At 42.1% G+C, this 70000-nt stretch overlaps 1 protein-coding gene across 1 annotated transcript; it reads right to left on the bottom strand.

The window, feature by feature from the left end:
- Positions 1 to 9841: 9841 nt before the first annotated feature.
- On the bottom strand, positions 9842 to 55982 carry LOC129703742 (period circadian protein homolog 2-like). Its single transcript, XM_055646432.1, is given in 23 exon segments — positions 9842 to 10897; positions 15300 to 15450; positions 19336 to 19435; positions 20129 to 20303; positions 22175 to 22872; positions 23573 to 23839; positions 26617 to 26775; positions 27253 to 27359; positions 27808 to 27961; positions 29610 to 29712; positions 30947 to 31078; positions 31190 to 31298; positions 31800 to 31953; positions 32965 to 33071; positions 33418 to 33496; positions 34277 to 34455; positions 38274 to 38325; positions 42246 to 42447; positions 43577 to 43698; positions 43982 to 44136; positions 47414 to 47503; positions 53029 to 53286; positions 55575 to 55982. Coding segments are annotated over 22 exon segments (3756 nt in total). The 5' UTR covers positions 53277 to 53286; positions 55575 to 55982; the 3' UTR covers positions 9842 to 10684.
- Between the last annotated feature and the right edge of the window lie 14018 nt (positions 55983 to 70000).

Genomic DNA, 70000 nt, shown 5'->3' with positions numbered 1-70000 from the left:
CCCTCACCACTCTGCTGCTTATTATTACTCACTATTACTAAGAATAATTACTATTCTTTCGGCATAAGAATTATACCCTCCTTATGATCAAATGGCACAATTCTTAAAGCTAATTTCTTTCTAATTTTTTATCTTAACATGATTGAAGTTGAACATTAGCGAATGACAAAGTACATACTTGATATCAAAGTACTATTGGGTGAGTTCCACTTTAATCCTACAACAGATAATGCAAATTTAGATAAAAGTACAACCATTGAAAAATAATTCCCTTCAAAGAAAAAAGTGATTTTGAGAAGCACAAAGAACATTCTTTAGTATATCTGTGGTCAGTGACTTCCTGAACATTTGGAGGCTTTTGACTCAATTGACCGATGAAGGTTCTAAAGACTTAGTGACAAAGACACTGACATCAGTCTAACGAGGGAAACTTGATAGTCTGGCTAATTGCCACATAAATCAGGGAAGAAGGACTGAGAAGGAGGTACTTTTCACACTGAAATAAGACTAAAGAACTCTGTTATAAACATTATTGGAGCCCGCACACATAGTCAAGCCTATTATCCAGTCAAATACACGGCAGACAGCTCAATTGATACACAATAATGGACCCTTTGCTGAAATGTAGATCCAAAGCATTATTCATGTTTTCTTGAAGATCTAATTATGTCTTGATTGTGCATTGAAAAAATAATGCTTTAAAAATATGGGCAATTTAAATGGTAGATTGTTACATTAGTATTGAGTTTGCTGGCAAGCTATTTGTTATTTACTAAATAGAATATCTTGTTTTATGTTATTTAGATGTCTCACGGTGATGCCAAATGAACGTGTTAATGTTTAGGATTGCAGATTTACATGGAAAGTTTAATCCTGTGATTGAATTAAAATGTAATGATCTGCCTCTGGTGCAGGCAGACGCTGAAATGCAAGCCAACGCGATTTGTTTTTGTGTGGGGATGTTGTGCTTAGTATTGTTTAGGGAAGTGAAATGTTGGAGCAACCTGATAAAATAATCTAGTGAGGATTACGAAAAGTAAAAAGAGTATTGAGACTCAGGTCATGCCAAGTATAACCATATAACCATATAACCATATAACAATTACAGCATGGAAACAGGCCATCTCGGCCCTACAAGTCCGTGCCGAACACATTTTTTTTCCCCCTTAGTCCCACCTGCCTGCACTCATACCATAACCCTCCATTCCCTTCTCATCCATATGCCTATCCAATTTATTTTTAAATGGTACCAATGAACCTGCCTCCACCACTTCCACTGGAAGTTCATTCCACACCGCTACCACTCTCTGCGTAAAGAAAAGTAATACGGCTTTCAATTACAATGCTACAAACCTTCTCCTCATCTTTTACATTATATCAACAAAAGTGCAGTTCTGACCTTAAAGGTAAATTAGAATATCCGGGAGCTGTTCTGCGCCAAAGAGGAAAAGTGATACGTCTCTTCGAATAAATTCATGACAATATTTTAATCCAGAAAATAATGTTAATTTAAAGAAAGCAAACACTGCACATCTAGTTTGCTTGCAACCTATTTGTTGTTTCCTAAGTAGAATATCTAATTTAATGATATTTGGACTTTAGTTTAGTTTAGTTTATCATCACTTATACAGAGGTACAGTGAAAAGATTTTGTTGCGTGCTGACCAGTCAGCAGAAAGACAATACGTGATTACAATTGGCCCGTTAAATGTATAGATACACAAGGGAATAATGTTTAGCGCAAGGTTAGGACCGCAGAGTCCGATCAAGGATAGTCCGAGGGTCACCAATGAGGTAGATAGTAGTTACCACATCTGGGTGAGTGACAGAGTCCACCCCTACTTCATCAATCCAGTGCAGCCTGTGGCAGCAATCAACTTCATCAAGTAGCGGGCACTGGGCCTTCACATGATAAATATAAGACATTCCAGACCTCCTTGGCCCATGATCAGACTTTTCAAAGACTTGTAATTTGATAAATGTGAGGTGCTACACCTTGGCAGGACAAATCAAAATAGGATGTACATGGTAAATGGTAGGGAATTGAAGAATACAGTTGAACAGAGGGATCTGGGAATAACCGTGCATAGTTCCTTGAAGGTGGAATAGGGTGGTAAAGAAAGCTTTTGGTATGCTAGCCTTTATAAATCAGAGCATTGAGTATAGAAGCTGGGATGTAATGTTAAAATTGTACAAGGCAATGGTGAGACCAAATCTGGAGTATGGTATACAATTTTGGTCGCCCAATTATAGGAAGGATGTCAACAAAATAGAGAGAGTACAGAGGAGATTTACTAGATTGTTGCCTGGGTTTCAACAACTAAGTTACAGAGATAGGTTGAATAAGTTAGGTCTTTATTCTCTGGAGCGCAGAAGGTTAAGGGGGGACTTGATAGAGGTCTTTAAAATGATGAGAGGGATAGACAGAGTTGATGTGGACAAGCTTTTCACTTTGAGAATAGGGAAGATTCAAACAAGAGGACATGACTTCAGAATTAAGGGACAGAAGTTTAGGGGTAACATGAGGGGGAACTTCTTTACTCAGAGAGTGGTAGCGGTGTGGAATGAGCTTCCAGTGGAAGTGGTGGAGGCAGGTTCGTTGGTATCATTTAAAAATAAATTGGATAGGCATATGGATGAGAAGGGAATGGAGGGTTATGGTATGAGTGCAGGCAGGCGGGACTAAGGGAAAAAAAGTTGTTCGGCACGGACTTGTAGGGCCGAGATGGCCTGTTTCCGTGCTGTAATTGTTATATGGTTATATGTTATATGGAATTTGAAAGATGGCACCGGAATGTGGTAACTCTCTGTGTACTGTTCCAGAAGAGGATCAATTGTATTCACATATAGTATGACTTAGATTAGTTTAGTTTAGTTTAGAGACACAGCGCAGAAACAGGCCTATCCGCACATATCCTACACGCACTAGGGATAATTTACACATACACCAAGCCAATTAGCCTACATACCTGTACGTCTTTGGAGTGTGGGAGGAAACTGAAGATCTCCGAGAAAACCAACACGGTCACGGGGAGAACGTGCAAACTCCATACAGACAGCACCCGTAGTCGGGATCAAACCCGGGTCTCTGGTGCTGCAAGCGCTGTAAGGCAGCAACTCTACTGCTGTGCCACCATGCTGCCCGGTTTGACTGGATAGCATGCAGAAGAAGCATTTCTCTGTATCTCTGTATACATGAGAATAAATCAACGAATCAACCAACGGACATCCTTACTCCTAGTGCATGCTTTGTGATTCTTTCAAGTGTTTAGCTTTCTTTTACAACCCAGGTTTGCAATGGCAATAAAATATATTATTATTATTATTATTATTATTATTATGTGCCGGGATCGCTGGTCGGCGCGGGCCTGGTTGGCCGAAGGGCCTGTCTCCACCCTGTATCTATAAACTAAACTAAACAATGAAATTCTTACTTGTGCCAGCATAACAGAATATGCAAAAGTACTCTGTGAAGAATATAATAAATGAGGAAAAAAATCAATATATAAACACACACAAAAAAAAAATTAAAATGGCGCAAAAAGGGCAGCGCAGTTGCAGTGAACTATTGAACTTTGGAAAGGAAGCAGAGATGAGTTGCTGCCTTACAGCGCCAGAGACTCGGGTTCAATCCTGACTGCGGGTGCTGTCTGTACGGAGTTTGTACCTTCTCCCCGTGACCTGCGTGGGTTTTCCCCGGGTGCTCCGGTTTCCTCCCACACTCCAAAGGCGTATATCGGTTTGTAGGCTGATTGGCTTGGTAAAACTGTAGATTGTCCTTTGTGTGTGTAGAATAGTGTTAATGTACAGAGTGACCACTGGTCAGCGTGGGTTCGGGGGGCTGAAGAGCCCGTTTCTGTGCTGTGTCTCTAAACTAAACTAAAAACGATAAAGGCAAAACCAATGCCCCAAAATGGATGTAGTTCAGAGCTTGTAAACATTGATGAAGTACTACAAGTACATAAGAACATTAAAAGCTGGTGCAAATATATTGATCATGTGTGTCTCACTCAACGTATAGACCTGTTTTTGTAGCCTTCCATAAGTTGATCAAACCAGATATCTGTATTTCTTCAACTGTTACTGATACTTTATAACACTTATATAATAGCGATCGATAGTGGGCCACTCGGCCCCTCGAGCCTGCCCTGTCATTCAACACCATTATGGGTGATCATCCACAAGCCTTCTCCACATTGCAGTTTCCTCTCCCCTCCTGATTACCAGCATATCAGGAAAAAGGGGAAACACTATTTAGATGTTTGCACTTCTACAGTGTTAGTCTGTCCAGTGGTGGTGCGAGAATTCTTTTTCCACAGCTGACTACGTCAATCAGGAAAGCACAGACAAATACAAAGCTCGATTCACAAAGAAATGGATGACATATTGAAAGGAAAATGTTTGGATATTTCGTTGAATTCGTTAACACAGGGACAATGGGGCTTGTTTTCTCCTTGAGTGGTGGAGGTTCCATGATTGTCGATCAATATGTTTATTGGTTACTTCATGCATGGGAGCATAAATTAACATTCAAAATCCATGTCAAATAGCAACATGTCACGTGTGTAACATTATATTGCACATCACGTAAAGTAAAAGTGAGAACGTTCCAAACTTGCAGCATTTGTGAACCTGGTATCGGGAACGTCCATGTGACAGCTTGACAGGACAGCTGACAGGAGGGGATAGACCCCACTGGAGCTGTTAAGGGTTAGCATCACATTGCAGCAGTGGCGAAGATTGTAAACAGTGTCGCTGCACCCCAAAAACGCTATGACAAAGAAAAGAAAGATACCCCTAGAGTCTGTGAGAGTGATGACTGACAGATGGTTTACCCGGCGACAGACCATGGAATGGAAAAGACTATGAGTAGCATTAGCGCATCAATGGAGGACAGGGGCTCAGTGGTAGAGGGATAGAAGCTCTGGGTCTGTTCTAGTGGCTGGCAGATGGTAAAAACAGCAAAGGGCCTCAGAATACAGCAGGGAAGGAAGAAGTGCTTGTTAGAGGGAGTGCAGAGAAATCACATTGAGCGATACTTCTTTGGAAGTCAGTCAGGTGAAGTCCAGCGATGGGTAGAACACCACAGTTTGCAGGATATCATGACCCCTGTTGCTGATGAGGGAGGACCAAGTGCTGTAGAGGAAGCTGTAACAAGGTGGGCAAAGGCTTCTTCGGCTCCAGGGCCGAATGGAGTCCCTTACTGGGTATATAAAAGTGCACCTGATGTGCTTAGATTGTTGTGGAGGCTCTTGAATATAGTTTGGGAGAAGCAGGTCCTACCAAGGGTTTGGCGTAGAGCAGGGGGGATTTTCATTCCCAAGGAGAGTCTTCAGTTAAGTCAGTTTAGGCCTATATGTCTCCTAAATGTAGAAGGCAAGATTTTCTTTAGCATAGTGGCACAGAGGCTGGCAAGTTATTTAGAAAGGAACAGGTTAATAGATACCACAGTTCAGAAAGCGGGAATCTCAGGTTTTGCAGGATGCTTAGCGTAATCTGGCACCAGATTCAAGCAGCCAAGCTCGAGAACAGATTTGTATGTAGTGTTTATGGACCTGGCAATTGTGTTTTGGATCTGGGCCACATAGTTTTATTTGGATTGCTTTTGATTTCTTTAGAGCTCCAGGAGCAATAGTAAATTTAATGATAGCATATTCCCAAGATGTCCAAATGTGTTTTCATACAGCAGACTTTACGACAGCATGGCAGAGACTAGCGATGGGCGTTATAGCAGGGTGTACTATTTCCCCATTAGCGTTTACAATGGTGATGGAGCTAGTGATTAGAGTATCACGGTGGATCATCGGCAGGGAGAGACGTCCCCCTCCAATCAGGACCTATATGGATGATATGTCCTTGGTAACCACAGCATTAGCTTGTACAAGAAGGTTGTTAGAGAAGTGAAATGATAATCTTAAATGGGCTAGATGGAAGAATAAGCCGAGTAAGTCATGGAATATTTATTTGGCAAGAGGAACGGTAGTAGAGAAAAGGTTCTGTGTAGGTGAAGACGAAATCCTGTCTATAATGGAGAAACCAGTTAAAAGTTTGGGTAGGTGGTATAACTGGAAGTTGATTGGCTCTGAACAGGTTCAGCAACTTAGAAAGGATTTAAGAAGGAACTGCAGATGCTGGAAAATGGAAGGTAGACAAAAGTGCTGGAAAAACTGCTGCGAGTGCAGCAGCATCTATAGAAACATAGAAACATAGAAATTAGGTGCAGGAGTAGGCCATTCGGCCCTTCGAGCCTGCACTGCCATTCAATATGATCATGGCTGATCATCCAACTCAGTATCCCGTACCTGCCTTCTCTCCATACCCCCTGATCCCCTTAGCCACAAGGGCCACATCTAACTCCCTCTTAAATATAGCCAATGAACTGGCCTCGACTACCCTCTGTGGCAGAGAGTTCCAGAGATTCACCCCTCTCTGTGTGAAAAAAGTTCTTCTCATCTCAGTTTTAAAGGATTTCCCCCTTATCCTTAAGCTGTGACCCCTTGTCCTAGAAATAGGCAAAGTTTCGGGCCGAAACGCTTCTTCAGACTGGAAACGATGTTCCTGATGGCTTAGAAAGGTTAAAGAAGTCAGGGCTTCTAGGCAAGTTGAAGCTGTGGTGCTTGCAGTTTAGGCTGTTCCCTAGATTGATGTGGCCATTGACAGTATATCTCAGGTGGAAACGTTAGAGAGATTGGTTAGTTCATATATTAGGAAATGGTTAGAAGTTCCATGGTGTCTTAGTATGGGAAAGGTATTCTCCATTTACCATTGTCTAGCCTAACAGGCAGAGTATACCCAAGTTAGTAATCTGGTGCCAAGTGTAACGAGAGGGAGGAAGTGGAATTCAAAGCAGGCAGTGGAAGAAACACAAGCAGCTGTGAGGCATACAGACATTGTCGGTAGGGTGCAGCAAGGGGAAGGTGGCTTAGAGCTCAGCACTGGGATACCAGTGTGGAGTAAGGCAGATCCAACAGAGAGGAGGACATTTGTTGTCAAGCAGTTACATCATTAGGAGGAAGCAGTGAGATGTGTAAAGGCATTAGCTCGGGTTAAACAGGGATAGTGGATGAACTGGGGAAGTGTGGAGAAGAGGTCTAGCTGGAGGGAGCTGTGGTGTATGGAGACACGTCATGTAAGTTTCCTTATAAGGGCTGTTTATGAACCATATAACCAGATAACAATGGGTAGCACGGAAACAGGCCATCTCGACCCTTCTAGTCCGTGCCGAACACATAATCTCCCCTAGTCCCATATACCTGCGCTCAGACCATAACCCTCCATTCCCTTCCCATCCATATAACTATCCCATTTATTTTTAAATGATAAAAACGAACCTGCCTCCACCACCTTCACTGGAAGCTCATTCCACACAGCTACCACTCTCTGAGTAAAGAAGTTCCCCCTCATGTTACCCCTAAACTTCAGTCCCTTAATTCTCATGTCATGTCCCCTTGTTTGAATCTTCCCTACTCTCAGTGGGAAAAGCTTATCCACGTCAACTCTGTCTATCCCTCTCATCATTTTAAAAACCTCTATCAAGTCCCCCCTTAACCTTCTGCGCTCCAAAGAATAAAGCCCTAACTTGTTCAAGTTTATGAAGGGCTGCCATCACTGCAGACCCTCAATGGGTAGGTGGGGACCCGGCGTGTCCCTTGTGTTGTTCAGAGGTGGCAACATTGAGGCATATTTTGTCAGGATGAAGGAACAGTCTTTCTCAGGGTCGGTCTACTTGGCGACATAACCAGGTGTTGACGTGCGTAGCTGCAACAATTGAGAGGAGAGTACAGGTGAATTCAGCAGGCATCAGGGCTGGGTGTGTAGCAATTCATTTTGTCCGTGAGGGAGAGAAAGGTAGAGTGGGGAAGTTTGCAGACAGGTACGAGTCAGGCCAGTTACGGGGAGCCAATGATTGTGAGATGCGGGTAGATTTAGGAGGAAAGCTTGTTGTTCCGCAGGAAACAATCACTACTAGTTTGAGGCCTGATATAGTGTTATGGTCAGTTAGTCAGTGGGTAGTGTATTTTATAGAACTGGCAGTACCTGGGGAAAACTTAGTGGATGAGGCTTATGAAAGGAAAAGGCATATGTAGAGTTGGCAGTAGTTGAGCAGCGAGGATATATCATATTGTTTACAGTGTACTATGTTTACATATTGTGTTGTGCTGCAGCAAGTAGGAAGGTCATTGTTCTATCTGGGACACATGACAATAAAACATTCTTTCTCTCTCTCGACTCTGTAGAGGTGGGTCTAACTCAACGAAACATCAATGAAGGGAGGTGCCCACGATAATCCTACTTGCATCTACAGGAGATGGGTTTTTTTAAAAAGAGAAATAATTAATATTCAGGTAGCTGGGTTTTTTTGCATATGGAGTCATTTGCTGTAAGTTGGTGTATTTAGTTAGATAATACTTTGGGTACGGGCTTTGTTTTCTTAGTTGAGCGCTTATGTTGAACGATGTGGATAGAGAACTGGCTGGCAGACAGGAATCAAAGAGTAGGAGTAAACAGGTCCTTTTCACAATGGCGGGCAGTGACTAGTGGGGTACCGCAAGGCTCAGTGCTGGGACCCCAGCTATTTACTATATATATTAATGATTTGGACGAGGGAATTGAATGCAACAACTCCAAGTTTGCGGATGACACTAAGCTGGGGGGCAGTGTTAGCTGTGAGGAGGATGCTAGGAGGCTGCAAGGTGACTTGGATAGGCTGGGTGAGTGGGCAAATGCATGGCAGGTGCAGTATAATGTGGATAAATGTGAGGTTATCCATTTTGGTGGCAAAAACGGGAAAGCAGATTATTATCTGAATGGTGGCCGATTAGGAACAGGGGAGATGCAGCGAGACCTGGATGTCATGGTACACCAGTCATTGAAGGTAGGCATGCAGGTGCAGCAGGCAGTAAAGAAAGCAAATGGTATGTTAGCATTCATAGCAAAAGGATTTGAGTATCCCCTCAGCAGGGAGGTTCTACTGCAGTTGTACAGGGTCTTGGTGAGACCATCCCCACCTGGAGTATTGCATACAGTTTTGGTCTCCTAATCTGAGGAAAGACATTCTTGCCATAGAGGGAGTACAGAGAAGGTTCACCAGACTGATTCCTGAATGGATGTCAGGACTTTCATATGCAGAAAGACTGGATAGACTCGTGTTTGTACTCGCAGAATTTAGAAGATTATGGGGGGATTGTCTTATAAAAACTGACAAAAATCTTAAGGGGTTGGACAGGCGAGATGCAGGAAGATTGTTCCCGATGTTGGGGAAGTCCAGAACAAGGGGTCACAGCTTAAGGATAAGGGGGAAATCTGTTAGGACCGAGATGAGAAAAACATTTTTCACACAGAGAGCGGTGAATCTATGGAATTCTCTGCCACAGAAGGCAGTTGAGGCCAGTTCATTGGCTATATTTAAGAGGGAGTTAGATGTGGCCCTTGTGGCTAAAGGGATCAGGGGGTATGGAGAGAAGGCAGGTACAGGATACCGAGTTGGACGATCAGCCATGATCATATTGAATGGGGGTGCAGGCTTGAAGGGCCGAATGGCCTACTCCTGCACCTATTGTCTATGTTTATCCTGGCGTTATAGCACAAGTACTTTGTGTTTTAATTGCAATTTATACTTTATGAATAGAATCCTTTATATTGTCATTCAAACAGCTTGGTTTGAACGAAATTGCACTTTCTACAGTCTTAACAATTACAAAAACACAGGAGCCACATATAGGGTGGTTTGTGAAAAACAACTTTAAAAAAAGACATACTAAGAAGATGAGAGCATTGTATGTTTTGTCAAGAGACACTGTGCATAATCAAGATCTTTGACACCCAGCAATGGCATCACTGCCTTTCATTAAAAAAATAGCTTTAATGTGGAGGATTTAATGAAGTTGGGACTTTATAACAACTCTAAAATCGGGACAAATGGTCTCTAAACAGCTTTGTTGGTTTATTTGTATATTTCTAATGCTTATTGCTTTCATCCAAAATCACAAAGATTAGCTTCCATTCACCAGTGTTTACGTTTCTGGACTTTGGAGCTCATTGGAATACACCGAAAATGTTAAAGTTCCAAACTTAGTACATATTCAAATTGGTGTCCACAATTTAGAATGGGTTAGAGTGAATAGTGGAAATGCTAGGTCCAGCAATCTGCATGCATTTTGTTTCTTATAATTATTATTATAGCCCATTCAAACAAAAATCTCTTGTGTACATCTCCACACAGTGGAACATTCTGTTTCATTTTCGGTCCTAATGGCTGTAACAACAAAAGTATACTGGCAGCTGAAACTTTGTAAATTGGATTACAAGCCTCCACAAGGATGTTTATCTAGAAGCTAAAATGAACAAGCATCAAGAACTATAAAATTAATTTTATGGCTAAATTATCAAAAAATGCCAATTAATTTACAACAGACATTGATACTTTGAAAGATTCCAAGAATATCAGATACAATAATACTGGATTCCATGGGCATGTACATTAAAAAACTGTAGATAGTCACAAGTATTTCAACATGACACAACCCCACAATTTATGCTATTAAATAACAGTTTTTTTTTCCAAAAAATCTTCAAACTGTAATTTCTTCAACTTAAGGTGAGATGAAATTTTCATCAACTCCCAAAAAAGAGCTCTGTGCATTCATACCAAGAACGCATGTGTCCGTTTGTACATGATAAAGACCTCAACTCGCAGAGTTTCCAAATGTGTTTGTTTCTACTGCCAGGTTGGGGTCTGCACTTCCTGAAGGGTTTTGCCCTTCATTTGCAATGTCCGTGGCCTGAAAACCAACATCGTGTCCTGGGTCATTCAGTCCACTAAACTCCAGATTATGGATTTCCATATCCAATGCTGATGAAATGTTCTGTGATGCATTTTTCTCAGGGAAGATCCTATCCTAAATTAAGAAGACTTACAATCAAATATATACACAAGACAAATTCTACACCTTCCATACAAACAAAATCATTCAGAGTACAAGCAGTGGCACACATTACTCCCTTTTTATTCTTACCATTACATTATCATTTTTATGTCATTAGGAACAATCCCAAAATTAGTTGTCAATTTTTAAATTATAGCCAACATTAGCTTCAAAAGGAATCACAATAAAAGGAGCTGATTCTAAGGACAAAGGACATTTATGATCACATACACCAAATGGCGTAGTGAAATGTGACTTTCTTTGCAGCACACAAATAAAGATAAGACACAACATCAATGAATTTAACAGTAAACATAAAAACAGCCCCCCTACAATGGTTCCCACTGTGAGGGAAGGCATCAAAAGTCCAGTCCCATCCCCGGTTCACCCATGGTCGTGCCTATTGAGGCCTCTGCAGTCGCCGCTACAGCAGCCCGATTCTAAGACTATATTCAGTTAAAACATGACAGCCAATTGTCGATGTTAATATTTGATTTGTGGATACAAAGAATTGCAGATGCTCGTTTACCAAGGAACGCCAGAAAATACTGGAGTTACCCAGCGGGTCAGGCAGCATCCCTAGAGAACGTGGATAGGTGACATTTCAGTCTGAAAAGAGTCCCGATTAGACCCGAAACATCGCTTATCCAGGACGCTGACCTTAATAATTAATTCTCTTGTCTGCCAAAAAGTTGCAGACCCAGTGGCTATTTATTTTAACCAATTGTACAATGCCGAACTAAATGCTGCAGGAAAGCAGTGAATGAAAACATTCACCGGGCAGACAATTACATGCAGGAGAGAACTGCAGATGCTGGATTAAATCTAAGGTAGACACAAAATGCTGGAGTAACTCAGCGGGTCAGGCAGCATCTGTGGAGAGAAGGAATGGGTGACGTTTCGGGTTGAGACCCTTCTTCAGACAATTATAAAGGTTGCTTTGTAAAGTCTAATGCTTAAAGATGTGGACAATGCTTATTAGAAGTAATCACAGCTTTATTTGATCATCTCCCCCATTATATATATATATATTGCACTAAATGCATTTACCAATTTTTATTTTGTTAATAAACAATGACATTAAATTGAGAGCCCAGTCCACTCACTGACAGAATTCCTAGTCCACATTTATTATTACCATAGAGTTTTCTTCAGTGATGTGTCACTAGGGGGCAGGTCAAATTTGTCTCGGTATAAAAAGGTGTTTAGTTTTACTTGCATACCTGCGTACAATTGCTCTCTATAATGAATTCTGCATGCTTTAAATTTTATGGCATTTCAGACAAGAAGTTGGGAATTGATCCCAACTTGCTTTTAATGGGCGATTCACAAAGAGCACTGCAAAGTCTCGGATTCTTAAAATAACAGCTTGAGGATATTTAAATACAAAACAGATCAGAGTGCTGTCAGTTTTATTGCAGGCTTGAGGTATTTTCTTTATGGATGAAAAAAACCCCCTGGAGATTTCCGTTCAAATTTGAGTCCAGACACTTCAGTTGAAGTTTTCATACTCTGGGCGATTTTTACTGCTTCATGGGTGTCACATAAGCAGATCCAAACACAAATGTCATGTTTGTAAGAAGGGTCTCGACCAGTAACGTCACCTATTCCTTCTCTCCAGAGATGCTGCCAGAGTTATCCAGCATTTTGTGTCTATCTAAGTGTTTGTGAATGTTCTACAATTTGTGTTCTACAAATATGTGGGAGTAAATTAAAAATATAAAATGTTAGTATAACTTTTACCGGTAAATGTTCTTAAGGGGTTGGACAGGCTAGATGCAGGAAGCTTGTTCCTGATGTTGGGGACGTCCAGAACAAGGGGTCACAGTTTAAGGATAAGGGGGAAGTATTTTAGGATCGAGATGAGGAAAACTTTTTCACACAGAGAGTGGTGAATCTCTGGAATTCTCTGCCGCAGAAGGTAGTAGAGGCCAGTTCATTGGCTATATTTAAGAGGGAGTTAGATGTGGCCCTTGTGGCTAAAGGGATCAGGGGGTATGGAGAAAAGGCAGGTACAGGATACTGAGTTGGATGATCAGCCATGATCATATTGAATGGCGATGCAGGCTCGAAGGGCCGAATGGCCTACTCCTGCACCTATTTTCTATGTTTCTATGTATAATTCGGTTTAGGCAGCATCTGGAACTAATACTTTAGGCTAAGAATCACTCATCACAACTTTGGGAAGAGAGCTAATAGACCTTAAAGTGCAGAAGGGGAGACGCTTAAGGCAGGGAGGAGAGACAATCGATCTGTGTTTGTGGAGCAAACAGGACTCCTAAATTCCTGATGAAACACCATTGACACGAAACATAAAGTACTAATTTCTTTCTCCACAAGGGGCAGCACAATGTTGCAGCGGTAGAACTGCTAACTTGCAGCACCAGGGACCCAGGTTCGATCCCGACATCGGGTGCTATCTGTAAGGAGTTTGTAAGTTCTACCTGTGACCGTGTGGTTTTTTTTTTTGCACATTCCAAGGTCGTGCTGGTTTGTTGGCTAATTGGCTTCTCCAAAATTGTCCCTGTGTGTGTAGGATAGATCTAGTGTATGGGTGACCATTGGTCAGCACAAACTGGGTGGGCCGAAGGGCCTGTTTCCACGCTGCATTTCTAAACTAAACTCTTAAATTGAGTTTCCACAAATGTCTCTTTTTGCTCCGGTTTCCAGCATTCACACTGCACTGCTTTTCTGAAAGTTTGGAAATGTTGAAATAAAACAAAACATTTTTCATGCTTTATATCACAAAGAATTAATTTCTACAATTCATGTATTTTACTTCATTTGGAATTTATTGGGAAGGGAAAATTATAATGTTTTTAAATACTGCCATATTAGTATGGGAAATTGCCTGTTTCAGATTATGCACTCCTATAAAAACTGTAGAACCGCCTGCTTAAGGAGCTTTTCATTTCTGAAATTTAATCCAAGTCTGAGTGCAAATGAAGTATTATATTAAAACTTGGATAATATTGAAACTTGGGACCATAATATGAATGATGAGAGATTAGATCACAACTCAAATTTTCAAACAGTTTATACAGTTGGGAAAGCCTGTCTGGATCCTTTTTGCCGCTTAAAAAGGGGGGGTATGAAGAAGGGTCTCGACCCGAAACCTCCCCCCATTCCTTCTATCTACAGATGCTGCCCGTCCCGCGGAGTTACTCCAGCATTTTATGTCCATCTTAAACATAAAATAAGTTTAGAAAACTGTAACAATACTCAAATACAAAACATCTATCTATCTATCTTATATATATAAAACTCAAATCAGTCCGCCTGCCGCCGTACGGCGTCCACCGCGTTTCTTCCTTTGATTCATTGCCACGCCCAATCCAGACGCTCAATCTCCGAGATATTTTCCATTTCGGTAGAGATTTCGCTTTTCTTTCTAAGTATCCGCTCCTCATTTCATTTCGTCGTGTTGAAGTACATGTTTTTAATCAAATCCTTCTCCCCCCCCCCCCCCCCCCCCAAGTATTTCAAAAATAAACAGGCTTCTCCATTTACATGTCAGCTTCCAACACACTTTGAAACAAAGTTGCAAGAGAGGAACACTGAACTTTTCACTGCTGCATCAGGCAGGGGAGGGCTGCAATCTTACATTTGGGAACGGGCTCAGTTCCAATGGAGGAGACGGGTGCATGGTGGAATATTGGGTTGGGGGATCACACCATTGGGGGAGCAGACCCAACGGGTCTGCACTTGGTCTAGTTATTATATAAAAGTCTGTGGCTGCCGCCTGCCGTCCATCCGTCCGGCTGCCAGCTGCCTTTCTTCCTTTGGATTCGCTGCTCCTTCCTATCAGCTTCCAACACACTTCAAAACAAAGTTGCAAGACAGGAACACTCTGAACTTTTCACCTCAATGGGATATCACAGCAAGTGCTTCAACAGGAGGGGGAAGGCCAATTGGTATTGCAATTGGAACTGCTGCAGCAGGCAGGGTAGGTGAAATTGGAATTTGTTTTCAATCCACTGCTGAGGGAGGCAGGGGAGTGCTGGAATCTTACATTTGGGTACGGCTTCAGTTCCGTTGGAGGAGACGGGTGCATGGTGGAATATTGGGTTGGGGAATCACACCATTGGGGGAGCAGACCCAACGGGTCTGCACTTGGTCTAGTGGCATTTAATTTAACCCCATTGTTGGAAATCCAACACGGGACAGACAAAGGCTGGTTTGTAGCAGAGCTATTAATAATTCCCATAGTGCAGTCAATGATCAATAAATAGGATTTGCAATATATTGTTGAGCCATACAAGCAGCAGCTTTATCGGGTAATATGGAATGCAGGTGATAAAAATGGGTGCAGATTTTATCATGAAATTATAATTCATTTCTACTGCCAAGTTAAGGAAGTTAAAAATGTTCTTACCATGATGTCGATGGTTTTTGGTGGTGCACCCGTTTTAAACCAGGGCGAGACCTCAGCAATTTCTTTTCTTTGTCTCTCTGTGAATTTGGGTTGGTTCCTCTGCATCACTTTCAGCTTTTCCCTGTCCTCCTTCAAAACAGTTTCAATGTCCCTGATTTGTAAGAAAGAAAGGCATGTTGATTATACTGCACTGGGAGATAATAAATATTATAAAAAACATCAGCAATATATGTAGACAAAAGTGCTGGAGGAACTCAGCGGGTGCAGCAGCATCTATGGAGCGAAGGAAATAGGCAACGTTTCGTCCCGAAACGTTGCCTATTTCCTTCGCTCCATAGATGCTGCTGCACCCGCTGAGTTTCTCCAGCACTTTTGTCTACCTTCGATTTTCCAGCATCTGCAGTTCCTTCTTAAACACATCAGCAACATATGTGCTTGAAATATAAAACTCAGCCATCTCGCTACAAAATGATTGGTAAGGCACAGTCACTCAGAACTAACATTTCACTGCACAATCCAGGCATGGTGTTTAATGCATTTTCCAGTTTAACAACCGTGTGTAAAACAATCAGTTAATGCTCCAGATAAAGTGAAGAATAAACCTGAAGAGAATTGGAAGCAGATGAACACATTAACTGTTCAAATACTGGAATTACACTTAAGCACATCTTAAATTCAGGATTGATGCTTAGGGTTAGGGATCAGTTGAAGTCAGCAAGTATTGAGTATAGAAGCTGGGATGTAATGTTAAAATTGTACAAGGCATTGGTGAGACCAATTCTGGACTATGGGGTACAATTTTGGTCGCCCAATTATAGGAAGGATGTCAACAAAATAGAGAGAGTACAGAGGAGATTTACTAGAATGTTGCCTGGGTTTCAACAACTAAGTTACAGAGAAAGGTTGAATAAGTTAGGGCTTTATTTTCTGGAGCGCAGAAGGTTAAGGGGGGACTTGATAGAGGTCTTTAAAATTATGAGAGGGATAGACAGAGTTGATGTGGACAAGCTTTTACCTTTGAGAATAGGGAAGATTCAAACAAGAGGACATGACTTCAGAATTAAGGGACAGAAGTTTAGGGGTAACATGAGGGGGAACTTCTTTACTCAGAGAGTGGTAGCGGTGTGGAATGAGCTTCCAGTGGAAGTGGTGGAGGCAGGTTCGTTGGTATCATTTAAAAATAAATTGGATAGGCATATGGATGAGAAGGGAATGGAGGGTTATGGTATGAGTGCAGGCAGGTGGGACTAAGGGAAAAAAGTTGTTCGGCACGGACTTGTAGGGCCGAGATGGCCTGTTTCCGTGCTGCAATTGTTATATGTTATATGTTAGTTGTGGGTGATGGGTAATGAGAACTAGCGGCAAGCTAGAAGATGGGCACCAGAGTTTTGAGCAGCCCAGTTTGAAAAGAGTCGAGGGAAATGCTGTCCTGATGACATAGGATAAGTCAATTTGTACGAGCGTTTCAGTAGCAGATGGACTGCTGCTCAAGTAACATAAAGAGTTGGAACCAGGCAGCTAGCTCACCGATAGCACAGAGATACAAGGTCTCAGGATCAAATTCCAGATAAAAGTCATCTTTTATGCAGCAGTGTTTCTGTTTGATGGGCCAAAGACTGGGTTATGAACTTTCATGGTTAATGTTGGCAGAAACATAGTGCAGACATCAGACATAGAGCTACACTGCATATAATTTATTATGAAATAGATAGCACAGAATGATTCTTTTGTCTTTAGATTTCAGAGGGCTATGAATTATTTAATGTTATGCTGGATCTTTGTATTATCCAAGACCCAAAGATCAGATTACAGGTCTTGCAATTAGATTAGTATCTTGGAAATACAATTGGTCATCTCTTACTCTTCGGACAAAATTGGACCTGGAGATCAATTACATTATTTAATCACTGCCAGGATTAGAAATCCCGTAAACTCCCCCGACAGATTAGTGTTACTGACGCAAACCTTGAACCTTAAAATAATGAGTTGATCTCACCCAGGGCAAAGGCTGAAGCATCACAAACATGGAGAGGTCCTTGAAGTAGAACTTTCAAAATATCTCAGAGATACATCCACCAATTGGCATTTGGTGAACTTGGCCTCGACTGTGCATGTGGGATGAAAACTAGACTCGACTTAGATTGGATGACCTCCATGGTTGAACAAACTACCAGCCATCGACCAGCTAAACCACATGCCAGTGTGTAATAAGTAAATGTGATAAGAGAACTGCTAGCAATCGAGTAGACATACTGCAGAATGGAAAAACACCTTCACCACAAGGGGAAAAGTGGTGATTGAATTAAACATTCTATTGAAGTACAACTCTAATAACCTGCCATCTAATTGCTGGATTCACCACGTGGCCCAGACTCCCATGCTCTCTTTACTTTCAGAGTCCCAATTCCCTTTTAAAACTCAAACAGGGATCACTGGAAAAAGTGAAGTGTTTTGAGGTAATAATGAGAGTGATATCCAAAAGAAAAATCTCAATCTAGCACCAAGTTGTGCTGTACTAACTAAGTTTGATTGTATTCGAAGCACTGCTTAGAAAACATGAACCAATGCCATACTATAAATACATTCTTCCTGGTCAGTGTAATTCCAATTCTCATACCCTCACAATGAATGGAGTATTCTCCCTGTAGGTTTTCCCTGCATTAAACTAAAATTCTTGTTCTTCTTTACAGGATACTGAATTGGATGATCAGCCATGATCATATTGAATGGCGGTGCAGGCTCGAAGGGCTGAATGGCCTCTACTCCTGCACCTATTTTCTATGTTTCTATGTTTCTTTCCTTTCTGCAGCCACGACTTTGTTGACACATTAGATTAGATTCAATTTATTTATTTGTCATTTATCATTATTTGACACATGGGCCTTGGTGGGTCAGATGGCATCATTGGTTGTCTGCCTGCCTATTATTGTATGGGTTTTACTTTTATATCTGTGGAGTCAACAGGAATGGAACGTGAGCCCAGATACAGGCGAGATGATATAAATATTTCTGCCAGTGGCTACCAATTGCTTCCCAACACGTTCTAGGATCCTATTGGTCTGGTCTGGTCCCAGGGATTTTTATTCTTGTGTATGTTTTAACACCACTGGCACCTTCTCTTCTGTAATGCAGATCTCTCGAAGAGATCATTACTAACCTCTTTCCACCAGGGGAGCAGGGGCGATGGCTGCCCTGCCGGCAGTCTGTTCGTTTTTCCATTATTTTTGTTATTTTTTAGTGTGTTTAAAGTTTGTTTGAATGTTCTTCAGTTTGTTTAATGTGGGGGGAGGGGATCAGGGGAAACTTTTTTTTTCCCCCAAGTTCAACCTTGCCGGAGATGTGATTACTTTTCGGATCACATTCTCCGGGCTCTGCGGCCTTCCATCGCTGGAGCTGGAAGCCTCCTTGGACTGTCGCGAGTCCGACTGCGTGGCGAGGACCTAAATTCGGAGCTGATCCCTTGCTTGGGATCACTGCCACCGCGAACTTTACCATCAAGAGCTTGCAGTCGGGAGAGGCTAGTCGGGAGCTCCAACGTCGCAGAAGGTTCGATCGCCCAGCGCGGGGAAGCTTACATCCCCCCCAATGCGGGAGCTGATCGTCTCGATGTAGAGAGCCCAAACGCCTCCGGCTACGGGGAGTCACGATCGTCCTGTCAATGGGGGCTCGAGGCCCACAACCGAGGAAGAACTAAGGGAAGGGACTTGAACTTTATTTCACCTTCCATCACAGTGAGGAATGTGTAGGAGTCACTGTGGTGGATGTTGATGTTAAAATGTGTTTGTGAGTGATCTGTTGCTTTTAATTGTATGACTGACCTGGCCAATGAAATTCCTCGTATGTTGCAAAACATACTTGGTGAATAAAGTGCGATTCTGATTCTATGTCTTTCTCCATTGTGAAGCCAAACACATTTAACACCTCACCCATTTCTTTGGTTCCATGCATACATGACCTTATTGATCTTTCACCTTAAGACAGAACAATATGGAGAGCTTTTGAACTAGTCAACAAAATTTGGATTTTCGGCATTTACCTCAATGGTAGTTGATAGGTCATCATGGTTCTTTCATCTATTTTTTCATTGTCAGAGTCGTTGCTTCCAAAATATTTCCTGCTGCTCAAGCAGCTTCTACCTAATCATGGCAAACACAGAAAAGTAAATGGGCTAGAGGCTCGACGAAGCAACAGAATAAAACGAGGGCAAGGAAACGGAATCAATAAAAATTACATTTTAATTATTTCACAGGATCTGGGCTTTGTCAGCTAGATCAGACCACTGTTGTCCGACTCTGCTGGGCCCTACTGCTCCTCCCCTCCCTCCTGCAGGGAATGTCATTAGCAAACATATCTAACAATGTTTCCTGACTTTTAATCAAAAATACACATTAAAAACAATGGGAAAACGCCACACTAGATGAATGAATGCTTTTATCAAAAAAAGTGAATTTTAAATGACTTTCCAATGATAATTCCATGATAAATTCAAGGCATTGAAAAGCAGATTCAAATTCCAGGACTTTCAAGGACTGTCGACCCCTGGAAAATGTTTTCAGAGTCTTGCCATGGTCGGAGATGTATTCTATTAAACAGGTTAACCCCTTCCAGAGCAATAGATGGTCTGATCTAATGTGCAGTTTATTTATTTTTGCCACCCAACCCCAAGCAAAAGCAACCCGTTAGCTAACTTACACAAGCTCTCATGCAAAGAAAACCATGGGCGACATTGATCTTTTGTTTTTTTCAAAAAAGAATAGATCGACAGATAATTCAGGGACCGTTGTCAGTGTTACATCATGGGTTCGGTTAAGGCAAAAGGACAAAGTTACCCGTGTCAGTTACGGACATTCCACAACCATTGGACGGAGAGCCCGATGAACCAGACCGCGTTGATTCCATACTGCCCGAGCCGGCAGAGTCGACGTCTGACTGCAATAACAGCTTCAGCATGTCAGTGGAAGTGGAGCGACAGTCACTGTTCTGGGCTTCAGCGGGGGATTCATTCTTTAGAGAGCAAAAAAAAAACACAAACCCCACAATGTTCACACCAGACAGGCAATATATTATTAATTAAAATGTCAAACTGCTGCATGGAGAATTAAAAAAAATTAAAAGAATTGCTACAGACATTTTGGACATGGTTTACTGCACACGGTGTTACTGAGTAATGGGGCACCAGTCTTGTGTATCATCAGGAGAATGTAGGCTACCAATACTGTCCATGAGACAATCTGATGGACCACAGGTTAATGGCAAATGTCTAAATATTGCTGCTTATTCATCTTCTCACCATGAAAAAACAAAGTACGGGGCAGTGGGATGGGGTGGCTGGGTTAGGAGGAAGTGAACTAAACAGGATGCAACATGTTTGGCAGATGCAGTATAACGTGGATAAATGTGAGGTTATCCATTTTGGTGGCAAAAACAGGAAAGCAGACTATTATCTAAATGGTGGCCGATTGGGAAAAGGGGAGATGCAGCGAGACCTGGGTGTCATGGTACACCAGTCATTGAAAGTAGGCATGCAGGTGCAGCAGGCAGTGAAGAAAGCGAATGGCATGTTAGCATTCATAGCAAAAGGATTTGAGTATAGGAGCAGGGAGGTTCTATTGCAGTTGTACAGGGTCTTGGTGAGACCACACCTGGAGTATTGCCTGCAGTTTTGGTCTCCAAATCTGAGGAAGGACATTATTGCCATAGAGGGAGTTCACCAGACTGATTCCTGGGATGTCAGGACTGTCTTATGAAGAAAGACTGGATAGACCTGGTTTATACTCTCTAGAATTTAGGAGATTGAGAGGGGATCTTATAGAAACTTACAAAATTCTTAAGGGGTTGGACAGGCTAGATGCAGGAAGATTGCTCCCGATGTTGGGGAAGTCCAGGACGAGGGGTCACAGCTTAAGGATAAGGTTGAAATCCTTTAAAACCAAGATGAGAAGAACTTTTTTCACACAGAGTGGTGAATCTCTGGAACTCCCTGCCACAGAGGGTAGTCGAGGCCAGTTCATTGGCTATATTTAAGAGGGAGTTAGATGTGGCCCTTGTGGCTAAGGGGATCAGGGGGTATGGAGAGAAGGCAGGTACGGGGTACTGAGTTGGATGATCAGCCATGATCATATTGAATGGCAGTGCAGGCTCGAAGGGCCAAATGGCCTACTCCTGCACCTAATTTCTATGTTTCTATGTAACATACGCAATTTAAAAATAACACAGGAAATTATAATGGAGAAGTATGGATAATTTTTTTTTTTTTTTTTTTTTAATGGGTCAATTTTAAATCCTTGTCCCATTGAACAGTTTTTCCAGACTCAATTGCTGACAGCCAGGGGATCAGTCGGTGTGAGTGGCATGGATGTGTCAGGTCTACAGATTAGTGGTTGAATGTAGAGTTGTTGGAAGATGGCAATGGGGGATGGGTGTTAGAATTGAGGGAGTGAATCGGTTCGGGAACAGGCAGGGGAGGGAATGGAAGGTTTACAATGAAGGAGTGGGCAAGTTCAAATCTGTTTCCAGATGAGGACCTCACAGATTGGGAGTGGGACCAGCTCAGAGTGGTCGCCTTGGCTAATCCTGAAGACCACAGGAGTACGATGAATATCTTCTTCTAAACAAGCGCTCACATCTAGAGGTGAGCAGGCGCATATCAAAATCCCCCTGGTAGAAGCGGCAGCCAGCCAAAATTCATGCACAAGTTCGGCACGGACTAGAAGGGTCGAAATGGCCTGTTTCCGTGCTGTAATTGTTAATTGTTGTTATAAGTGTATCAGATGCAGGAAGGAAAGCTCAGAGACTTTATGCTATTTACACTGTCCTCAATTTATTTTTCTCAGAAATGTAATCCAATTATTGTTTATAATTTGAAAGCCACTTACAAGATCTGCTTCATTCTTCGCAATGGTGTCCACATATGTAGCGTTCATGTTGTTTGTCATTACTCTTCGGTCCACCATTAATTCATTTCCAGCTACAAGTCCAATTGCTTTTGTAGATCCAGGCCCCACATCCAGCAGGTTCAGCTGCAAAGGTGAAATGTACCTAGAATGTGATTTTGGAGGGGAAGTGTAACCTTGTTGCCCTTGACACCCTGGTGCAGGTGAAAGCTTCTCATCGTCTGCTGGCTGTTCACGCTGCTGCGGTGTAAAGGCTGCCGGAGCCGTGAATAAATTCCACGCGGGTAAAAGGTTCTGTTGCGTAGGGAATGGCGGCATATTTACAAAAATTGGCTGGAGCGCCGTCTCGGGTCCCGGAGACATGATGTAATTGGGCAACACAACTGCCACCAGCGGGGATACGAGGGGCGCGGGGAATGATGGCGCCTGAGGTTTGTAATGAAGAGCGTGAGCAGCAACGTTGGCCACAGATGGGTCGGCTACAAAAGGCATGCCCCCAGGGGTTGGATACATCGGCAGCTGGTAGGTAGGTACGACTGCAGTAATTGGTGCAGGCCAAGGGTGGAGTCTACGATTAGTGCCGCTTGCCGCGCCGTCTGATGATCCTTGCTGCTTGATGCGCTTCAGTCTCGGTTTCCTGCTCTTCTTGTGCGTGGGGTCTCCACGGTTCCACACAAATCCTCGAGAGGAAACAAGAGGGAGAGTTGTAAGCATTTGCTTCTAACCTTATTCTGGACATTTTTATTTTGAAAAGCAAGTGGCTGAAGGTTGATGAAAGGAGTGACATAGCTACAGGTCCCACAACTCCTGAAATTAACTGTTTAAAATTGAAGCTCAAACTAAGATTCTCCACATTTAAAACTTATTTTAACGATCAGAGACAAGACATTGGCAGATCGTCCAAGAAACAATTTGTAAAAGTTCTATGAAGGCAACTGGAATGACTATGATAACAGGCAAGGCTGCATGAGAATTTAACAAAAAAAAAATAATTCATAGGATCATATGCTAAATTTAGCCTGAAATGCAACATGGTGCATTGATCCTCAATTGTCTCTTATCATATTGATTAGTAGGACTGAATGTTACAATCCCTAAGATTTCACTACAATTGACATTCTTGGGGATGACCACCAGATGAATTTGCTGACAGACACATCTTCGGTTGTGTACCTCAACGTCACTGGGTGTTTCGGCCTTTTATCACAAGACGCCCTCAGTCGAGGCAGGCCCACCGCAGGGTGGTTAGACCTGGGTGTGTGTCTTATTGTTAGCCTCTAGATGATCATGTGGCAGCCCAGACAGCACACATATACCACAACACATTTTGTATACTTACAAGTAAAATTAATTAAAAAAACCTTATTTGTAAAATCTTACCATGATCCCTTGAATATCCTTTGTGCCGATATTGCAAAGAGGATTTGCAAGTAGCTCCAAATGGTTTTAGTTTACTCAACTCCTTGAACTTGCTCAGAAATATCTGCTCTTCTTTCTGTGTATGAGCAGCTAGAACTTCTTTGGTGAGACCGAGTTTCTTGAATGCTTCCTTCTCCGGATTCACAGAAGACGCTGTGGTGACCAGTGTAGCAGATGTCATGTCCGCTGCTGGATCTGCAATGCCAAGTCCATCTTCCAATAGGATTTCTGTCAGAATTTTAAGTTTAAAATTGTATGCATAAGAGGGTGTTTTTTCTGCACGAGGGCAAGTTCATCAACAATAATGGCATCATAATTCCCCTAATGAGCAAGTGCTTGAGTTGGTCAGGCATGATTTTGACCCTGGAAGCATTGCTGGAACTAGCAACCACACACCTGGGCATTGGTAGTGGGGAAACAAATACATGTGTTGTGTGTACAACATGTGTTGTTGTGTATATTGTTTCTTCAGAAGGGCACCTCAATTGGGGAATACAAATTACTGATGCCTCCAGAACTTACTTTTTTTTTTACCATAAATCGCACTAAATGGCCATCACAAGGTTTTTTTTTTTTTTTTTTTTGGCCTTCCATCACAGCGATGTGATGGATGTTTATGTAAATTATGTTGTGTCTTGGGTCTATTTGTTTGTAATGTATGGCTGCAGAAACGTCATTTCGTTTGGACCTCAAGGGGTCCAAATGACAAATAAATTGTATTGAATTGAATTGAATTGAAAAATCACAGTAAGTTCTGTTCATTCACCATCTTGATGCCTGATAATCTACATTGGAACCTGGCTCGCTAATAGTTCTAATTTAAAACTTTAGTTCTTCCACAGAGTCGTTTCCACCCCTGTAGCCTCCCCTGGTATATTTCACACAGTAATCCACGCTTCTCTAATGTTGCTGCTTCTCTGTGTCTCTTCATTGCTCCATGTTGGAAGATCATGTGTTCAGGCCCTAACCCATGGAACTAAAACTCTCCACCTCCATTCAAGTTTCCTAACATAACATGTTCACCACATCTAGATACAAGGAGCTGCAAATGCCGGTTTATACACAAAAGGACACAAAGTGCTGGAGTGACTCAGAATGTCTGCCCGATTCATCATGTCTGCCTGACCTGCCGAGTTACTCCAGCACTTTGTGTCATTCACAAACTCTACCTTTTAGACCAAGCTTCTGAGCAATGGCCCTACCATCTCTTTATGTGGTCTACAATTAATGACATTTTAATCCTGTGAGATACTGCAAAACGATTTTGCCAAGTCAAGTGTGCTAAAAAAAAAAATAAAAAAAAAAAGTTGTGGGTGGTGTGAAATTATTAAATATTGCCTTTGTTGGTCTCTAAAAATCAATATTCTTCTCCTCCCATGCTCAGGTCAGGACATTGAAGCTTCATAGAAATGCTTCCAGTGCGTGTATTAACCAACTGATTATCTTGCACCTCCTCTTGAGAGATCTTTTACAAGGATCTTTAATCAGTCTCTGGCCCAGTCCACTGTCCCACCCTGTCTGAAGTCCTCCACCATAGTCCCCTTGCCCAAAAAAAACAACATCTCCAGCCTCAACGACTACCGGCCAGTTGCACTCACACCAGTGGTGATGAAGTGTTTTGAAAAACTGGTCCGGGGTCATATCACATCACTTCTGCCCCGAAGCTTGACCCCCACCAGTTTGCGTACAGAGCAAATAGATCTACAGAGGACGCTGTAGCCACAGCTCTCCATGCTGCACTGTCTCACCTGGAGCAGCGGGGGAGCTACGTGCGGATGCTCTTTGTGGACTACAGCTCTGCTTTTAATACCATCCTTCCCCACAAACTGGTGGACAAACTGGGGGACTTGGGACTTCCACACTCCACCTGTACGTGGATAAATAGCTTCCTGTCGGGTCGCAGCCAGAGAGTCAGAGTGGGCCATCATACATCCACGGCCCTCAGCCTCAGTACCGGCTCTCCACAGGGCTGCGTACTGAGCCCCCTGCTCTACACCATCTACACACATGACTGCACCCCCGCCCACCACAGCAACACCATTGTCAAATTTGCGGATGACACTACGGCGGTGGGACTCATCTCCGGGGGGGACGAGTACGCCTACCGGGATGAGGTGGAGCAGCTGACAGTGTCGTGTGAAGAAAATAACCTGCTCCTCAACACCTTAAAGACAAAGGAAGTAATAATAGACTTCAGGAAGAATAAAACGGACATGGTACCACTGACCATCAGAGGGGACTGTGTAGAGAGGGTGGCGGATTTCCGCTTCCTGGGAATCCATATTGAGGAGGACCTGACGTGGAGCGTGAACACCACTGCGCTGCTGAAAAAGGTCCAGCAGAGACTGCACTTCCTGAGGGTGCTCAGGAAGAATAACATCACTCAGAGACTGCTGCTGTCCTTTTATCGGTGCTCCATTGAGAGCATACTAACATACTGTGTTTGCGTGTGGTACACCAGCTGTACAGCGGCTCAGAGGAAAGCGCTCCAGAGGGCCATTGACAACGCCCAGAGGATTGTCGGCTGCCCTCTCCTTACCTTGGAGGACTTACACAGTTCCCGCTGCACCAAAAAATCCCAGAATATCATAAAGGACATTTCCCACCCCGGACACTCCCTGTTTGAACTGTTGCCGTCAGGCAGACGGTACAGATCTACAAGGACAAGGACAAATAGACTAAAAAACAGTTTTTACCCCACTGCTATAAAAGCACTAAATGTAGCCGCCAAGGAACGCAGGGGCGATACAGACTAAGGGACTGGTACACTGTGAAATCGACAGAAGGATGGAGGGTTGGGTGTTTATGCGTGCTTTGTTCGTGATATTTATTTAGTTGTTTATCTTTAATATTTTACCTTGTATGTATCGTTAGCTTTTAGAAATGTTTGAACGCTGCACTGACTGGCTGACATTTTAAATTTCGTTGTACATGGTTCATGTTACAATGACAATAAAGAAACTATTCTATTCTATTCTATTCTTTTAGAAGGTGAATTGTTGTACCTGCATCTGCCTGCGTTTTCTTGTCTCCCACATGAACAATGGTGCTGCTGTAACTTCCTCGACTGATGACGCTCGCTGCCTTCCTTCGCAAGGCGCGTGGTGCCAGCAGTGTGCCAACAACCGCTCCAGAAGGCATCTTCTTTGCAGACTTTAATGGAGCTACAAGGAAAGCAGTTCCGCAGGTCAAATACTCGCATTTACACTTTACCTCCGATGGATGACTTTGTGAAACATACTCTCGATACACACTCAGTGGTTACTAAATGACTAAGAAATGTTGGGCAAAAAAAAAAATATACAAAACTAAAACATGGAAATATTTAATAAATCAGGCAGCATCCTTGGAGATAGAAATAGACTTCATTTTACAGATCTTGATCAGAACTGGAATAATAATTGTTTCTTTCTTCAGAGATGTTGCGTGACATTCTGTGACCTCCAACATTTTTGTCTCTAGCATCTGGGTTTGTTTTTAAATCTATAAAGATAGGCTAATAAGCCTCAGAAACCTCATGGTGATTAAATCTGTGAATCAAGTCAGATGTTCCGCACATTCTGTAGCTTGGTCGCTAATTTTTTAACAAAACTAAACACTTCAATTTCGGATTTGGTAAATACAGCACTAGCATTAAATACCTTTCGAATCATTCACCATATCAAGTTTTTGTTTGTCGTCATCCGATGGCGATGAAGAACCACACTTCCGTTTTGTAGTCCACGGAATATTGTAGCTATCCAGATATCTGCAAAAATGCCAAAGAAACAAAATTCAATGAGGTGGCAGAAAAGAGAGAAACAGACTAATTCTACACATTATTTAATCACTTTTCCCTCAACTTTAAAGCAGTATTCTGGTGTATCTACAAAGGGGCACAAGACAAAAGTGTGTACGTGTGTTTTAAACATTAGTGATGAAGCAAATATTTTCTGATCTTGCAAGTCAACAGGGTCAATGTGGCAATGGTGTAGCCTCACTCGACTCAGAAGGCCATCAGGCTAACTTCTGAACATAGTTGATGCTTCAGTGTGGCATTGAAAGTGTGCATCACTGTCGAACGTGACTTTGTTCAGGTAAAACAATAAACCTTGGATGTAAAAGATGGCGTGCATTTTTTATACTTAAATAGCAGAGGATATCCAAATCTAAATGTTATGGTAAATACATTTGTTCAGGTCCAGAGTGCCACTCACCTTATGACACTATCCAGACAATTGATTTGCTGATAGCAATATCCAGAATGTTCCTCACATCTTGGTCCATCCATGAGTATGTTCTTTCCAGCACTACCCTTGGATGGGCTGGCTTTAACACCTTTAATCTGTTTACTTGTCTCTTTTTGTGTTCCTGCAAAATATATGCCCTTCTACAATGAGAACAAGGCGTGTATAATATGTAACTTCCAATGGTTTTGAAACAGGATTACAGCTAAAATGGATTATTGTCCAGAAAGATTCCCGCACAGCTTAAGGATAAGGGGGAAATCCTTTAAAACCGAGATGAGAAGAACTTTTTTCACACAGAGAGTGGTGAATCTCTGGAACTCTCTGCCGCAGAGGGTAGTTGAGGCCAGTTCATTGGCTATATTTAAGAGGGAGTTAGATGTGGCCCTTGTGGCTAGGGGGATCAGAGGGTATGGAGAGAAGGCAGGTACGGGATACCGAGTTGGATGATCAGCCATGATCATATTGAATGGCGGTGCAGGCTCGAAGGGCCGAATGGCCTACTCCTGCACCTAAATTCTATGTTTCTATGTTTCTACATGGAGTACAAAAAAGGCAGACAGTTTCTCAGCTGCAAGAGATTAAAAACTAAATGACATAACATCTACAATTTGAACTAAAATCCCTTCTCCAAACAAGTTTTTTTTGTGTGTTTAACCATTGTCACAGGCAGTACAAATGCAGCAAAATATTGAAATACTTTCAGAGTTTCTGTTTTAGGCTTTATGATGTGCGCACACACTTGGAAAAGATGCAGAGTTTGTGTTTTAAAAGCTAATGCTTTAGATCACAGCGGAACTAGAGTTCAATGAAAATGTGGATTGTGGTACAGCTCCTGTTATGACAGCAGACTTATCCAAACGAGCTGCTTGTTTTCTACCACTGGACTCACAGTTGATTCAACCATTTATGATGAGTTGAGGATCAAAATACAAAAAAACCCAACAAAAAACAGGTAAATTTCAGATAATCCAACGGCAGAGGCACTTTACTGAAATATGGTTCCTAGGTTTAAGGCGAACATCCACTTTTAGAATGACATGCATTGGTTTACTAACTTATATGGTTATATGGTTAACCCATAAACCCTACCAATGCTTTTATTTAAACAAATACGTAGTGTAAAATTCTGAAATAAGGAGAGATCAAGTCTTTTGTTAGTTTTCTCTTAATTAAAAAAAACAAACAGATCCTATTTAATTAAATTGGCTGTTCCTTCAAATACTTCAGTCAAAATGAAGCTAGATGTATTACAGCCAGACTCCCTTCATCTTATTGTTTAAGAAGGAACTGCAGATGCTGGAGAATCGAAGGTACACATAAAAGCTGGAGAAACTCAGCAGGTGCAACAGCATCTATGGAGCGAAGGAAATAGGCAACGTTTCGGGACGAAACGTTGCCTATTTCCTTCGCTCCATAGATGCTGCTGCACCCGCTGAGTTTCTCCAGCTTTTTTGTGTACCTTCCCTTCATCTTATTCTTGTGTGAAGTTGGTTCTCAAAAATGGTAGGGGCTGAATATTGAAAAAAGTATACATATTCAAGTCAAATTGTAGTCCCAAAGTATTTCCATTGTTCCTTTCATTGATGTTTTCTGTGTAACCCCAAATGACTACACCCGGTCCATATTTACAGAATAATAGTGAATGAAACAAGCACAAGCTGTAATGGAAAATGTCATTCTTGGACTCGAGGTGCTTGTCACTCAGAATGTGTTTAAACTATTTATGTACATGCCTAGATAATGACTGCAAAATAATCAAGTCTATTTACCAGTTTTGTGTCTACACTTTGATTCCCTCTTTATTTTGTTGAATTCTGTCAGTCCTCGAATTCTTTCTGTGTGGGCATCTTTACCAGTTTTCCAAACCACCGTCTGAAAGAAAAAGACATGGGACTAAAGGTTAATGAATTCCTCCCAAAATTACTGACTGCTCAAGAGCAGATTCTGCTTTTGAGACACAACAAAACTAGATCGAGAATTCAGGATGTACTAGTGCCAACTGCTGAATGAACTAATGGTGGCAGAAAATTGTTAAAGCAGTATTTTCAACTGCATTCAAAGAGTAGATGAAAATATGAGTAGCTCCAGTGCTCCATTTTCTATATGGGAGCTAACAAACTTGTTTCAGTGGTATCATTGGAGTCTCAAAGCCAAATGTTCACTAAACGAAGTGCCACCCTTTAACGTAATCTAAAACAACATTTCCATACATTAGTAAGGGAGAGCTTCACAGTCAAAAGATATCTTTCCATGGGCATTTAAATTGAGCCCATCTCAATATAAATACCCATGGAAAGGCAAAACGATGTATCTTGGCAAACAATTCCTTGCATTTATCGAAGAATAGCGCAGGTGTCCAGACATTGTTTGGCTCAGTCAACGTCACTAAAATAGATTATTTCCATACGTTTCTCACTGCCACTTTTGTCCAAAGCTAACTGCCATCTTCTCCTACAATACACATTTCCTGCAATACATCACGTTAAAAATAATTTAATTGATTTCAAAGTAATTCAGAATTTCTGCAGATCACCAAAAGGCGCTATACAAATGCAAATCCACTATGGCTCACGATCAGACATCTTTGCAATTCTTAAGAGTTTTACAAAGTGCAAATATTTATTTGTCTACAAAGCTAAATTCATTTAATTGGCTCTTTCTACTTGTTTTAAGAGCAACAATTTCAGGCTTAGCAATGAATAACGTCACCTACATGTCATTGTCTGATTATAAGCATTAATTAATAATCATTAAAGATCAATAAATAAATAAAATTCCTACAGAACAAATACGAAATGAATACAAAGCCCCATGATACTGCAGTTTGGAGAATTGAAATGACAAATTTAAGGACCATATATCCTAACTAAACTAAAATAGAGACCCATAAAATCTGGAATACAGAATAAAAATTACTCTAACGAGATTTATATGCAATAAAAATAAACGCACAATTTTTTTTTCAACTTTCATTTCTGATGTCTGCGTAGGTGCAGCCTCACATTAAGCTGCGATATCAAACATTTCTAGGAGCATAACCCCTGATTTATGCATGATAATCAACATATTTGTTTGCATGAATTAGCTTATGGAAGAGACGACTTACAGGTTTGTACAGTTGTCTCTCTTCATTGATGTTGCCATTAGTATCAATGGAAGAGGCAACACTGATGATCTGTGCATGGGATCCACTACTGACCAAACTTCCATACCCACTGGAACGCTTATTGTAAACTGGCTAAAATAAGAAAGCATAACAGTCTTAATAGAATTTAAAGCACTGAACACAAGCACTGGACACAAATTGCATGTCAACCTGAAAACACTCATCAATGTGAATTAGTTTTACCTGCAGCAAGAGCTGTTGAATCTGCTCAGTGATGGTCTGGATTTCAGGATGAAATGCCTTCAATTCACTACAGCCCGGAGCAGCAAACACATCTTCATTCAAAGGACCTCTACATATCATAAGTTGAAGGGGAGATACAAGACTGAGTACCCATTTTACATCTATCATTTAATATGCGATTTTGAATATGCACAATTTCAATGATTATGTTGCTATGGCCCATTATTGGACAGGCAAATATTCATAATAATAGTTCCAATATTGTTTTTTGAATACTGGGGCAGTAACTGTATTCAGAGCGACTGGATTCACAAAATAATCACTTCATCATTTCAGCCCCTGCCGTCACCCTGATTAATTAAAAGTATTTAAAATAATTCATAATTGTAAGACACCATTTTTCCTTCTACATTTACACCCTTAGTTCTGCACATCCTTGCTACATCTTTTCCCTTTAAACAATCCCTGTTCACATCTCAGTTAAAAATGATATTAACAAGACACTGAAAAAATACCACAACATCAAATCAGTAACTGCTCGATACAATTCTACTTTGCTGCAAAATGTCTTAATTCTTCAATCTTCGTGATAAAAATCCAAAGCACTTACCTTCGGACTTTGTGTCTTCCGATAATGAAGGATACTTTTCTGCTCCAGGGATTGACAAAACTGGACCAACTGGTGTCTATTGTGATGTATTCACCATTTTGTGTGCAGAAACGGACTGGCGAATGTTCAACAGGTTGCCCAGCATTTTTCAGTACTGAAAGAATAAAAATTAAACACTTCACAAGAAACTAAAATAAACCAAGTAGCAGTTATCTATGTCTGAAGAAAGTTCCCAATCTGAAACATCACCCATCCTTTTTCCTCTAGAGATGCTACTTCCGGAAGTGTCGGCGCTGTTAACAGCTGCGGCTCGCCTGCAGTCCGTCTGTCTTTACTTTTTTCTGTTGTTTTTTTTTGTCTTGTTTTGGTTAAGTTTTAGTTTGTTGGGTGTGTTAGAGGGGGGGTGAAACATGTTCTCTGTCTCTTCCTTCGGGGGAATGGGACTTTTTCGTGTCGTATCCCCCTTCTCTGCCTCTGTCTGCGCTGAGGCCTAATGGCGGAGCTGGCGGCCTCCAACCTGCGACTGACCCCGAGGCTCTGGAGGCAGAGCCAGCCAGGACTCACCAACGAGAAGCTGGCCGTCTTCGGGGCTAAGGCAGCGGTGGCCCGACTTGCTGGTGCGGCGTTCTGGCTTCGGCGGCGGCCTGGGGCAGATGCAGCGGGGCTCGGAGCCGAGACTGCGGGACCCGGAGCTGGGGCAGCGGCCCGGAGCGGAGACTGTGGGACCCGGAGCTGGGGGCGGCCCGGAGCTGATGCTGTGGCGGGCCGTCTCGGAGCGGAGACAGCGTTCCGGCTTTCGGCGGCGGCGACATCACCACGGAGGTCCGCTGGACTGGAGGGCGGCATCTCCCGCCTGAATCGATCGCCTCAGCGCAGAGGGAGAACAAGGAGGGAAGAGACGGAGACTAAGACTTTGCCTCCATCACAGTGAGGATGTGCTTGGTGAACTCACTGTGGTGGATGTTTAATTTGTGTTTATTGTATGTTTTGTTTTAATTGGTTCTGTGTATGACTGCAGGCAACATAATTTCGTTCACGACCAAAAGGTCTGAATGACAATAAAGGAATCTAATCTAATCTACCTGACCCAGTTATCCATGCTGGAAAAAATGACCAACATCAGATGCATGATAATAATAATCAAATATTGCATCTACAAACTCACTTTTTTTATGAATGCTTAGCATGAGAGGTTGATCATCAGGGTGTAGATGCATCATTACGGGCATTCCTATCAGATCCTGAGGCAAATAGCCCAATAGAGGAACAGCCCTGAGAAAGAAAATGGAATGATCCAATAATCTGCACAATGCAATTTACAATATGATATTAAAAATGCATTGAGTCAAATGCAAGGCAGTTTAAAAAATAAAGTTAAATACAAGAAACTAACAGAACTGCTACCCAAAACTTACTAACTGAAACATTTAACTGAATTTATGTATATATCAATTGCCCAGTAGCGGGTGAAACCTAGCTTTTAAAACAATTTTGTTCATGTTTCGAGAATGGTAATTTTATTTGGAATTTAATTTGATACAAGGTTTAATACAATTTAGATTAAAAACAAATTGTTTCTTTCCACCATTGCTGCGAAAACACTTAGTTCTCCACATACCTCTCTTCAACATCCTGGAACACACAGCTAGGTGAATGAGTGGTGGTAAAAACCCTCTTATCATGGGGAATCTTTGGTGCTGGTAAAACAACATAAAACAAAATGAAACCATTTAAAAAATGCGCTGTCAAATAAAACGTTCCCGTTTAATCGGTTAAATAAGCCTTGGATCTTTGCAATGGCATCTATTGATTTAAAAACTCCAAAGCATAATGTGCAGAGCCAATTCTCACATTCAATGTAGTCAACTACAAACTGTGTGTTATACTTTGAACCAGGTCATACAGCTTCTTAGAATTGCAATATATTAATAACTATCAATTTGGTTTTACATATAAATAAATGCACAAGAACTGCAAATGCTAGTTGTTACACAAATGGACACAAAGTGCTGGAGCAACTCGGCAGGTCCGGCAGCATCTCTGGATAGTTGACTTTTCGGGACGAAGGGTCTCAACTCAGGACGTCACCTTTCCATGTTCTCCAGAGATGTTGCCTGACCTGCCGAGTTGCTCCAGCACTTTGTGTACGTTAGCTTCTAACAAATATTGTACTCTGTGAAGAGTATATGCTGTCAGCCTGGCATTAGGGGCCTGTCCAGGCTGCCTTTAAATTTAAAAAAAAGTTCTAATCACTCATTATCCGACTCGTTCTTCCAGTTTTACACATAGCCAGAAGAAAATGGTTGAATGATGTGTTAGAGGTCATTTAATAAGGGACAGAATATGTATTTTGCAGATTTTACGCAGAGGGGCGATGTGGAATGAAAACACAATGAGTGGTGGAGGCAGGTTCATTGGTTCCTTAGGCATATGGATGAGAAGGGAATAATTTTGTTGATCATAAAGGGGAAAAAAACCTTCATATCCCGAATGCACCCTGTTTCAGCAAGCAGATCAGGCAGCATAGTGTTGGTCATCGTCTTGATCATAATCACCTTCATATCCCCGAACCTTTGTAAGATAAGTCGTCTTCAGTCACCGTAAGAAAGGCGTCACGTGAAAGTAATGGGCGCTCCGATCTCGCTGTTGGTTTCCACTGTGAAATGGATGGTGACGGTAAAGTCCAGAGTTAGACCAAAAATAGTGAAAATAGTTACTTGCTCCAGCAGTGCACAAGTGAACAGTCACTGGCACGGCATGAAATTATGGCAACAAACAGTCTCACATCACTCTAGTTGTTCCACCGTGTTCATTCTGGTGTGTTACGAGTTGTGCATCAGATGAACCCAAGGGGTGACAATTCACAAGTAATGTTCCTTCTTGGGATTGTGAAGGAAATGAGCCCACATTGTCCTGTCGGTTGGTGACCATCACGTTTTTACCCGACTGAAACCCCATTAAGGTGATTGCAAATGTTACCATTGGCCTTCAGACCCACAAACCTCTCAGTACAATCTAATCCTCTCCCGCGCCCAACCCATCAATATCACATATTGAAGATTGGCTCAGGCACCAACTCTCTGCTCCCTTTGCAGTCCGATCACCAAATCTCCACCCAGATTTCTCTCCGCTACCAGCTACTGACCCTCCAATTTTCAACACCCCTTCTTGAGTCTAGTCCGATGACGGCTGATCTCTGAATCTACTCCATGCTCCTTCTCTAATTAGACTCTCTATACTGACCACTGATCATTCATTCACACTAGTTGTCCGTTACCCTACTTTGTCATTCCCTCCCTACATACACTAGGGACAATTTACAGTGGCCATTTAACCTATGAACCCACATGTTTTGCGGCTATGGGGGAAAATCTAAAGCATCCACATGAAACCCCTGTGGTCACAGGGAGAACGTGCAAACTCCACAAAACAGTACCCATGGTCGGGATCAAACCCGTTTCTCTAGCGCTGTGAGGCAGCAGCTCCACTGACTGCACCACTGTGCCACCCTTAATTTTTTTGGACAGATAGTTGTCGGCACTTTGAAGAAGTCGGCAATTAACACATTTGTACCATATTTTCTGCATCAAAGGTGCACCTAAAATTCAGAAACATTTCACAGCCCTCGAAGGGCTATGGGCCGTCTTGAATTTGTGAAAAGCCCTGTAGAAATGTTAATCTTTCTTAAAGTGTTAACTTTTTAGAACACACATTAATTGAATTTTATATCACCAAATTTGGAGTAACAATATAACAATGGGTACATGCATGGACAAGGCACATACTCACAACACCACATACATACACACAGCACACACATTTGTTATATAACTATTGCAGCTACAGTGCCCTCCATAATGTTCGGGACAAAGACCCATCATTTATTTGCCTCTGTACTCCACAATGAGATTTGTAATTTTTTTTTTTAAATCAAATGTGGTTAAAGTGCACATTGTCAGATTTTATTAAAGGCCATTTTTATACATTTTGGTTTCACCATGTATAATTTACAGCTGTGTTCATACATAGTCCCCCCATTTCAGAGCACCATAATGTTTGGGACACATGGTTTCACAGGTCTTTGTAATTGCTCAGGTGTGTTTAATTGCCTCCTTAATGCAGGTATTAGAGAGCTCGCAGCACCTAGTCTTTCCTCCAGCCTTTCCATCACCTTTGGAAACTTTTATTGCTGTTTATCAACACGAGGACCAAAGTTGTGCCAATGAAAGTCAAAGAAGCCATTATGAGATTGAGAAACACCAATAAAACTGTTAGAGACATCAGCCAAACCATAGGCTTACTAAACTGTTTGGAACATCTTTAAGAAGAAAGAGAGCACTGGTGAGCTTACTAATCGCAAAGGGACTGGCGGGCCAAGGGCAACCTCCACAGCTGATGACAGAAGAATTCTCTCTATAATAAAGAAAAATCCCCAAACACCTGTCCGACAGATCAGGTGTGGATTTGTCAATGACCACTGTCTGCAGAAGGCTTCATGAACAGAAATACAGAGGCTACACTGCAAGATGCAAACCACTGGTTAGCCACAAAAATACGATGGCCAGGTTACAGTTTGCCAAGAAGTACTTAAAAGAGCAACCACAGTTCTGGAAAATGGTCTTGTGGACAGATGAGATGAAGATTAACTTATATCAGAGTGATGGCAAGAGCAAAGTATGGAAGAGAGAAGGAACTGCCCAAGATCCAAAGCATACCGCCTCATCTGTGAAACACAGTGGTGGGGGTGTTATGGCCTGGGCATGTATGGCTGCTGAAGGTACTGGCTCACTTATCTTCATTGATGATACAACTGTTGATGGTAGTAGCATAATGAATTCTGAAGTGTATAGACACATCCTACCTGCTCAAGTTCAAACAAATGCTTCAAAACTCATTGGCCGGCGGTTCATTCTACAGCAAGACAATGATCCCAAACATACTGCTAAAGCAACAAAGCAGTTTTTCAAAGCTAAAAAATGGTCAATTCTTGAGTGGCCCAGTCAATCACCCGATCTGAACCCAATTGAGCATGTCTTTTATATGCTGAAGAGAAAACTGAAGGGGACTAGCCCACAAAACAAGCATAAGCTAAAGATGGCTGCAATACAGGCCTGGCAGAGCATCAGCAGAGAAGACACCCGGCAACTGGTGATGTCCATGAATCGCAGACTTCAAGCAGTCATTGCATGCAAAGGAAATGCAACAAAATACTAAACATGACTACTTTCATTTACATGACATTGCTGTGTTGCAAACATTATGGTGCCATGAAATGGGGGACTATGTATAAACACTGGTGTAATTTCTACATGGTGTAACCAAAATGTATAAAAATGGCCTTTATTAAAATCTGAAAATGTGCACTTTAACCACATGTGATGTTTTCTATTACAAATCTTAAATTGTGGAGTACAGAGGCAAATAAATAGATGATGGGTCTTTGTCCCAAACATTATGGAGGGCATTTGGTTCACCCAACCCTTTCCCCTCAGGCTTGTTATACAACTTAAATCATGTCCTCGCACTTTCTGCATGCTATTAACCCATTTCATGTCAAGTCGAATCGAGTTTATTGTCATATGAACAAGTCTGGTGAGGTTCAGGTACACTGAAAGGCACAGAGTCTTAGGCAACAGACAAGCAGTCTGGAAGCAGATTTGAAAGTTGGGTTCAAGGTGTTAGAATAGGAGGGTTAGCTGGCTCCTGATTGATCCTGTGGTGACAGGGGAGAATGGCCAGGTCCAAGGATGGCAGGTGAGGAATGTGAACTCAGCGCTTAAGTGCTCTTAAGGATCTTAAAGGAAGGTGGTGGGCTCCAAAGGATTAGAAGGAAAAGGAGCCTTGCAAAATTGTGGCTTGGGCCTAGGGTAGGAGAAGGTGTTGATTGGGCACAAACAGAAAGTCAGGTACTGATCCAACAGGGATCCCAATCCAGCATGGCACTTGAAAGCCCTAGGTCTGCTCAGGACTGGCCCCACACAGGACAATGTGGTCCACATTCACTTGAATTGCTTCCAAAGGATCAGTGCATTGGGAATTACATCAAGGACACAATGGGGAAATCACTTCCAGGGTTGCCTGGGCAAACACCTGGGGAAACTCAATGTTAATTGTGCATTTCACTCCAGGCCAAATTGATTTCATATTGCATAGCGCTGGAAAAACAGAATTATGCAATTGTACTTCCAAATTTCTATCCATTTTTTTTTATAATGCTTTTTTTTTTGCACAACTTAATGGTTTGGGATTTTCTCTGAAGTCTACAGAGCCAGTCATTTTCATAATGTTTTGGACATTCTTAGTCCATTTCAGAGCTCCCAAGTACTAGCAAATTCCTCACAGGTTATATGGGTGATGATGGGTGATGATACAGATCAGGTCAATACTCTTGTGTACAGGACCCAGTACCACGATCTTCCCCACACAACCCCTTCACTCGTTGGTTCATTCCTCTCCAACCTTCCCAGCACTCACCTAATCCGACAGAAGAAGGACTTCTCCTGCATACAATCGAAAGGGGATGAACCTGAAAGACAGCAACAGTAACACGTTAAGGAATTGCACTTAATGGAGATAGAATAAATCTAAGTATCTGCTCATACAGTTAAACACCACATTATTAATTAATGGAGTCTTTTGTGAAGACAAAAGTCTGCAAAACGATCAGACATGATGTTGTCATATTTGGTAACAGTTTTATCAAATGGTGTGATAATCTTTCTGGTATATTCTTCACGACTAAACAAGGTTCTGCCAAGTTTAGAAGTAACACATGGTTGATAATCTCTAAATGAGAAGAAAAACAGAAGGACTGGAGGCGAGTGAGAAGGTGGGAGGTGAGAAACCACATCTTGGACTCCAACTCCAAAATTCCCTCTGCAAATGGAGCTAAAAGAAAGCATATTCAGACCATTTCATCCTCAACGTGAACTTTGGGTCCAAGGATCTTCAGTTGCCTTTGACATTGTCACATTGACAGCGCCATTCTGAGTGACACGATAGGGAGGCGATGGTCAGCTCAAACAAGGTGTGATGCATATCTTCTTCTGGGAGGATAAGGAAGAAAGGGAAAGCAGTCTTCCTGGGGTGGGTTTCACCACCAAGAATGAACTGTGTTGGATCTGCTTGGCTCTTCCTGTGGGATAAATAAAGCTCACAGCCCTCAGACTCACTCTAATGCAGAATCAGCACACCACATTAATCAGTGCACGTGTCCTAATTAAGAAGAGCAATCTTGAGAAAACCTTGACCATTGAAATAAAATCATCAGCAAGCTCGCAGAGATGATGTACAGGGCTTCAGTGAGACTACACCTTGAGTATTGTGTGCAGTTTTGGTCCCCTCATTTGAGGAAGGACATTCTTGCTATTGAGGGAGTGCAGCGTAGGTTTACTAGGTTAATTCCCAGGATGGCGGGACTGTCATATGCTGAGAGAATGGAGCGGCTGGGCTTGTACACTCTGGAGTTTAGGATGAGAGGGGATCTTATTGAAACATATAAGATCATTAAGGGCTTGGACACGCTAGAGGCAGGAAACATGTTCCTGATGTTGGGGGAGTCCAGAAACAGGGGCCACAGTTTAAGAATAAGGGGTAAGCCATTTAGAACGGAAATGAGGAAACACTTTTTCACACAGAGAGTTGTGCGAGTCTGTGGAATTCTCTGCCTCAGAGGGCGGTGGAGGCTGGTTCTCTGGATAATTTCAAGCTAGATGGGGCTCTTAAAGATAGCGGAGTCAGGGGATATGGGGAGAAGGCAGGAACAGGGTACTGATTGGGGATGATCAGCCATGATCACATTGAATGGCGGTGCAGGCTCAAAGGGCCAAATGGCCTCTACTCCTGCACCTATTGTCTAATGAGAGACTGGCGCAACAAAATCAACAGGTAGATCGACTTACAAGCATGAGAATGATTAAACTGGTGTCATCAAATAATGCTAGCATGATTTAATTGCATAATAACCATATAACCATATAACAATTACAGCACGGAAACAGGCCATCTCGGCCCTACAAGTCCGTGCCGAACAATTTTTTTTCCCCTTAGTCCCACCTGCCTGCACTCATACCATAACCCTCCATTCCCTTCTCATCCATATGCCTATCTAATTTATTTTAAATGATACCAACGAACCTGCCTCCACCACTTCCACTGGGAGCTCATTCCACACCGCTACCACTCTCTGCGTAAAGAAGTTCCCCGTCATATTACCCCTAAACTTCTGTCCCTTAATTCTGAAGTCATGTCCTCTTGTTTGAATATTCCCTATTCTCAAAGGGAAAAGCTTGTCCACATCAACTCTGTCTATCCCTCTCATCATTTTAAAGACATTTTAAAGACTCACAATCATAATGCAAGATCAATAGGGTTGCAATTGTCATGGTGGCACCTGCTTTGTTATGAAAAGTACACAATTTTGGGCAAGCAACCATCATGCCAAAATTGATCAGAGTCATTCAGCATGGACACGGGTCCTTCAGCCACTGAGTCTGCCTTGACTATTAAACACACATTTACATGAATCCCACTTTATTCCTTCCATCAACTCCCTGGCCACCAGGTTTTTCCCCCAATAAGGGCAATCTACAGCTGGCCATTAAACTATCATCAGCATATCTTTGATATCAAGTCAAGTCAAGTCAAGTTTATTTGTCACATACACATACGAGATGTGCAGTGAAATGAAAGTGGCAATGCTCGCGGACTTTTGTGCAAAAGACAAACAACAAAACAAATTATAAACACAATCATAACACACATATTCAGAGGTGGAATGTGTAAACGCCACTCAAACAGCTCAAGGTTGACCCTAGCTTGCCGGAGCATGATGTAGCAACTCTAATCGCCATGCCATTGCATTGCCCCGGGGATTATTCTGGGATTAGGAAATCTAAACCATGAAAATTTAGGACATGGTCATTGCTGAAGTAGGCAAAAGCAGCCTACGTACCTGCGTCAGCAGAGGACTTATGAGACAAGGGTTCAAAATGATAAAGCAAGACACGAGATTAGAAGAAATCTTGTAGTCCCCTGACAAGTGATTGTACAGAGCAGGCTCTCCAGTGCTGTTAAAGCAGGATTAATTCCTCAACAAAGTGAACAGTCACTTTGGAAGTTACACTGGTTGGAAATTACAAAGTTACATTACTTTTCTAATCAATTTTCCAAATGACCCTAAATGGAAACATTAAAATATAGACCATTTATTACTTTTCCCATGGATGAATCGTGTCATCAATTGTGTCTTTGTTCTACATTCTGCCATGACCATTTGCGTATTAATTTCTCTCTGAGCTGTCTCCAATTCAAACACTGGTTAAAAGAGCAACAGAAATATTTAGAATCACCTCGAGAAACAGGCGCTGGTCAGCCCAATAAAGTTATACTCCCCAAAATCATCTCCTTTCCCCTTCATCTAACTCTAGCGGTATAAGTGCTTCTCCCTCATATTAATCTTGCATTTTTTTTAAACAAATCAATGGAACAGTCAGTCCTGCAATTTAGTTACTTCCTGTGCATGGTTTCTCCACAACGATACCCACCCCAGGAAGAGGGCCTTCCTTTTCTAATTTGCCATACATGAAGACAGTGTGGTTTGCATCTTGTTCTTTGTTAAGATGCTGAGCATACCACGGATCATTCAATGTAAGGATGTCTAGGTCTCCAAGCATTGATCACAAATCTGAGCTCCCCACCAAATTCATATAACCCCCTACTTATCTCCCCCCCCCCTCAATGAGAAATGGCCTATTTAACCCTCTTCTTAAATATAATTAAGTGCTCATAGTCCTGGAATGGGCAAAAAATCTTCATATTTGAAGAGGGTTCTCTCAAATGATAGATTACTGAGATTAAAATTCGTCATTTGAATTCTATATCGGTAGCTAGCTGAAATGCCCATGAGAGATGCAAGCAGGCACAGTGCTGAGATCCATTTTGTCTTGTAATGCAGATCAGTACAAGTTCTGATTATAAAAATAAACAGGGGGAGAGGGGGAGAGGGAGTTGAAAAAAACTATGTTCTTATGGGGGACGGTGGGAGCGGGGAAACTGAATAAGAAAGAAAGAAAAAGTCTGTTGTTTCTAATAGGGCAGAATTGTCATAATGGATAATTAGCTGACAGCTTTGCTCAATTAAATTAATTAGAGACAGCTCAGAGAGAAATTAATACGCCAATAGTCATGGCAGAATGTAGAACAAAGACACAATTGATAATAAGATTAATCCATGGAAAAAGTGATAAATGATCTATAATTTACTGTTTCCATCTAGAGTCATTTGGAAAATTGATTAGAAAAGTTATGTAACTAGACAGCTATACTTCACCAATCTATGAGCAAAATAGCTGCTAGAAGAAGAGCACTTTTCAATGGAGACCATTATATAACAGTATCTCACCCAAAGCCTGTAATAGATCTGCTGATATCATGATGCACACTCACCAGCTGCTTGGCACAAGTTCCACAAAGGAAGTTGAGAAGGCTTTGTGGAGCTGTAGAAAATCCCAATATCTTGTGGAGCAAGGAGTTCTGTGAACTTCTTGCTTTTGAAGACTTCATCTTTGCAGTTCAGAATATAGGCGGCTTGGTCAGAGATGTATACAATCTGGCCCGTGATTAGGGAAACAGTAACAGCAAAGATATCCTGAAAAACAGAAAATTATTATTTTTAAAATTAAATATTTATGAATTCTGTGTTGATTATATGGAAATGAAGGTCGAGTTATAAACAAACTAAAGTCATTGGCATAGTAGTGTGTATCCTATGCTGTTAGTTCCAATATATGGTGTAGGAAGGAACTGCAGATGCTGGTTTACACTAAAGATAGACACAAAATGCTGGAGTAATTCAGCGGGTCAGGTAGCATCTCTGGAGAAAAGGAACAGGTGGCGTTTCGGGTCAAGAAAGGTTTCAACCTGAAATGTCACCCATTCCTTTTCCCCCAGAGATGCTGCCTGACCCGCTGAGTTACTCCAGCATTTTGTGTGTAGTTCCAATATATTTTACAATTAGGGGAACAAAATTTCCTCGGAACTTGTACTGATCTGCAATGCAACACTAAATGGATTTTATCACTCTGCCTGCTTGCATCTCTCATGGGCATTTCCGCTCGCTACCGATACAGAATTCAAATTATGAACTTTAATCTCAGTAATCCATCATTTGAGAGAACCCTCTTCAAATAAGATCATGTTTTGCCCATTGCAGGACTATGAGCACGTTCTAAGCATGTACCTCAATGGGGGCAACAAGAAAACACACAGCCTCTTGGAAGTATCATTTTGAAGTGGGAAATTAAACCAAGGCATTGTTTGCTCTATCAGGTGAACACAAAAGATCACAAGGCATTGTTTGGGCGAAGAACAAGGAGATAGTCAGTATCCTGATCAGGATTTATCCCTCAGTTACTATTACTAAAATATCCTCAGAACTGCCACTTATGGAAATTTGTTTTGGTGTGTTTCCAAAATTAACACTGACTGTTTAAAATGAATAATAATCGTCACAGAATTGTCATGAAAAGAATATGAAAACAGCTACATAATAGCAAATCTTTCTCTTTCAATCTTGTTGACTTGCAGCTTTACCCAACTAACTTGGTTTCTTCTCCTTCAAAGAGGCAACTTATCTTGAACAACCTCAAACTTGCTTGGCTCTCTGAATTGTTAACCATTGACAGGATTTGCATTTGACTCTGTGTGTATATGAAACACTTCATGCTCAAAGCTATTACACAGTTTATGTACAGAACATGTTTTTAAAAGCAGCTTACAGCATTCTTTGAGGTGTATTCAGAAATAATATTTTCTACTTCATCAATGGCGAAGGAGTTGATGTTCAAGTTATTTGATTCAGTGTCATCACTCATGAGGAACTTGTAGTACTCTTCATTAGCTGCAGAATTAATTGACAGATACGGTTATCAAATATTTAAATATGGCCAATATTATGCAATTATTTTTAAGATAAAATTCAATTAAAATCTCAAAATGTTCACAAAACAAGAACTCTCTCCCTCTTAACCAAATGACCTAATTTCTGTCAGAGGTAAGTAGGTTTTCTTATTTCAAATATTCGTATGAATGTGTTTTTCTAGCTGGATTGGATGTACATAACAATGTCTTTCTCATGCCCACCACTTCAAATATGATTCTCTTTAGAAGTATTAGAAGCCTACCTTGCACTTGTTTTATGCACTGCAATGCATACTTCAGTGTAGAAAGGGTCCTGGATTTTCCTTTGGCCATCTTTTCAGAAGGCAAGTGCTTTTTTAAGCCTGTAAATGCTTTCAGCAACTCTTTCTGTGTCTTTGCTTTAGCAGATTGGTCGCTACTGCAACATAAAAAGATAAACGTACAGCTCTAATTTCATTTTCAAAATAGTTTCAAAGACAGATGTTCATCATTATCACAAGCTACAAACTTATTTATCATACGGATTAATGTGAGCAAACTGAAACCCAAGAGATGGCTTTTCACAGGTTTCTTTTGAGTTGGCCTTATTTAGTTCAGCAAACTCAACTTTGAGGAGAAAATGCAAAAGTTTATGGAATTGTCTTTTATTGATTAGCAGCACTCAATTACACAGAGAAAAAGACACCAGCTCCCTAAATAGAAACATAGACAATAGGTGCAGGAGTAGGCCATTCGGCCCTTCGAGCCTGCACCGCCATTCAATGTGATCATGGCTGATCATCCAACTCAGTATCCCGTACCTGCCTTCTCTCCATACCCTCTGATCTCCTTAGCCACAAGGGCCACATCTAACTCCTTCTTAAATATAGCAAATGAACTGTGCACCCGACTCCCCTCTTCGGCAGAGAGTTCCAGAGATTCACCACTCTTTGTGTAAAAAATGATTTTTCTCATCTCGGTCCTAAAAGATTTCCCCCTTATCCTTAAACTGTGACCCCTTGTTCTGGACTTCCCCAACATCAGGAACAATCTTCCTGCATCTAGCCTGTCCAACCCCTTAAGAATTTTGTAAGTTTCTATAAGATCCCCCCTCAATCTTCTAAATTCTAGCGAGTACAAGCCGAGTCTATCCCGTCTTTCTTTATATGAAAGTCCTGCCATCCCAGGAATCAGTCTGGTGAACCTTCTCTGTACTCCCTCTATGGCAAGAATGTCTTTCCTCAGATTAGGAGACCAAAACTGTACGCAATACTCCAGGTGTGGTCTCACGAAGACCCTGTACAACTGCAGTAGAACCTCCCTGCTCCTATACTCAAATCCTCAAGATAAATGTTTTATTTGGCTCCTATACTCAAAAAAAAAATGTTTTACTTGGATTAAATGAGGCATGCATATCAGCAATAGTTGTATTTTCTTCTCCTGTATCCCTGGGTCAATTGGAGGTAATCTAAATCATAAAGGGCCTGTTCCACTTGCCGATTTTTTTTCGACGACTCCCAGCGTCGTATCAGTGTCGCCAAAAGATTTAACATTTCAAAATACAGCGGGGACAAAAAAATGTTGTGACACTTGATAAAATACCGTGTCACATGTCATCACGCCACGCATTTTTCGGTGACCTGATGCGTCAGTCAATGATGCCGCCAGTCGCCGAAAAAATCGCCAAGTGGGACAGGCCCTTAAAGCTCTTCAAAGGAAGGGGAATGAAAAAAAAGTAATTTGCTATTAAACTGCCTCAATCAGCTTGGTAAATAACTTGCATGCACTGCTTAGAGAACGAACTAACCCACTTTACTGTGGAGATGCAAACAAAAATAATAGCACACAAGCCAAGGAAGGAATTTGTACTCTTTAGGGCAGTGGTTCCCAACTTTTTTTGGCCATGCCCCACCTAATCACCTCTAAAATCCTGATGCCCCCCCCATGTGGTGATATATAATTCTTATCATTTAAAAAATGAACTCAGTTTCAGCTGAAGAACCTTAAAACACCAATACCTTGGTTGTAATAACTACACAATAAAGACCTTTTTTACCCCCCAAAAAATTATTTACTCAAAATAACATCTGAAACATAAACTACATAAGTTTACCTGATGGAAAATCCTAAAAAATAAAAATCGAAAATTTGGACCCAGACCTCCTCAATTGCCCCCCTTAAAAATCAAATTGCCCCCCTGTGGGGCGTACGCCCCACGTTGGGAACCACTGCTTTAGGGCATTCGACCCACACATATAATCTGCTTGAAATAAAAGGAATGAATCATAATTGTAGAATAGATTGGGTCAAGCCAGCAAATAAAAAGAATAGCATCCAACATAGGAATAAAGCATGTAAAATATCTAGTGTCATTGTAATATATCAATATAGTGCCTATCTTCGTGACGATACAGTTCTAACTTCAATGCATTGCTGAAAACAAGCAAAAGTTACTTTTCCTTTCTTTCTTTCTTCTTCCCACCCCCCCCACCCCCACATCCGTCTGAAGAAGGGTCTCGACCCGAAACTTCGTCTATTTCCTTCGCTCCATAGATGTTGCCTCACCCGCTGAGTTTCTCCAGCTTTTTAGTCTACCTTCGATTTTCCAACATCTGCAGTTCCTTCTTAAACAGAAGATACTTTTGTATCTGTACAAACGTATCACCAGCTATTGATCAAAGTTAATCCAATGTCCAGATCTAAGGATGAGCTAGGACAGGGTATGGCAACATGGTGAAGGGAGAAAAATACACAAGAGACCAGGTCCACAAACTTGTTAAACTCATATTTCATTCAATATATAATCTTCAGTCACCAAAAGCCCGCAGGAACAGTACATTGCAGAACATTAATGTTCTGTAGTTTATTACCAGCCAAGATTCCCATTTATTGTCAATATTCAACTACAGTTGTGAAGATAGTGGTGACTGCTTTCTTGAAGCAGTCCATCTAGTCAAGGAAGTAGCACAACTCTGCTTGGTAACAAGTTCAAGGCCCCATGAATATGAACAGCAAACATATTTATAATCAGGATGGTTGGCGACTTTGAAAGTTTCTGCAGATAATGGCATCCCATCCCAACACCTCAACCTGTCTAGTTGTAGCGGCTGATAGTATGGGAGTTGCTGCTGGAGTAACACAAGCACTTCTCTAAGAGTATTTCCCCAAAGGGCACACTCTGCAGGCATGGTGCCACGGAATTAGACATCATGGGTCGCTATTTATTGGATGGTGCTGGGTTTCCTCAGTACACCTGGAAGCTGCACCAACCTCGGCAAATGGAGTGGCGTGCAGTGCAGGTAGTGGAAAAAGTTTCAGTGTATCAGAAGGCAAGAGGCTCAGAGCCGGGCACTCAGCCTCCAACCAACTCCTGTGGCTACAGGATCAATCCAGCTTCCGATGATTGGAATTCCCCCAGGATGAAGATGGAAGCGTGTGGAAAAGGTGGTGGGAATGACCTTACCTGGCAGGGAGAGTGTAGGAAGCAGAGAGCACGGGGAGCAAGGAAAGATTTTTCAAGAAATTGGTTCAAAGCAAATGATGAGTGGATTAGAAGGAACTTTATATTTTGAAAATTTAGTGCACCCTACCAACAAAAGCTAAAACCTTGCAATCAAAAACGGGAACATGTTTTATCACTTTGAAGAGCACAGTTAGCTTGAAACGTTACAACTGGACGGTTAGTGAGGATAGGGACTGGGGAATGTGACACCTACCTACAACCACTTGTTGAAGGGTTGTCCTGTTCCGAGCTAGCACTGATGAGGCTGAGTCCATTTGAGCTGCAGTGGCTCTGAAAATTGGAGCTGTGTAACAAAAAGTAAAATTGCCTTAGTTTTGATTGGAAGGTCAACAATCATTCATGCTCTAAATGCCTGAAAGGGGAAAACAAAAATTCAACAATTTGGAGACACAAGAAACATGGAGTCTTCAGCAAAACACAAGTGTTGGATGAAAACAGCAGGTCAATAAGTAGCATCTGTGGTGGGGATGAACTGATGACATTTTGGGTCACGACCCTTCTTCAGGCTGATTGAATCAAACTGTAGAAGGCTCCTGACCGGAAATGCCTTCTGCCCATTCCTCTCCCTTCCCCCACCCACCCAGACGTTGCCCGACTGCCAAAAAACATCCTTTCACTTGAATGGATCCGCTCCGTTGCCATGCGGTGAGAACGGAGAGGTTGAGAAGGAGTTTCTTCCCAGAGGCAATTCGGACTGTAAACGCCTCTCTCACCAGGGACTAACTCTACTGAACGTTTTTTCCTTCCATTATTTAGTATGTAAAAGTATATGTGTGTTATGATTGTGTTTATAATTTGTTTGGTTGTTTTGTTGGTTGTCTTTTGCACAAAAGTCCGCGAGCATTGCCACTTTCATTTCACTGCACATCTCGTATGTGCATGTGACAAATAAACTTGACTTGACTTGACTTGAATCACACTGAATATTACCAATACAAGGTTTATGCAAGCAGGTTTTAAGGAGGGGGTGCACAGGCTGCTGATGAAAGTTTCCGTCCATCTTACAAATGAAACCACAGATATTCATGGACAAAATACACTTTATCATCATCTCAAGTTCATTAGGGCTGGCCAAGCAATTTTCCACTCCAAACCGGTCGAGAAATACAAAATGGCAATAAAAGCAAGGTGCTATTGCCTATTTGGGATCATATTTATTCAGGAAGACTGAATGGAAATCAGATATACCGCCAGAACTATCTGAGAGAAACAAACGTAATTGAATCTCAATGAAATGCAGCAAAAATACCACAACTCCTGTGCTGTTCAACAGCCAGTGGAACAGTTTCACAAATCTAACCCTTGAACTCAAAGTTAACCATATAACCATATAACAATTACAGCACGGAAACAGGCCATCTCGGCCCTACAAGTCCGTGTCGAACAACTTTTTTTTCCCCTTAGTCCCACCTGCCTGCACTCATACCATAACCCTCCATTCCCTTCTCATCCATATGCCTATCCAATTTATTTTTAAATGATACCAATGAACCTGCCTCCACCACTTCCACTGGAAGCTCATTCCACACTGCTACCACTCTCTGAGTAAAGAAGTTCCCCCTCATATTACCCCTAAACTTCTGTCCCTTAATTCTGAAGTCATGTCCTCTTGTTTGAAAAGAGGACATGACTAGATTAACTAGATTAGATTACAACAAAACTAGATTAGAACAAAACTAGATTAGATTACTCTGAAGTAAAACATTAGTCAGTACAATTTTAAAGTTCATCAACATTCTTCTAGAATTGAAGCAAATACCCGTTTCAGAATAGGTTTCTTCTCCACACCAACAGAAAAAAGATTCTAGGAATTCACGACTTTGCAGCTAAAGAGCAAAGGTTTTCAGTTGTATGTTACCCCCCCCCCCCCCCCCCCCCCCCAACATTTTAGTGCCTTGTTTCCTTGTATATCATGCCATTTCCACCACACATCCAATTGAGGGGGAAAGAAACATCACACAGAGCAAACCCATAAATTAGTAGGTGCCTGTACTTCAAATTATGGGGAGGAGAATGCTAATGGGACACAAGTTTTGTTACAAAGTTTTTAATGCTTTGGAAAACAATCCAGTTAGGTACAGTGTTACAACAGTACATTTATTGAGGAATTGTGTACATGTTATATATGGAGGAAGCCAAGTGTGGAATTCTAGATTAGATTACTCTGAAGTAAAACATTAGTCAGTACAATTTTAAATGTTGTTTTGTCAGATGGCCCAATTATTACAACAGTAAATAGGGCAGTCACGGTGGCACAGCGGTAGAGTTGCTGCCTTACAGCGAATGCAGCGACAGAGACCCGGGTTCGATCCCGACTAAGGGGTGCTGTCGGTACGGAGTTCGTACGTTCTCCACATGACCTGCGTGGGTTTTCTTCGAGATCTTCCGTTTCCTCCCACACGCCAAAGATGTACAGGTTTGTAGGTTAATTGGCTTGGTAAATGTAAAAATTGTCGCTAGTGGGTTCTTCCTTCATACCTGCAGAAGTATGTAATTCGAAAAAGCACAGGAACTTATCAGCTCCGCTCTGAGGACTTGTTCTTACTAACTGTACCTAAAGTCCGTACAGAACTGAGGAAAAGGGCATTTAGTTATGCTGCTTCCTTCGCATGGAACCAGCTGCAGAATGAACTGAAACTTAAGGAGCTGGTTTCTATAAACAGATTTAAATCCCTTCTTAATTATGTTGAAGCGAGCTCTTCTGTCTGTACATGCTTTGTTTGATGATGTTCTGACTGTGACTCTATCTATCGGGACGACAGATGGCACAATGGGCTAAATGTTCGGCTGGCGACCGGAAGGTAGCTGGTTCGAATCCCGCTTGGAGTGCATACTGTCGTTGTGTCCTTGGGGCAAGACACTTCACCCACCTTTGCCTGTGTGTAAATGTAATGTAATTATGTGAAGCACTTTGGGGTCAATGCAAGTTGACTAAAAATGTGCTATATAAATAAGATTATTATTATTATTATATGTTCTCTGTTGTTTTTAAATTATTGTCTGTAACTGTGGAATTGAGCTGCTGCCTGTCTTGGCCAGGACTCTCTTGTAAAAGAGATTTTTAATCTCAATGAAACTTCTCCTGGTTAAATAAAGGTTAAATAAAATAAAATAAAAAAATAAAATAATGCGCGGGAATCGCTGGTCGGCACGGACCTGGTGGGCCGAAGGGCCTGTTTCCGCGCTGTAGCTCTGAACTAAACTAAAAAAAAAACTACATAGGAACTTTTAGAACAAGCACATCAACTTTTATACAGACACATAAGATATTGCAGATGCTAGAATCTTGAGCAAAACAAAAGCAGCTGAAGGAGCTCAGTGGGTCAAGCAGCATCTGTGGAGGGAAACAGCTAGATGGCTTTTCATGTCCTGACCCAGGAAGTTGTCTGACAATTTCCCTCCATAGATGTTGCCAGACCTGCTGAGTTCCTCCAATACTTGTTTTTTTTTTTTTTTTACTCAGACAATAGGTGCAGGAGTAGGCCCTTCGGCCCTTCGAGCCAGCGCCGCCATTCAATGTGATCATGCCTGATCAGCCCCAATCAGTACCCCGTTCCTGCCTTCTCCCCATATCCCCATACCCCACTATCTTTAAGAGCCTTATCCAGCTCTCTCTTGAAAGTATCCAGAGAACCGGCCTCCACCGCCCTCTGAGGCTGAGAATTCCACAAAACTCACAACTCTCTGTGTGAAAAAGTGTTCCCTCTTCTCCGTTCTAAATGGCTTACCCCTTATTCTTAAACTGTGGCCCCTGGTTCTGGACTCCCCCAACATGGGGACCATGTTTCCTGCTTCTAGCATGTCCAAACCCTTAATAATCTTATGTTTCAATGAGATCCACTCACGTCCTTCTAAACTCCAGAGTGTACAAGCCCAGCTGCTCCATTCTCTCAGCATATGACAGTCCCACCATCCCGGGAATTAACCTTGTAAACCTACGCTGCACTCCCTCAATAGCAAGAATGTCCTTCCTCATAATTTGTTTATATAATTGAGAGCAACACCAATTCCTGTTAAACTGCTCTCGACAACTTATGTAACATAGTTGGAACACGTACAAAGCCCGGTGATTAGCCTCGAGCTCTGAAAGTACATGCGAGCACCAATGTTATGCAACTAGGATCAGGTGTTCCTGCGGTTGCTTCCTGACCATTCCAATCAGTTTCAGAAGGTTTAGAAACTGCTCGTATAACCTTCATTTCAAGAATCAAATGTTAAATCAGTAATATTTTCAAAACCAGAAGAAATATTATATTTTTGAATGAGCGAAGCTTTAATAGAAACATAGGAAATGGGTGCAGGAGTAGGCCATTCGGCCCTTCAAGCCAGCACCGCCATTCAATATGATCATGGCTGATCATCCAACTCAGAATCCTGTACCTGCCTTCTCTCCATACCCCCTGATCCCTTTAGCCACAAGGGCCACATCTAACTCCCTCTTAAATACAGGCAATGAACTGTGGCCTCAACTACCTTCTGTGGCAGAGAATTCCAGAGATTCACCACTCTCTGTGTGAAAATTTGTTTTCTCATCTTGATCCTAAAGGATTTCCCCCTTATCCTTAAACTGTGACCCCTTGTCCTGGACTTCCCCAACATCGGGAACAATCTTCCTGCATCTAGCCTGTCCAACCCCTTAAGAATTTTGTAAGTTTCTATAAGATCCCCCCTCAATCTTCTTAATTCTAGCGAGTACATGCCGAGTCTATCCAGTCTTTCTTCATATGAAAGTCCTGACATCCCAGGAATCAGTCTGGTGAACCTTCTCTGTACTCCCTCTATGGCAAGAATGTCCTTCCTCAGATTTGGAGACCAAAACTGTACGCAATACTCCAGGTGTGGTCTCACCAAGACCCTGTACATCAGCTATTAAATTTTAATGTGCTTACATTAAATTTCATATTTTGGTGGTTTTAACAATTACTTTATGTTCATAGTGTAGGATGCACATATCCCAAAGACACACACCAAACCAAAACACAGACTGTGTAGAGAGCAGACATTTTGTTGTGTGTGTGTCAAACACGAGAATTACTGGTGAAATTTCCAACACATGAATCCATATCAGGGAAATCATTCAATTATTATCCAAATGCTAGTTTGCACGGACACTTTGTATATTCTGTAAAATTTACTTTCCCCATTGCTAACGAGTAAGAATCCCTCCGTTGCCCTACACAAAATCAAGGTAGTAAGTGAAAGGCAATAGCTTGCCAATGGTATTTATTCACCAGGTATAACAAGTGGAGCAACACATGTGACAGACAGGAGAATAATGGAGGGTTCGAGCTGAATTTTTGCAAAAACATCAATGTAAGCTAAAATATGCACTACTATTAAAAACAGAAAATAAAATCATACAACTTCCACTTCAGTCTGTTATTTAGCTCAGAGATTAAAAGTGTTAAACAAAAGCCTAGGAATTTGTGATGAAAGCCACTTGTCAAACAGCATTTTTTGAAATGTATTCAGTGTATTTCCAAAAATGAAAATAAGCCGCTCATTTTCATAATACACGTCCAGTAGACACTGGTTTCAATATCAATAGGATATGCGATTGGATTGTCATGCTGAGATGATGCATGGCACAACTGAATTACACATTTTTGGTTGCCCAGCACAAACGCTGGAGCAGCCAGAGTCAAGTCAAGTCAAGTCAAGTTTATTTGTCACATACACATGCGAGATGGGCAGTGAAATGAAAGTGGCAATTTTGTGCAAAAGACAAACAACAAAACAACCAAACAAATTATAAACATAATCATAACACACATATTCATTACTTTATATCAAGTACAATGTTCCTACCTTTGGCTGCTCTTTACTGAATCCAAGTGCAAAGCAGAATCTTTCTCATTATGGCTGGCAATACTGCTTGAACTCTCCGAAATCTCATTCCCATTTGAATCAGTCCCACTCGAGCCAGTGCTTTTCATCTCCACATCATCATGCATTTGCTGCCCTTCTTGATCCGCTGTTTGATCCTGAATATTGCCGCTTCTTAAATGCAGCAACAATTCGGCCTCTTGGAATCCAGGTTCTGAGGTAGTGGCCATTCTCTGGAGTCTGTATAAAAATGAGAAAGCATAGGAATCATATCCAAAACACTGAGTACGAGTCAGGGAGTCACTTTATGCAACATTGGTGAAGCTGCATTTGGAATATTGATGGCTCTTCTGGTCAACCCATTACAGGAAGGATGGGGAGCTTCTAGAGAGGGTGCATGGGTTTTGCCAGAATGATGCCTGGATTAGGAGGCTTTAGCTACTTGGAGAGGTTGAACACACTTGGATTGTTTCCTCTGGAACGCTGGAGGTGGAGGTGAGACCCGACAGAAATGCATTAAATTATGTGTGGCATAGATAGGCTTGACAGTCAGAACCTTTATCCCAGGATAGCAATATCAAATACTGGAGGGCATAGCTTTTAGGTAAGGGGGCAGGGGTAATGTGAAAAGGAGATTGATTGATTGATTATTTTAATGACCACACAGCCAGGCTGGTGGAATTTGTTATGCCAATGCAGCACATAAAAAAAAATTTTTTTTCCCCCCCGATATCTTCACAGTGAGTGCTGTACTTGGAATGAGCTGCCAGGGGTAGTGATGGGGGCAGCAAATACATTAGTCACATTTAAGAGAGTTTTTGGATAGGTACATACATTTGCAGGGAATGAGTGGATGGATATACATCACATGCAGGCAGCTCAAAGCTGGTCTTGGCATCATGTTTGGCAAATACATTGTGGGCTAAAGGTGTTCCTGTGGTGTACAAATCTACTGTTCTAAATATCACATTCATGACAGATTAGAACAATGCAATCATTCTTGCCAACATTTATATACATGTTTCAACAGTATAAACCAAATTAACCAAAGATAACTTTGAGCATAGATGATAACTGTATAAATGGCGAATGGCCATCCAGGTTACAACATTTGGCTCCAATTGCTAGGGTGCAATGGGAGCAAAGGTAGCTCCACTTTGGTGATCAATGCAAGTGGCATATGTGTATCGCAAGTCCATAGTTTGCCATGCAGGGAAAAGCCCAAGCGAGTGTGGCACTGATGCAGAATATGTAGCATTTGGCAGCATCTGGACTATTTAACGGAATTATGAATTATCTGAAGGCTTGTAATAATTGATTTATAGATTGCTGCCTACATAATGTACAAGTCAGGGGTTTCACCCCCCGTGGTACAAAAACATTACTGGTCAAATTCAAATACACCCATTCAAGGCGAGGATAGGTCAGGTTTGGCAATGGGACTCGTTGAACGGGTGAGCACAGGAATAGTGGGCCGAATGGCATCCTTTCTGCCGTTGGGATTCTTTGAATGCTCGAAACTGCGGACTATCTGTTCAGAATATTTGTTCTAAATACCAAAGATCCTATAGCAGAGCTCTCTGTTATAAGATCTTTGCTAAATACTGTATTTTTCTACTCGTTTAAGTTTACTCGATAAGTTTTTTTTGGCCTTCCATCACAGCAATGTGATGGATGTTTATGTAAAATGTAAATTATGTTGTGTCTGGGGTCTATTTGTTGGTAATGTATGGCTGCAGAAACGACATTTCGTTTGGACCTCAAGGGGTCCAAATGACAATTAAATTGACTCTTGACTCGTTTGTATTCTCACATTTCTTACACTGCATTGGCTCCGGCTGCAACGACACGACAAAATAAAAACCCCACCGAGTTTCACAATAAACTTAAATCATCGGTTGTCAGAAAACTGCACAACACCAATCATCATTTCATGTTCCTGGTCACTTCTGTTTAACCCAGCAGGGCAAAGACATTTATCAGAACAATTAAAGTCTCGTCTTTCGGTGCCGGCTGAAATGTTACAGTTAAATGAAAAACAAACTTAGGAAACCAAAATCGATCAAAGCTATAGCTTGGGAACTGAGCACGACAGAAAGGCTTTACCGGGTGGCTTTAACTTACATCGCTGCGTGTTCACGGTGGATATAACACCACCACTGTATAGAACCTGATCACCTAATCTCTCTCCAAACACATTTCTCATAACAAGTTTCCCCGGCACCAGAGGGATTGTATCACTAATTTACACAACAGATCTACTGACTAAAAGCCACGAGTTGAAGACGTGAAGTGATTAAGACATTAAGATTGAAGGTCTGAAGGGTCTCGACTCGAAATGTCACTCATTCCCTTCTCTCCAGAGACGTTGCCTCTTTGGCCTGTACCACTGAGTTACTCCAACATGTAAACCGGCACATGCAGCTCCTTCCCACACCTTAATCATTCTGACCGCGGTGAATTAAATCCTTGTATTAAGAAAACAGCGATCTATCCAGCGCGCGGAAATATAGCAGGCGATTTCTTACCCCGTTTTCAGGGAGGTGAGAAGAAACTCATGGAAGAAGCAGAGCAAGTGGAGCGACACTCCTGTAGGGTAGCTCTACTACGGCTGCTACCGGCCGGCCGGCCGCGAACTGAGGCGATGGCTACAGCTCGCTACACTAGTCCCAACTCGGCTGCTGCAACACTGTAGCAACTCGCCCCCCTGTAGCAACTTGACTACTCGCTACATTCACATCACTGTAGCGACTCGCCCCACTGTAGCAACTGTAGCAACTCGCCCCACTGTAGCAACTCGCCCCACTGTAGCAACTCGACTACTCGCTACATTCACATCACTGTAGCAACCCGGCTCTCACTGTAGCAACTCGCCCCACTGTAGCAACTGTAGCAACTCGCCCCACTGTAGCAACTCGCCCCACTGTGGCAACTCGCCCCACAGTGGCAACTCGCCCCACTGTAGCAACTGTAGCAACTCGCCCCACAGTGGCAACTCGCCCCACAGTGGCAACTCGCCCCACTGTAGCAACTCGCCCCACAGTGGTAGCAACTGTAGCAACTCGCCCCACTGTAGCAACTGTAGCAACTCGCCCCACTGTAGCAACTGTAGCAACTCGCCCCACTGTAGCAACTCGCCACACTGTACTCGCCACACTGTAGCAACTCGCCACACTGTAGCAACTCGCCACACTGTAGCAACTTGACTACTCGCTACATTCACATCACTGTAGCAACCCGGCTCTCACTGTAGCAACCCGGCGCTGCCGCTCGCTACATTCAGCCGCCGCACACACCACATAACGTGACGGGCCCCGCCTGTGCCTCCGCTCCATTGGCCGGCGAAACTGCACATCAGCCGATGGCTACAAGCCTCACGTGGAATCCAATGTGTGTTGTGTGTCCGCGCTGTAAATCCCCGCCACCGCCCCGCCCTTGAGTAATTGCACTTTAAAAAAAATATATATATATTGCAGTGGGACTGTAACATAGGCTGCCCAATCACACGGTCGTGCAAACATGGGTGCGGCTTGTGTCGTGTGGCTGGCACTGTGGTGAGAGATAATATGCTGCAGACAAAACAATGGCCCAGAAATTGGTCCCAAGTGAATATCCTGGGAGCTGCGTATCCCTTCTGATTCGAGGAATAATTTGCAGTTAAGAGAATAATGTCATAAGCGATGTAACTTCACGTTTCAACCGTTAAGAAACAATTAGACAGGTACATGAATAGGACAAGTTTAGAGGGATATGGACCAAACGCTGGCAGGTGGGACTAGTGTAGCTGGGGCATGTTGGCCAGTGTGGGCAAGTTGGGCCAAAGGGCATGTTTCCACGAAGTATCTGAGTCTGGGTCTCAAAGCGAAACACCACCCCTTCATTTTCTCCAGAGTTCCTGCCTGTTCCATTGTTACTCCAGTTATTTGTGTCTATCCACGCTGTATGGTCCTATTTCAGATCTTAGTCCAAATCTTTATGGATTGGGTTTCATTAAAATATCTCTTAACTGGAATTTCTGCCATCACCATCCTTTCAAGGTATGTTACTAACCTCCATCAGGCTATTGGTAGCCTTCCCCCCCACCGCTCCCCCCAAAGCATCTGTCTTATCTATGTCAGGGTCAACCGAAGGCCGATATTTGATTGGCAATCATCGAGGTACAGTGTTGAGTAATGTAACAGCCGCAGGGAAGAAGCTGTTCCTGGACCTTTCTACACCCCAAGGTTATCAGGTAATGAACATTTGTAAGTAACCAGGGCCACAGTTTAAGAATAAGGAGTAAGCCATTTAGAACGGAGACAAGGAAACACTTTTTCTCACAGAGAATGGTGAGTCTGTGGAATTCTCTGCCTCAGAGGGCGGTGGAGGCCGGTTCTCTGGATGCTTTCAAGAGAGAGCTAGATAGGGCTCTTAAAAATTGCGGAGTTAGGGGATATGGGGAGAAGGCAGGAACAGGGTACTGATTGGGGATGATCAGCCATGATCACGTTGAATGGCGGTGCTGGCTCAAAGGGCTGAATGGCCTACTCCTGCACCTATTGTCTAACTCAATGTCTAGGCAGTTGGTTGGAGAGTTGGGATTGAGTTGATGGACGTGTAATTGTGAAGGGGGATAATTCGGGAGTGGAATTCCTGGGAATGTTCTCAGAGCACCATGGATTTGATAGACTGAATGGCCTGTGTCTTTAAAAAAAGCATACTGCGTGGAAACAGGCCCTTCAGCCCACCGTTCATCATCTGTCACCATCGGTTGCCTGGTCTCTAGTTCTATGCTACCCCATCCTATACACCAGGGGCAATTTACAGAAGCCAAGATCCACATTCTTCTGAAGACCAGATCCCGGGCATTCAGGTCTGGTGACGCAGAGGTCTATAAGAAGTCCAGATACGTCCTTGACAAGGCTATCAAAAAGACCAGAAGGGACTTCCACTCAATGATCACTTGTGGGTAAGTATATATACACACTGAACTTTTTTTTCTCGTTTGTCATATTGTTTACAGTGTACTATGTTTACATATTCTGTTGTGCCACAGCAAGTAAGAATTTCATTGTTCTATCTGGGACACATGACAATAAAACATTCTTGACTCTTAACCATGTAATAACCATATAATAACCAATAACCATATAACAATTACAGCACGGAAACAGGCCATCTCGACCCTTCTAGACGGTGCCGAACACATAATCTCCCCTAGTCCCATATACCTGCGCTCAGACCAGAACCCTCCATTCCCTTCCCATCCATATAACTATCCAATTTATTTTTAAATGATTAAAAAACGAACCTGCCTCCACCACCTTCACTGAGAAGCTCATTCCACACAGCTACCAGGTGAGTAAAGAAGTTCCCCCTCATGTTACCCCTAAACTTCAGTCCCTAATTCTCAAGTCATGTCCCCTTGTTTGAATCTTCCCTACTCTCAGTGGGAAAAGCTTGTCCACGTCAACTCTGTCTATCCCTCTCATCATTTTAAAAACCTCTATCAAGTCCCCCCTTAACCTTCTGCGCTCCAAAGAATAAAGCCCTAACTTGTTCAACCTTTCTCTGTAACTTAGTTGCTGAAACCCAGGCAACATTCTAGTAAATCTCCTCTTGACCTACAAACCTGCACATCTTGGAATTTGGGAAGAAACCAGAGGAGCCGGAGAAAACCAACACGGTCACGGACAACGTGCATAGTCCGCACAGGCAACACCCATAGTCAGGATCGAACCTGGGTCTCTGGCGCTGTGAGGCAGCAACTCTTCGCTGCCCACTGTGCTGCCCACTGTGCTGTTTTGATGAATGATCATCAATCTGAAGCGTTCATTCTGTTTCTCTACCCACATATGCTGTCTCACCTGCTGTACTTTCAGCATTTCTTTTTATTAATGTATCATACATACCATTCCTTACATATTTAATTTTAGTAAGAGACCAGTGATTATGCAATTTAAGCTCCCTCTACTGCTCCACTCTTCTTACCATTCCACCATTTGTTGTGAATTCTCTCGACAAATTTACAGATCCCAAAGACATTGCCTCACTTCTCCAGATTAATAACTATTTGCCACTTTCCTGTTCAGTTGAATGGCCCATTAATTTCTTCCTACAGTTTCCAGTTCTCTTCATCAGTGCATCAATGTCCACCAATTTTTGTAGCATTTTCAAATGTTTAACTATGGGATCTAAGTTCAATTCATTGATGAATACATTTTGACTGGGTAGCATGCAAACAAAAGCTTCACACTGTACCTCAGTACACATGACAATAATATACTAAACTAAACTAAAATAAAAGACAAGGGACTGCAGGGAGGATGTGGTTGTTGCCGTAAAGGTTTTTTTCTCACTGAGCAACCTTCCAGTCATTAATACCATTAATAATTTTCATTTTTGCTTTTTGAAGCCTGGCTTTTCCCCAATTAGGATCTTACTCCAAGCCTATCCTTGTTCTATTCCACAACAAATCTAACTGAAGTATGATCGCCACTACCAACGTACTTACCTAAGGATATTCCTTCAACTTGTCCAATTTTATCCCATAAATCAGTCCTAATTTGGAAATAAGTGGAGAGCATTGCAATCCAGAGCAGCAATATCTGCAGTAATTTTGAAAAACCACCAGGTTGTTTCAGCTTGTATTGGAGATCGATATATTATGGGCATAAAGGTGGGGGACATTATCTGCACACTTGATCCTGGAGTAAACATAGAAACATAGAAATTAGGTGCAGGAGTAGGCCATTCGGCCCTTCGAGCCTGCACCGCCATTCAATATGATCATGGCTGATCATCCAACTCAGTATCCCGTACCTGCCTTCTCTCCATACCCCCTGATCCCCTTAGCCACAAGGGCCACATCTAACTCCCTCTTAAATATAGCCAATGAACTGGCCTCAACTACCCTCTGTGGCAGAGAGTTCCAGAGATTCACCACTCTCTGTGTGAAAAAAAGTTCTTCTCATCTCGGTTTTAAAGGATTTCCCCCTTATCCTTAAGCTGTGACCCCTTGTCCTGGACTTCCCTAACATCGGGAACAATCTTCCTGCATCTAGCCTGTCCAACCCTTAAGAATTTTGTAAGTTTCTATAAGATCCCCTCTCAATCTCCTAAATTCTAGAGAGTATAAACCAAGTCTATCCAGTCTTTCTTCATAAGACAGTCCTGACATCCCAGGAATCAGTCTGGTGAACCGTCTCTGCACTCCCTCTATAAACAAGCTCTTTAAGGAAGCTAGTGTTACAGGTCTGTTTATTAGTCATACAAACATACTGGTTAGTAGCATGGACAGGCAACTTGACCCTTCCTACCTGCTCCAGCATTCAATAAGATCAAGGTTGATCTGACTGTAATCTCTACTCCACTTGCCTACACACTGTGTGTCTTCACATCATAATTTATCAATCAATAATCCATCTATCTCTAGTTTAATATAATGTTTACTAGTTCTGGTTTCACCAGTTTTTGAGCAAAAGAGTTCCAAATGCATTACCCAAGAGCAATAGTTTTGCCTCATTTCTGCAATCCCTCATTTTTAAACAGCAAAGACATGTTTACCAATAAGTAGAATCATCCTCTCCATATCCATCTCGCCAAGACCCCTCGGGTTCTTTTGAGTTTTGTCAAATTGGCTCTCTTTAAACTACGATGCCTCAACTATTGAACCGTTCCTCATAAAACAAAATGCCCAATCCAGGTATTAGTGTGATAAGCCTCCTCTAAACATAGTCTCTGAAATCTATGTTGAGGTCGAAGTCGGGACTTTTTTACCGACTCGACTCGACTCTGACTCCACAGCCCTGGCTGTGGGTTGGCCAACTAAAGAGGGACCATTTGAAGTGCTGGAACATATTTGGCCTTTTCCTCAAGTCAACAGGTATAAGATACCTAATGTCTCTCTGATTGAGGACAAAGTCAACAGCAAATTTACTTAAGCATATGATGCAGTGGCCATTAAGTTATTTGTCTGCACACACAATAAAGACACTTACACTGGCTATAAGCCTTAAACTAATAATGCAAGGCAAGGTGTGAAGGTGCTTGGTGGCAGATCAGAGAAAGTTCAAGGCTATTAACAAGGGTAGCAACTTGGGTAAAAATAACCTCTTTGAGTCGGGAGGGAGTCAGAGCTTAACAAAGGTAAAATGCATTAGTAATTGTGATTGGAAGGGGAAAAAGTTAAAGCTAAAACAAAGGGAGTTGCTCCTGCCAACTGGACAATATTGGTCGTGGCCTTTCAATGGATTCTGATCTACAACTCAATTCCATTCATATCATTAGTTAGGCTGATTATTGGGATGAGTGGATTGTTCTATAAGGGGGGGAATTGTGTGATCTGAGTCTATATTTCCGAGAGTTTAGAAGGCATTGTTAAAAATACATGGAATTCTGATAGGCGGTGAGAGGATGTTTGATGTGGGTAGGATGTGGAACAATGGTGGCACAGCTGGTAGAGCTGCTGCCTCACCGCACCAGAGACCTGGGTTCGATCCTGACCTCAGGTTCTGTTATGTGGTGTTTGCCTGTTCTCCATGTCAACGTGTGGATATCCACCAGGTGCTCTGGTTTCCTCCCACGCCCCAGAGATGTGCGGGTTTGTAGGTTGCTTGGACTCTCTACATTGCCCTGAGTGGGAAAGCAATGCTTACACAGGCAGGTTAACAGTGTGAAAGGGTGATCAGTGGTGTAAGTGGACTGGGAGAGCCGAAGGGCCTCTTTCCATGCATGCTCTGTCTTTCAATCTCTTCAATCAATTGAAACTAAGGGGGGTCACTGTCAAGAAATGAAAGATAGACAAGTTAAGACTGAGGTTGAAATTTATTCATTCAAAAGGTTAGCAATATTTATTGAATGCATTCTCTAACTCACTGACCCATTAATTACCCTTGCTCCCGTTTACTTGGATACAAACCTCAATCATGAAGCTTATGTAAATGTTTAGCAGGTATCCCCAACATGATGCTTGGCCTGAGGAAGTTAGCTGTGGGCTCCAGCTACAACCATGCACATGGCTTTGAATAGCTCCAGTGCAGCTTTGGAAATAGTGCCTTGCCCATCTTCAAATGTGATACAGCCTTTGATAACTGAGGTTGCAGATTCCATTGGAGCAACAGGAGAGCCCCTGCAGTATCTATCTGTGTGTTGCAGTGAAACTCCTGGTGTCTGTAGACTGGCACAGAAGAATGAGGAAAACAAACGAGGTGAGATGAAAACACACTGTCATTCAATATCAAACTCCAAGCCACCACATCAGAGGCTGTAAAATATTAGAGCTCACAAGTGGAATCTGCAGGCAGCTAAATAGCAGCAAGTTGAGCCTTCAGCAGGGCTGGGGAAATAGTGTCGCTTAATACCAGTTAACCGCAGGGCAAGAAGGAACGTGAGCTCTGCTGGAGAGACCTTGGATGTGGATGATATTATTTACAGTGGAAAGCTGCCGTTTGTCTTGATGGCTCAAGCAGCCACCAAACCAGGTCACTAGTGAACAAATAATCATGCCTGTTGCCAGGATATGAGGAGATATCAATCTGCACTACGAATGGTGTATGATCTCACATCAGCAAGGAACTAAGGGAGAGAGATTTTTTTATTTTTGGTGCCAACATTCAGCACCTTCCCACTGATGTGTGAGCTACCCAGGTGGAACCAGTCTTTGTCTGAGAGTCCTTCATCCCCACCAACATTGAGCAGAGGTGTGTGTTCTGCCGCTGTGTGCCTTCTGTTCATTCTCTCAGTCGTGTCGCTAATGGACCCAAGTCTGGATTGTGCAGATGCTATGAAATCAAAACAACACATCAGTTCTCAGAAAACCACTCCTCACCCTAGGAAACTATGGGAAGCACCAATCACTCGTAAAGTACTAGCAACAGTGAATAAACCAAACCGCAAGCAATAGATGGTCGCTAGAAATAGCACGAGTCGTTCTTTCCTGCTCAAAGTCAAAGTAAACTTTATTGCCAATTCAATTATGCAACAGTAGTTACACAGAGGATCGAAATTACGTTTCCCCATACTCCAAATGTGCAAGTAATATTAAAAACACAGACAGACAACATACCAATAAAAATAGACAATAGACATACATTATTTTAAATATTAAAATATTCACCGTGTGCCAAAATGTAGCAAAATCTTTGAGGTATTTTAAACAGGGTGTAACAATGAAAGGTGCAATACAGAAAAAGTGCAAATTTCCTACTGGAGACATTGAGCCAAAGTTATTTTCACAGTTTGTTGTCTTTGTTTGGGTACTGTTCATGGAATTTTCTTAAGAGTGTTGAGTAGTCTGGTGGCCTGAGGGAAAAAGCTGTTTAAGTGTTCAACTGCAAGGAATTATGAGCAGCAAGCAACAAGATGGCACTGACCCATGCCACCATCTGCCCAGCTACTGTAGTTGTTAACTCCACAGCTGCAAAGGCACTTATTAATGCAGTGTAGTTTTGCTGCACACATTTCAGCATCCACAGTGTTCAATAACAGCATGTCATAGCATTACATTTTACAGTAATTTATACAGTAGAATATTTACAAGCAACATGATCAAAGTTGATGTAAAATCATCTGATGGAAGTTTTAAGAAAACCCTTCAATAACTGCTGAACTTCAATCAATTTTTGAATGTAAATAATAGAAGGTATTAACCGGTGACACAAAGAAGCAGAAATCTGAAAGCTCTGGACTGCAACGTAAAATTAAATGCGGAAGATCTGAAGCGGCTGTCAGTCAGTAATTCCCTGAATCCTCACAAGGTGCCTTGTTTACCAGCCTTCTCCAACATCATCTTCTGAAACCTGTGTGTCACTAGGTTTTTTAAATGCTGCACTCACTTGAAAATGAAACACTTTGTTGCAAACGTGTAGGTGCATTTTTAGTCGCCTAACAAGTCAACATGACTGAATAGCGATCCCCTCTGGTTCTAACACACTCAGTTCATATGTTTTTATTCCACATGTTAGTGGCTCTCAATATCTACAGATATATTGCTTAAGGATAAGGGGGAAATCCTTTAAAACCGAGATGAGAAGAACTTTTTTCACACAGAGAGTGGTGAATCTGTGGAATTCTCTGCCACAGAAGGTAGTTGAGGCCAGTTCATTGGCTATATTTAAGAGGGAGTTAGATGTGGCCCTTGTGGCTAAGGGGATCAGGGGGTATGGAGAGAAGGCAGGTACGGGATACTGAGTTGGATGATCAGCCATGGTCATATTGAATGGCGGTGCAGGCTCGAAGGGCCGAATGGCCTACTCCTGCACCTAATTTCTATGTTTCTATCTGCTATGACCAAATCTGGGTGCTGGATCTCACAGTTGCTAACCATTTTATCTCCCCCACCCAGGGGCGGATTATGGCTCACTCATGCCCTAAGCACTGACCAATCTTGGTGCCCCCCCTCCTTTCCACACTGACCCAGTCCATTTTAGTTGTTGACCTTGTGGTAGACCTGGGAAGATAGCCCTAGGCTGCACCATGATCAAGAAACAAAACATTATGATCAATTTGCACTAGTTTTATCAATTTTTTTTTTTTTTTTTTTACAAATCTTCATTTGTTTTTTTTTCTTTTCACCCTTTTCCCAACTTTGTGGTGCCCCGTTTGGTCCTGGTGCCCTTAGCACGTGCTTAGTCTGCTTAATGGTTAATCCACCCCTGCCCCCACCCATTCTCATACTGACCTTTCTGTCCTTGGCCTCATCTGTTGCCAGAGTGAGGCCAAATGGAACAGCACCTGATATTACGTTTGGGTTACTTACAACCCCATGTATAAACATTGAAATCTTCAATTTTAAGTACTAACCCTCTCTCTTTCTCCCACTATCTCCCACCCCCTCATCACCCTGTTCTTTTCCCCACTTTTATACACTCATCTCTCATCTTCAAAATCCCCAGTTTCCCTTTTATTTCTCCTCCCCACTTCCTCTCTCTGCCTTTACATTTCAGTTCTCTTCTTATCTGAAACCCTTTTGTCTTCTTTTCATCTGCAGCCCATTTACTCTAACAATCTACCAATCATACCCACCTCACCTGTATCGTGAAGTTAAACCAAATTATAGATTTCATGCCAGACATAGATCCAAAACATTCCCTGGATAGTTATGTTTAAGAAGGAACTGCAGATGCTGGAAAATCAAAGGTAGACAAAAGTGCTGGAGAAACACAGCGGGTGCAGCAGCATCTATGGAGCGAAGGAAATGGGCAACGTTTCGGGCTGAAACCCGAAGTCTGAAGAAGGGTTTCGGGCCGAAACGTTGCCTATTTCCTTCGCTCCATAGATGCTGCTGCACCCTCTGAGTTTCTCCAGCACTTTTGTCTACCCTGGATATTTATGATCAGGTATTCTTTAATAGAGAAAAAAATAGGCTGTTCTATTTTGGTCTCTTAATCCAGAAGACTACCATCACATTCCCCACTGAATGTTTTAACCATGTCAATATTAGAAGTGTTTTCTTTTTGAGTTGTAGGATAAATTCTTTAAGACTTTGGTCCTGATATGTAGGTCCGTGCAATCAATTCATAACACCCTTGTGAATTTTCAGGTGATTCAAGTTACAGTTACTTAAAGTCAATTAACAAAAGAGAAACAAATCCTCAGAAAACCATGGGTATCTAGGCTTTTGCGTCTAATTCTGTGATCCACTCCCTGCATTGAGCAACTAAATTTATTATTTAACTCCACTTTGGGAAATGAAGATGCATAATGGTGGAAAGGTTTTCATTGCACCTCTCCATATGTGCCAATACACTGGCAAACATTGCCAACTGGAAACATAACCCCTCATGCCTGAACAATGCAATGTCAAAAAAAATGCCACATTAAATCTTTTATGGGATCCAGTCAAATATTCCCACATGTGTGAACATTTGACTTCAAAGAGCCTTTGAACCAAGCTAATGAGAAATATTTGTCGCCAAATCGTAGGTTAATGTTATTGGAATATAATTAGACAAAGCCAAATAATTTACCTGTATGGGGCAGGTTATTCCACCACCCTTCACTTAACTTCCATACTGCCAGTCTGGGCAAAGGTGTAACTATTGAATGTGTTTCCTCCAGGGCTTCAGAATGTGACAATTCACAATATTATTTTTATTCCCCTTATTATGTTGAGTTAGTTTGGCCAACCAATGTAAATTGGTGTCCTCTAATTACTGACCAAGTTGCCGCACTAAACAACATATTTGCTCCATGGTGATTTTGAACATCTATTAAACCACCATAGATGTTGTCCTTTTGATCTAAAGAGATCAACACCAACATGCCCAGTTTCTTCACATACTTGAAGTCCTTCATACCTGTTACCATGGACCTTACCTGCACCTGCTCCAGCATTCTGGTCAATATTGTACCCATACAACAATATCACTAAAATAATGGATCATTTATCATTTCTGGCATTTTGGTCGGCACATAATTGATACTAGCTTTGGGGAACAAATTGTTTGGAACTTTTACCTCCCTTACATCAGCGATTCACTTTACTCATTTATAAATGATCCTACCTTCCTTACTGGTGTGGTCCTCATGTAACTTGAGATCCAGAGTAATGGTTGTGACATTCGAAAGCATCCAGAAACATTCAGTAAATTAAAATATATACATTTTTAATTTACATTTAAAGAAAACGTAACCATGTAAAATAACAAACAATACTTAAAACACTCACAAGTGTTTAAATATCTTCAAAAATGAAATAACCTGAGATATTAACAAAATTCGATTTTCATAGCTGTTGCTCACCAATCCGATCAATGGTGCAAGATGGCCGGGTATACTCTCCACCATTAGAGGGGGACTGTAAACCTAGGGCTGTGAACCAACAGCAGCATTCTGACTGATTACACTTGATCACTTCCTACACTTTTGCATTGGACATGTGGGAATGTTTGCTGCTACATCGGGTAAATGGTGACACTTCCACAAAATCCAATCCAACAAGTATATCATTTGGTACTTTTCATTGACATTGGCACAGTCATCTTAGTCCTTACAGGCACCCGATGATGTTACTAAATTAAGAACAGTGTCTCACAAATTAGCAACAGCGTGACTGGATTCAGCCAAAGTATCATTCATTCTTCGATTCTTCGATTTATTGTACCTGAGGTAGTATTACAATAGACACAATCGGATCGAATGGACATGGGGGTCTTTAACTGATACCGGACTTGATGAAGTGGTCTGGCAGCCTGTCAAATAAGGTTCCCCGTGCAATACCTTCCATCCGTTCACACCTAATGAACCAGTACTCCTCAGTGTTGAAGACTAGTTGGAAGGAAATAATAATCACTTGTGTCTGTGATGTTCTTTTCTATGTTGACATGAAAAATTGCGATGTCCACCAAATAATGATTATTGCTGAACAGAAATCTCGCATCCATTATTTCTATCAAATTAACACCAGCGGACACAAGGATACAAGTTGTATAAAAATTAAAATTAATTTCCAATAACCAAAGCTTTTGCTAAAACAGCTTCCATGAAGTTGGAAAAATTGGAATATCTTCAAATATTGCATTACCAAAGGAGAATGTGAGGTACAAAGCTAAATTTGGTGATGACATGATGCAAACAAATTAAAAAAACAATTAGAATAGAAGGCAAAGAGGAAGTGTCCCGGACATATTCCGAAAGTCAACGAGAATTAAACTATGTGGAAGTCACATGATCGAACCCAAACCGTCTAAACCTGACGTTCCAGTTTATTTGTTCAGAACCATTGGACTCTCAACGTGTCGACTGGAAGTTAAGAATTATGTAACAACGCAACACCCAACATGGTATTTGGATAACTGAGCTCACGTGGAACATTATGTAACTGGGTTTGGCCCCCGTACCTTAGTTATATAAGTGCGTTTACCTCATGAATGTGCCCGTGCTGTTGGAACCTGTCTAGTATGTAAATGAAGAGAGTTAACCAGCTACTTGCAAAAACCTTTTCCTGAGCCGGTAAAGCTGGGACATTGCTCACGTTCAGCCTCCACAACTACTGGTCAATGTTGTGGAAAGGAGAGGCAAGTGAGCAAGATTACATAACTTGTCCATTGTCACGTTCTCTGTGTTATGCCTCCACATGGCGACACGTAGATCTTCCAAGGCACAGGCCAAAGTTTGAGGGGGAACTTTGCAGAGGTTTAAACTTCAGTCAAGTGGGGTCTGCTCTGGCAGTGACTTAGCCCACCACGGCACCCTTGTGCCAGGCCTACACACACATTAAAATAGTGTATTTGCCTTGTTTCATGGAAGTAGAAGGCAACGGGAATTAACCCTAATAGAAAATCTGGAGAAGACTTGGATATAGTGGATGGGGAGAGGATGTTTCCACTAGTGGGAGAGTCTAGGATGAAAGGCCATAGCCTCAGAATTAAAGGATGTTATTTTAGGAAGGCGGTGAGGAGAAACCTCTTTGGTCAGAGGGTGGTGAATCTGTGGAATTCTTTGCCACAGAAGGCTGGAGGCCAAGTCTGTGGATATTTTAAAGGCAGAGATAGATAGAGATGGTGGTGGTGGTGGTGATGGAGAGACTCGGGCATCCTAAGGTCTGGATAAACACTGCCCAGACTTTTCTCATGAAGTATGTAAGAAGGAACTGCAGATGCTGGTTTAAACCAAAGATAGACACAAAAAGCTGGAGTAACTCAGCGGGACAGGCAGCATCTGTGGAGAGAAGGAATGGTTGAGATTGTGTGTTGAGGCCCTTCTTCATTCATTGTTCTGTATCTCTCCACATCACCATCTATATCTCTCGTTTCCCTTATCCCTAACCAATCTGAAGAAGGGTCTCGACCCGAAACGTCACCCATTCCTTCTCTCCAGAGATGCTGCCTGTCCTGCTGAGTTACTCCAGCTTTTTGTGTCTATCTTCTATCATGAAGTAGACCATTCACAAGGTTGTTCAGTCTTACTTATCTCACAAATGTCTTTACATCAAGCTTCCTACGCCACTTTAAAAAAAGACGAAAGCATAGTTCTACAGTGGCCAAGTTATTGCATGGTTAACCCTAGGACCTCGGCCAAAGCCAAGAAATAAAAGGCAACAAGGCAAGTGGTGTAAATAAATAAATCCGGAATCAAAAAACTGGTATAATTAAAAGCAACTGTAAGTGGTTATCAGTCTTAAAACCTCACCTGGTTCACTCTTGTCCTCCAGGGAAGGATATCTACTGTTGGATCTAAGGATCTAACTGTTTTGTGGTACCAATGAGTTTTGTTTTAAGATGTCAGGCATCATGCTTGGCCATCTGATCTTTATTAATCACTTTGGGCAGCGCAGGTGGATTTAGATTAGTTATTAGATATTTATCAAAATCTGAAGAAGCATCCTGACCCGAAACGTCACATATCCATGTTTTCCACAGATGCTGCCCGCCATGCTGAGCAACTCCAGCATTTCTTTTTGCTGGAGTTTTGTAATAAGAAAAACAGCTCCGATCTTGTTACTTCAGCCAACCTTGCCAAGTGCTTCAAATTAGCATTGGGTGATCTGGAGCAAAACTGGATAACTTCCATCCTGCAGGAGACTATGCAGTCGCCACATGTTCGCCACATGTTTGCAGGTTAATCGCCAGAGAGTTGCCTTCATGGTCGTGAGGAGTTCGCGCATTCTGGGAACTAGTCACGGCCTCATTTTGAAAGATTAGCGGCGACTAGAACAAAGCCGCCATGGAGAGTAGCAAGAATTCTCGTGCCGTAGGTGGGTCGCCAGGAGGTCAAAGGTTCTCTTAGGTTCTCGTAGGTTGTAACCGGTGTTGACCGGTGATTTTCATAGGCTCATTGGGGAAACAAAACCCCATAAGCAGTAGTTTTCAGAACCAAGGATAAGCGACCGGTAATGTTAAATGTCCACCGAGCTTCACAGCCGTGTATCTCTGGCTTCTTAAAGGTTACCTCCGCTCCTTCTCCCTCCTTCTACCCCTCTCTTCCCCCTCTCCTCCCTCTTTTAAAGGGCTTACCGTGCATTGTGCTTTTTAGC

The sequence above is a fragment of the Leucoraja erinacea genome, chromosome 14 (assembly GCF_028641065.1).
Source record: "Leucoraja erinacea ecotype New England chromosome 14, Leri_hhj_1, whole genome shotgun sequence".
NCBI classification, from domain to species: domain Eukaryota; kingdom Metazoa; phylum Chordata; class Chondrichthyes; order Rajiformes; family Rajidae; genus Leucoraja; species Leucoraja erinaceus.
The sequence above is the reverse complement of the archived record's forward strand: the minus strand, read 5'-3'. Positions and strand labels throughout refer to the sequence as shown.